A 69,832-nucleotide genomic window follows, 5' to 3' on the forward strand; every position below is an offset into this window, starting at 1 on the left:
CAGCATTTCCTACTTTCGGTTTCCCGTACGCTGCCCGGCGGGTCATGGGAATAACGCCGCCGGATCGCTAGTTGGCATCGTTTATGCTCGGAACTACTTCGTTCTTGATTAATGAAAAAATTCTTGGCAAATGTTTTCGCTTTCGTCCATCTTGCGCCGGTCCAAGAATTTCACCGTGCGTGCGGAGGTTCATGGGAAATGTAGTGTGAAAACACTTCCGCTTTCTGAAACTCCTGTAGTCCCTTCAATCGTGCAGCCCTAGTGGAGTATCTTTGCTGAAGGGAAATAAAAATTGAGCAGAAGTACGTAGGCGGGAGGAACCAGGCTAGAAAGATTCGACCTGAACGCTGTTGAACAACAGAATCACTAGTTTCAGTTTAATAAAGGTCGTTGACAAGAATCTGAGGAGCTTGATAAACTCAGGCTTCGTCCTGAACCACCTCTTTGTCCTCGTCTGACCGTTTCATTCATCATGACGTCTTCAGCGGCTCCGCGGTCTCGGCTTCTTCCTTCTCTTTGCCCGATAAAGCGTCCGCGGGCTCGGCCCCCTGACTGTCCGCCGTGTGCAGCTTCATGTGTCTCTTCAAATGTCCCGTGACGGTGAAACATTTGCCACAGACGGAGCAGCTGAACGGTTTCTCTCCCGTGTGGATCCGCATGTGGATCTTCAGACTCCCCTTCTGGGCGCAGCTTTTACCGCAGATGTTGCAGCTGAACGGTTTCTCCCCCGTGTGCACCCGCATGTGTTTGGTCAGGTCTCCCTTCTCCGCGCAGCACTTCCCGCAGAACGGACAGCTGAACGGTTTCTCCCCCGTGTGGACGCGCATGTGCTTCTTCAGGTCCGTTTTCTGCGCGCAGCCTTTGCCGCAGACGGAGCAGCTGAACGGTTTCTCCCCCGTGTGGTACTTCATGTGTCTGTTGAGGTGCTCTTTGACGTGGAAGCTCTTGTTGCAGACCGAGCAGGTGAACGGCTTCTCCCCCGTGTGGATCCGCATGTGTCGGGTCATGTTTCCGCGCCCGCTGAAGTTCTTCCCGCAGAACAAGCAGCTGTACGGCTGCTCCCCGGTGTGACATCGCATGTGCGCCGTCAGCGACCCGCTGTCTTTGAACGACTTGTCGCAGCCGGTGCAGGGAAACGGTCGCTCCCCCGTGTGGTCTCTGATGTGTCGGTTCAGGTTCCCCTTCAGGCTGAACCGCTTGCCGCAGTAGGAGCAGGGAAACGGTCTCTCCTTCATCGGAGATCCGATATCGGCGTCCGCTTCGCTGTTTTTAACCGCGTCCGCCTCCGACCGAGCTTCGCTGGACTGCGTCCAATCACAGTCGCTGTCGTCGGTCTCGGTGGAGTCCAGAGAGTTGTCCTCGCTGACCGGTTGTAGATGTCTCTCTGGACCTGAGCTCCTGTCTGGTTCTGGTTCTGGTTCTGCAGCTGTTTCCATGAGTTCAGCGGAGCAGCTGGAGGTCGGAGGCTCCGCTCCTCCTCCGTCCTCCTCCTCCTCCGCCTTCTGAGTCTGATGAAGCTCTGACGGCCGAGGTTTCTCCTCCTCCTGGTCTCCATCGTCCTCCTCCTCGCTCTTCACCGGGACGGGAGTGAATGTGAACTGGGTGACGTCGGCCTCTCCCTCCGGACTCGTCCAGACTTCCTCCTGTTCCTCTTTGATGTGTGGAGGCTCTGGAGGGTCCTGGTCCTGGTCCTGGTCCTGGTCCTGGTCCTGGTCCTGGTCCTGGTCCTGGTCCTGGTCCTGGTCCTGGTCCTGGTCCTGGTCCAGACCGGAGCTCCAGTCCTGATGCTCAGGGGAAACCTCCTCTGTCCTCACCAACAGCTGCTGGACGTCTGTGCGACACGCTGAAACACACACACAAACAAGTTTGCGACATTTGAACCTAATGTAAATACATTTCATTTGCATTTTTAAAACTGATCCAGCAGTGTTTCAGGCATATTTATTTATATAGCAGCTTTAAAAGCAAATCGTTTTTGCACAAAAGTGATTCACAAACAAAACCTTAAAGTGGTTTTACACCAAAGTGAAAACAATATGTACAAGCAACAAGCAAAAAGTTATTTAAAAATCAAAGCAAAAAGTTTCCGAAACAACAAAACATGAGACTCTATTTCGGTCATTGATTAATGGTGTAATGTGGGGTAATAATTTCTCAGATGAGTTTAAAGCAATAGTTTAACATTTTGGCAAATTCTCCTTTCACCATAATCCCTATAGTCATAGCAGTAGGTTCATTACCTGTAATTATCAGTGCATGTTGTTTTGAGATCCGATACGAGACAGAGTTGTTTTTGAGGCAAATGCGTAGCCAGAACTACATTTCAGACACAGCTGCTGGGCGGAGTGATTTCAAAAGCGCAAATAGTTCTGAGTATTTGCTTTGTGTGTCGTAATGTTACATAATTATAATTTATTATTTCATAGCGTGGTGAATGTGCAGGTCACAACTTGTCCACCAGAGCGTTTTGGAGTTGTTGGATTGTGTATTTGATGAGTTTGATGAGGGACAGGGGACCTGTACCGTTCACCTCCATTGTGTTCACTGAGCAGCTCAGCTTATTACCATGGGTTATTTATTGTCACTGTTTTTTATTATTTATTACCTTGAATTTCTTTATTCTAATTATCCTTCTATTCTCTATGCACTAATTTTATGAACTGATCTGTTCCCTTGCTGTTGAATGATGATGTTTATCGTGCAGCTGAGAAACTGAATTTCCCTCGGGATAAAGTATCTATCTATCTATCTATCTATCTATCTATCTATCTATCTATCTATCTATCTATCTATCTATCACGTGACATCTCTGCCCTGTGGATCTCAAAACAACATGCACAGATAATTAAAGGTGTACAGAAATGGCCGTTTGTCCTGTTTGTCGCGCCGAGTTGTCACAAGCTGCAACACGAGTTTACCCGAGTAAGGAAAACGAATTTGATTGGTCGTTATCGAGCGGGCGGGACATTCAAAGCTTGGGGCGAGACAGAGCTCCGTGTGTGTGTGCGTGTCTCAGACGTTTGAATGACGGATTACGGATCCAATATCAGTGGCTGATGAATCGTGCGTAGGCTGACGTATAATCCGTGCGCCTGCGTTATCCAATGCGAAAAAAAAATAGACACTTTCATCCTGGATTTACTCAAAAATAGAATTTTGCACAGAGTTTGGCCTACATCGTCTGATAGATGAGTTATTACATTAATTTTATGACCCAGAGTGGGTTTAAAGCAGAAGTAAGCGATCCGGTCGTTTTGGCTAATGCTGCGTTCCAGGCAGGCTTTTGAAACCGTAAATTACAGCTTCAAGTCACGACTTACGACTTTGTAGCGTTCCAGGCAACCCACTCGTGTTTTTCCGACCTGTTTTACCTGTGAAAGTCACTATAACGGCCACTCGTAACTTCCGACCCGTGAACTCGTACCAGATCGAACTGGTACCACTTCACAGGTCGGAAAAACACGAGTTACGGGCTGCCTTGAACGCACCATAACGTCTTGTCAGCCGATGGAGTTAGCAGCCCCCGTCCTCGTCCCTACGTCACCACATTCAGGCGCATCCCTTGGCTGCACACACAGCCCTGCATGCCGTTCTCTCTCCTCATTGGATAAAACTTGTAGGATACGAGAAAAGTTTTCTCCTCGGCTCAGAGCAGAGGAGAGTGACTGAGAGACCCGTGTTTCGGTCCAAACGCTCTATGTAAGTGATTGCTGTCTGAAGATATAACTATTTAAGACTTATATTAACACAAAAATATCACTTACTTCTGCTTTAAATTCAATTTTCTTTTCTGTACAGCTTTAAAGGTGATGAGCCTACTGCTATGACTAGGGATCGTGGCAATAGGAGAATTGGCCAAAATGTTGAACTATCCCTTTAAAGACAGAGAGAATTATTGATGTATATTTACGTGTGTGAAAACTACAGCTCCCAGAAGGCTTTGCTGCTGGGAAACGTTTCTCTCTGAGACTTGTGGGAGTTGTGGTTGTTGCCTGGTAACGGTGTTTCCGACGCCTTCTCCGTGTTAAATGAACTCGCTGCGTGTGTTTGTGTCCCGTGTTGCTGTTTCATCTCAGAGTGAAGTTTCAGCTCGGTTACAGATGAAACCTGCAGTTCGCTCCGTCATGCTAACGGACATTAGCTTCATTAGCCTGTAGTGGTGGTGGGAGGGACGGACTGACTGACTGACTGACTGACTGACTGACTCACCCGCCCTGTGCAGCCTGACCTCGGGCTTCAGCACGGCATCGAGCAGCCTCCTCTGGCGGCAGATCTCCCGCTCCGACCGCTCCACTCGGTCTTCGTACTCCGCCACGGTTTCCTCCAACAGACCGACGATCTCCTCCGCCGCCGCCGCCAGCCGCTCGGTGAGCAGCGCCCTCAGCGCCGCGACCTCCGCCGCCTCTTCTCCTCTCTCCACCTGCAGCAGGAAGTCTTCGGCGGCGGCGCTGATCCGCTGGTGGACCGACACCCGCAGCAGCTGCACGGCGCACATTTTTATTTCACTGCCTTTTCTGCGCAATTTCAGCCCCGAGCGAACAAAGGGAGGCAGCGCGGAGGTAAACACAGACACCGAGTTCCGCGTCGACGACGGGGCGCGCAGAGGAGAGCGAAGCGAAGAGAGCGAACAGCGACGTCTGCTGGGCTGGAGGAGAGAGACCTACACACACACACACACACACACACACTGAGGGACTGAAGGAAAACTACAAGTTCCTGCAATATTTATTCAGGTCACCAACAGTAAATGTACTGAGTTACTTTCATAATAAAAACATTGTCTCAAGGAAATTTAAAGGTCCCATATTATGAAAAACAGGTTTTTTCTGGTCTCTACATACATAAACTGATCCTCCCTGAGCCTACCAACTCCTAGAATGAGGAAAGCAAACGGGTCCTGTATGGACTCTGCAGCCCACCGACTGATAAAACGGTGCTCATACAGGCTGTTCAGACTCAGCTCCTGTGGTGATGTCACGACAGGAGTGAGGCCGGCCCCTCAGCGCGATAAAACGCCTACCACGTCTATTTCTATGGCTGCAGTGCACAGCAAGAAACCCCTGAGCTAAATTGATGAAATACAATTTTAAGTCATAAAGTGGTAATAATCTTTGCCGTGTACAGTAACCGTGTTACTTAAAGGTGCAGGCACAGAAACAGCTTGTTCTCAGTAGAGCTCATTTGAGCGACTTTTAGACAGCCGACATTCAGGACCACGGATCAGTTTGGGGCAATACATTTTGAATACAGTTTAGTTGGACGTCTGACAGCTGAGTGAAATTGAGTAAAAAGAGTATAATATGGGATCTTTAAATCGAATGCAACTGTACGCATCTGACCAGGCTAGGACTGGTCCATAGCCTGGTCAGATGCGTACATGAACTGATGAAGCCTCTTGGATGAGAGGTGAAATGTCTTCCTAGACAAATAACCAAGTCCAGTTGCATTCGATTTAAATTTCCTTGAGGTAACTATGACCTGGACAAATGAGAATATTCGCAGGCATAATAAAAACATATTTTTTATCTGAGAACTGTTTTTTTTCTGTTTAGCAGTAAAATTAAAAAAAAACTCAAATCATGTAAAGATTCAGACTTTCAGTGACAGGACGAAGTGTCAGTCAACAAAAGAAACTAAACTCAGGACGTCTCCTGTCAGATTAATACATAATATTAAAGAGCTTATGACGTAGTTAAATGAGCAGAGACCAACCTAAACACACACACACACACACACACACACACACACACACACACACACACACACACACTGAGGAACTGAGTGATACAAGATGAAGATGAGTTCACTGACTGAAAATTATTCCACTATGAAACATGTATACAGTTTGATACATGACATTAACATCCATCTTCACTTCATGTCGTCCAGTTTGACGTAGACTTAGAACAACTTGATTCCTCCTCACATTGGGCAGTTCAGACCAGACAACAACACATAATTCATCAGTTCACTCTGTCAGTAACATGAACCCAGATCAGTGCACAACTGAAGTAATTAAATAAATAAATAAATACACGAGTAAACTGATATTTACCCCAGTGTCTAGTTACTGTCCTCAGCAGCTTCATGGCTAAAGGAATAAAGGAACGGGTCAATCTGTCATCTCATTTATCTAAAAATATCAGCTCTACACACTGTGAACATTTCTCCTTCCTCAATAAATTGTTATACTGTATAATAGAAAACACTTGTAACTATCCACAGCTGTGCACAGATTTAATCTTTACTTCTAATCTTTACTTTTCTGACACGTACACCCAGACTAATTCTTCATTCATATGAACTCCAGTCTGATTCTGTAACATAGTCACAAACAAGTTGAATTTAAAGTTATGTATTAATTGTTTCAGTGCTTTTAATGTTTGGTTTCTGTCTGGTTGGTTGGAGTAAATCAAAACAAGAAATTTGATGATGTCACTCGACCTCTTTACACATTTTATTTTATTATTTTTAGACAATAATCTGATAATACTCACTAAACCTTGCTAACCAAGCTGGTCAGGTCCCGTCTGTTGTTGTTGACTCTTCTACAGTCTGATGATGCAGGAGAAATCTGTTGTTTTTATTATTGATTATTAGCAGATCAATAATTGACTTACTGATCAGAATAAACAGAACACAAAAGAAAGAAACCGTACGGCAAAAGAAACCGTACGTCAAATAAACACAGAACATCAAACAGAAAATATGAAATGTTTTTTTATTTTCACTACTTTTTATTTTTTCCTCACATGATTCGTTCTCAAACATCCAAGACCAAACCTCCAGCAGAATAATTTTAGTTTAAAATTGAGTCGAACTCCAGTGTTTGGTCTGAAAACACTCACTGAACTCTGAGCCTTCGATTTAAAAACACATGAATGGAATTAGTAATTAGACCTTTGTGAAATAAAAGGAGGTGATGATTAAAAAAAGATGTTCATTTTTTTAGCTGAAATGCAACTCTCCATTTTTTTTTCATTCAGAAGTTTCTACTTTATAATTATATAATTTTTACTATTATTGTTTATTCTATTGAGCACAGTGAAGTCCAACATATTCAGATATGAGACACACATCATCAGTACCAGCAAGAACTGACGGTTCAAACACACAAACCTGTCAAACTACAGGAACCTCCCCAGAAACCAAAGAACTGTTTGTTTTCGACTAAATCTTAAAGGGATAGTTCAACATTTTGGCAAATTGGCCCATTGCCATAATCCCTATAGTCTTAGCAGTAGGTTCGTTACCTTTAATTGTTGATGCAAGCTATTTTTAGAACGGCGGAGCAGAGCCGTGAGCCGCTCAGAGCTACGCTACGGAGGCTCATGGGATTTCTTGGTTTCCCTCATCAAACTCATCAAATACACAATCCAACAACTCCACAACGCTCTGGTGTTGTGACCTGCACATTCACCACGCTATGAGATAATAACAGAACGATACGAGATGGAGTTGTTTTAGAGGTAAATTCTTCTGTATAGTGACAATAAAGGCTGATTCTGATCTGCAAAACTGCTAATGCGCGTTTGAATTGGGGGCAGTTTTTCAGCAAGAAGTCTCTGCATTTGCCTCGAAAACAACTCAGTCTCGTAACGTTCTGTTATTATCTCATAGCGTGGTGAATGTGCAGGTCACAACTTGTCCACCAGAGCGTTTTGGAGTTGTTGGATTGTGTATTTGATGAGTTTGATGAGGGAAACCAAGAAATCCCATGAGCCTCCGTAGCGTAGCTCTGAGCAGCTCGCGGCTCTGCTCCGCCGTTCTAAAAACAGCTTGCACCAACAATTAAAGGTAACAAACTTACTGCTATGACTATAGGGATTATGGCAATGGGCCAATTTGCCAAAATGTTGAACGATCCCTTTAACATGAACCTGTAACTTTACATTCATGTTCCTCATGTTCCCTCGGCAACAGACACAAAGCCAAAGTGACATAATTAACCACCAGGTGAGACAGGTGTGTCTGTCTGACCAGCAGCTCATTAAACCTACAGGACAAATATTCTTTGAGGTTATTTCTTTAACATAAGAAACACAACAAAGGAATTAACACCGCAACACTAATTTGCCTTTGTTGTGATTTTTATGCACTGCATGTATTATGAGACACGTGATTATGCACCACATCACATCATATAATAAACGTTTAAACCTCTCTCTCTCCCTCTGTTTTTCCAGCAGTGATAAATATCACCTCCGCTTTGTGTCTCCTTCTACAAATGATGTCTTCATGAAGCCGAGGAACATGAACGTCTCTTGATTCAACAGCAGTGAAACCAGTTTACGTCATGTTTTGTAGCCCAGAGCAACGACTGGTGAAAAACCAGCAGGTCAGATACCGACGCTCCAGGGCCCAGTTGTTCAAAAGGTGTCATCTGGATCGAAACTATCCAGATTTTGAAATCTCTTTTTTAGCCATCCAGGATCACGTAATCTGTCTTCACTATTCTCCCAGTTGTTCAAAGCAAAACTGGATTGCATACAAACATTTCAGGATTACCAAATCAAGTGTTTTAAATGTGACTGTGTGTCACACTGAAGGTAAAAAAAACAGGTAGAACAGCAGCATGAGTGTTTATTTTGATGGGATGTATCTATAGTTTTCTGTGCTGCTTTTTGTTTGTTCCATGTCTTTTAAACGGCCAGACCTGATATATATTAATATACAGTACAATAGTTAAAATACATTGTGAATGTTTTTCCATCCGTTTCAAATTCAAACTTCAAATTTCATTTAAATATCCAGTAGTTGGGGAAAAGTTCTTAATTTGTGGAATAATAAAAAGTTAACTTAATTAACTTATCACTGTGATGGTTTAAAAATCAGCTGCAAAATATAGATCAATTATTTGACCAATTTGAATTTAATTTAAATTACATTTAGTCCCTGAAGCCACCAAACTGCTGGGATCAGAATAATCCTGATTGTTTTTGTATCAAAGTTTTCCCGACCATACTAAAAAGTTTTGAACAACACAACCTCAGAGTTTGATCCAGATTAAAAACAAGACTGGATTATGTGATCTGATCCTGTCTCAGACTCTGTTTTTAGTTTTGAACGACCCATTCTAAGAATTGATCCATCAATTATCCGATCAGATTCCCTTTGAACAACTGGGTCCTGGACTGGAGGAAAACTTCCCCTTAGTGGAAACCGACCAGTTTGTGAAACTGTTTTTGAAGAAAAGTAGAAAACTGGGCTTCATCGATGAGATGAGACGTCGGTTCATCACAGCTGGATGAAATCCGCGTGAACTCCCTCCGGTCGCTTCATGTTCTGCGTCGCCGCCGATTCTTTCGCGGCTCGTTCTCCCGTGTGAACCTTCATGTGCGAGTCCACCGAGCGTTTCTCCTGGTAGCTCTTCCCGCACACGTGGCAGCTGTAGGGTTTCTCCCCGGTGTGAGTCAGCATGTGTCTCTTCAGGTCGATCTTCTGGACGAAGCCCTTGGTGCAGAGCTGGCAGCTGAACGGTTTCTCCTTCTTGTGGAACCTCTCGTGCGTCTCCAGCGAGATCTTCTGGCGAAACCTCTTCCCGCAGAGGCTGCAGATGAACGGCTTCTCGCCCGTGTGGATCCTCATGTGCGAGTCCAGGTTGCCGATCTGCCGGAAGTTCTTCCCGCACTCCCTGCAGGTGTACGGTTTCTCCCCCGTGTGGATCCTCTTGTGCACGTCCAGGTGCTGGCTCATGGTGAACTTCTTCCCGCAGACGTCGCAGGAGTAAATCCTCGGCTTGCCGCCCGTGTGGCTCTTGATGTGTCTCTTCAGGACGGTGTTTTCGATGAACGTCTTCCCGCAGAACTCGCAGATGTACGGCCTCTCGCCGGCGTGCAGCTTCATGTGTCGCTCCAGAGATCCTTTCCGGGGGAAGTCCTTCCCGCAGTCTTTGCACCTGAAGGGTTTCTGTCCGGTGTGCGTCCTCATGTGGATCTCCATGTCCCGGAAGCTGATGCCGCAGATGTCGCAGACCCTGCTGGTTTCTCTGTGGCTCTGGATGTGGATCTGCAGACTCTCCGGGGCGTCCGACTGCTCTCCGCACACGCCGCAGCGATGTTCGGGGTCGTTTAGATGAGTCTCAGCGTGCCGCACAAAGTTACCTTTGTTGTGGAAGGCGTTCCCGCAGACCGTGCAGCAGTGGGACGGGGTCAGACTCGGTTTCTTGCGTTTGCTCCTGGCGGCCGGCTGGTCGTCGTCGGGCTCGTGGCTGCGGGCGTGCCGCCTCAGCTCGGCGCTCTTGGCGAACCCTTTCCTGCAGACTTTGCAGCTGAAGGGCATCTGTCCGTCGTGGGCCTTCATGTGCCGCTCCAGGGAGCCGGCGTGGCTGAAGTCTTTGCAGCAGACGTTGCACCTGAACGGCTTCTCCGCCGTGTGGATCCGCATGTGCGTCACCATGTTGCCCTTCTGGTTGAAGCCCTTTCCGCAGACGTGGCAGCTGAAGGGTTTCTCCCCCGTGTGCAGCCTCAGGTGCGTCTCCTGAGCTCGGATCGAGGGGAACTTCTTCCCGCACACGTCGCAGGTTCTGCTGCTGTCGCGGTGAGTTTGGAGGTGGAGCTTCAGGCCGTCGCTGGACTCCATGTACTCGCCGCACAGACCGCACCGACACTCGGCGTCCTTCGAGTGCTTCTCCACGTGTTTCATCAAAAAGCCTTTCCTGTCAAAGGACTTCCCACACACTCTGCAGCAGTGAGCCGTCGCCTCTTCTTCTTCTTCATCGTCGTCGTCGTCCTCCTCCTCCTCGTCACAGGCGGGATCCTCGGGAGAGGCCGGCGGGCGGTCTGGTCCAGAGGCGGTCTCTGGTCTGGAGGACGTGCCGGGCAGAGGCTCCTTCAGTCGGACGTCCGGCTTCAGGTGTTTTTCATCAGAGCGACTCCGGACGCCGACCGACAGACACAGCTCTGCAGAGAAAACACACAAGTCCATTTAAAACACGTCAGATCTCAGATAACTGAACATGTTTCAATCCTCACACCTTGATTAATCTACAGGTTGTAAACTGACAGGAAACAGTCACACTTTTCTTAAATGTTGTGTTCTCTCGGGTCCACATTGAGTTTAATAACCTAAAGGGATAGTTCAACATTTTGGCTGGTTATAGGGATTTGGCCATTATCCCTATAGTTTTAGGAGTAGGTTTGTTACCTTTATTTGTCGGTGCAAGCTATTTTTAGAACGGCGGAGCAGAGCTGCAGGCTGCTCAGAGCTACGCTTCGGAGGCTCATGGGATTTCTTGGTTTCCCTCATCAAACTCATCAAATACACAATCCAACAACTCCAAAACGCTCTGGTGGACAAGTTGTGACCTGCACATTCACCACGCTGAGATAATAACATTACAAGACGGAGTTGTTTTAGAGGCAAATTCATGCAAAACCACTGATGCACGTCCATAGCGTGGTGAATGTGCAGGTCACAACTTGTCCACCAGAGCGTTTTGGAGTTGTTGGATTGTGTATTTGATGAGTTTGATGAGGGAAACTAAGAAATCCCATTAGCCTCTGTAGTGTAGCTCTGAGCAGCTCACGGCTCTGCTCCGCCGTTCTAAAAACAGCTTGCACCGATAATTAAAGGTAACACACCTACTACTCTGACTATAGGGATTATTGCAATGGGCCAGTTTGTCAAAATGTTGAACTATCCCTTTAATGTCATCATCAATAAATCATTGAATCAACTGATTGTTTCAGCTCTTGTGGATGATCAAGACAAATGACTGACTCATTAACATGCAGTAAATTATTCATGTTTTTAATCAAATGCTCCATTTTTTCCAGCTCCATGGTTTTCATGAAAAAGGTTTCCTTGCAGCTTTTTTATGATTTGATAAGAAATGAATAGCATCTGCATCATGTTTGTTTGTTTTGGTTTCTCAGTATCAGAAACTGAAATAACAATAACATAGGTAAGTTAGTAAAACAACAAAATAAAATACAAAGATAAATGTATAAATATGATTAATCAACTTTTCGTACATTCACTCACTGGTGAAGACCACCAGATGCGGTTGAAAGCTCTTAATATCTAATCTCATTAAATGGACCCTGCTGTGTTGCCTTGTGTCCTGAATTTGTGGCCCTCTGGTCGTCGGTCGTATGTGTCTCACGTGTCGTTTCTTGAAATCTTTTATTCCCTCTGTTATTCGTCTCATAAATTCTGTATAATCATTTTATTCTTTTTCTTTTTTTACCCATGTACAGTCTTTAATATCTTATTGGTCAACATTAGTAACCCCCTGCTATCTATTTATTCATTCTATTTATTGATCCATGATCCCACTAGCATTTTATTCTACTTCTATTCCACTATTTTATTGTATGTGCTCATGTTAGTATACAAGCTGTTAAAACCAGTTGCCCCTGGGTTTAATAAAGTTTCTGTCCGTCTCCAGCTGTTGTTTGATCTCTGTCCGGGGACACTGACCTGTCCTGTCCGCCCCGGGCCCCTCTGGGTCTCTGTCCGTCCTGGAGGCTCTGAACGCGGTGAAGATTTCCTCCACGGCCGCGGTGATCCGCTCCGTGATCAGCTCCCTCAGCTGCTCCGGCTCGGCCTGCCCGCGCTCCTTCAGCAGCCAGAAGATGTGGTCGGCGGCCGCGGCCAGCTGCTGGTCGATCACGGCTCTCAGGTTCCGGCTCTCGGCGGTTTTGGACCGTTTTTTGGACATTTTGCCAGAACAAAGACCAGAATGTAAACAACGCGAGGACGCTTCCGGGTTCCCCCAAACCCCCTGCGTGTTGTGCGTGATGACGTCGACGTTCCTCCTTACGTCCACACGTTACGTTACCCTGCGTCTGCAAGAACGTGGTTCCAGGGTTGCTATGGTTGCTAACGTGCTAACTGCTATCTACACGTGAAAAGACGAATTATTGAAATAATTTCGCGATGTCGTCGTGTTTTTTTCGACTTCACGTCTTCAGCTTAGCGTTTTTTGAAGGGAATTTTAATTAATCGTCTCGTTTGTGGTGAGAACAACTTTAAATACTTCACCGGGTAGGAACTCAACACAGACTCCAGTTAAAAACACATCTGTTTAATGTTTCCTTGGTTATTAAACATGATACATTACTGTAAAATACGAGTAAAAAGTCTTAAGACCAATTATCAATGACTTATAGTGAATTCGGGTCATAAAGGATAATTTTATCAGCTTTGTAAAGTAGTAAATTTGTTTGTGCTGTGTAAAAGCTGCTTACACCACTGTTTATCCCCGAGTCAACAAGTGAAGGAAAATTTAAGGGAAACTTAACAGTGTGAGAGTTTTCATAGCTGAGACTGGGTGTTAAGAGATGGTAGTTAAAACGATGACACCATTTGAAACCTTTTATTTATTTATTTTATTTTATTTTTTAAAATAAGACCAAAGAGATTTAAGGAAACAAAAAAGGGTGTGGACCAGATCTACATGAAGAAAACTCCATATTTAGACCAGATTGTCCCTCACAGGCCAGAAGTTCATAACTGAGTAATTCTGTTTGTGAATAAGAAGAGACTTAATAACCTTTTGCACTTTTAGATCTCATCAGATCAAAAGACAGTAGACTGAGTTCAGTTGAAACAGATGCACACATTTTGAAGAAAGCATCTTATCTTTTAAATTCTGAATAAAGTTCAGTGTGACACATTCATTCATTGTTTCTGTGTGATGTTTCAGGTCGACACTGAAATGACTTGAGCAGAGTAAATATTGAAAACACCTGAGACCTCGCAGCAGCAGCCGAGATGCCGTATCAGAAGAAGAAGAAGAAGAAGAACTCTGTACCAGACCGATGGTTGAATTACCGTCCCGTCGGCGAGAGGATACCGGGGACTCGGTTCATCGCCTTCAAAGTGCCTTTAAAACCGTCTCTGAACTGCCGCGTCCCGGCGTCGGAGTCCTTCGGCCTGTGGGACCTGCTGGACTCCCTCGAGCGTCGGAACCAGGAGCTGGGTCTGATCATCGACGTCACCTTCACCACGCGGTATTACAGACTGACGGACGTCCCCGAGTCCTGGTCGTACATCAAGATCCTCACAGAGGGCCGCCAGGTGCCTCCCGACGCCGCCATCCTCAGCTTCAAACGGGCGGTGAGACAGTTCCTGAGGGAGAACCGGGACAACGACAAGCTGATCGGAGTCCACTGCACCCACGGCCTGAACCGGACCGGCTACCTGATCTGCCGGTACCTCGTCGACGTGGACGGGTTGGATCCCCCGGCGGCGGTGCAGCTCTTCAACTCCTGCCGAGGCCACCGCATCGAGAGGCAGAACTACCTCGAAGACCTGCAGCGAGGCGCCAGGAGGAGCAACAGTGGGATCGACGAGCCGGAGGAGGCGCCGGCCAAAGGGCTCGCTGCGGAGAGGCCGCCGCCGCCGCAGCCGCCGCAGCAGCAGGCCACGCCCGCCGCAGCGGAGAGCCGACCGTCTGGCGAGGACCCGGAAGAGGAGACTCAACAACCAGCGGCTGAGAAACAACCGCCCAGTAACCGCCGCCGTCGTAGAAGTCGGCATCGGTGCCGAGGGGGAGACGCCGTGGCCCCACCAGGTGGCGCCCGCCCCTCGCTCCCGTTACTCCCCGCACCCCCAACTCTGACCTACGTCTGGAAACCACCACAGAAACCGGCAACTTAAACTGACAGGACAAAAGTGGCGCTGCCGCCGCCGGGACAGATACGGAGTCTCTGTGATTTGTTTTGGTAAAACTGCTGCTAACAGCTGATTGGCTGACGCAGCGTCTGATCTGTGTTCAAACTGTGTCCACGAGTCTCCAGGTGGTTTAAACAGAGACCGTCGTCACAGTTTTAACAACAGTTTGAAGCAAAGTCTTAATTTTAAAGGGATAGTTCAACATTTTGGCAAATTGGCCCATTGCCATAATCCCTATAGTCATAGCAGTAGGTTCGTTACCTTTAATTGTCGGTGCAAGCTGTTTTTAGAACGGTAGAGCAGAGCCGCATGCTGTCTTGGTTTCCCTCATTAAACTCATCAAATACACAATCCAACAACTCCAAAACGCTCTGGTGGACAAGTTGTGACCTGCACATTCACCACGCTATGAGATAATAACGGAACGTTATGAGACAGAGTTGTTTTAGAGGCAAATGCAGAGACTGCTTGCTGAAAAACTGCCCTGCTCAACGGGAACGCACATCAGGGGTTTTGCATGAATTTACCTTACTCTAGCTTGGGGCGCTGCTCTGCTGTTCTAAAAAATAGCTTTAAATTAAAAGGTAACAAACCTACTACTATGACTATAGAGATTATGGCAATGGGCCAATTTGCCAAAATGTTGAACTATCCCTTTAAGGCTGAAAACTGAGATGAACACTTCTGTCCCGTTTTTACCAAAACTATAACCTGTAAAAACAAACAACCACCGCTGCTGATCAGCCGACACACTCAGGGTAACGCGTCGATTCACATCACACCTGAACATTGACACGTGACAAATTATCCAGGTCTTTACATAACGGCCAAATGAATAAAAACAAGTCTTTCTTACAGTGACAACCTGTCTCCTGGTGTTTGATTTGACTCAAGTTACAGAAAGTTCAGTTCAGACGAAAACCTCCTATTAAAGGACAATTCCTGGCAAATTCAACCCGGGGCTCTAGTTTCCTAATGTTTTAGGTATAAAAGAATGAATCTGAAGATTTTCTTTTTAATGTCCCCTGTTCTGCAGTAGTTCTGTCTGTCCCCGCATCGCCACAGCAGCGTATAATGGGAGCTGATGGATCTTACGCTTTAAAAAAACCCACAAATTTTTCCCACAGACAACGTCAGACGGCTTCAAACACACACCGAGGGGTTTGTTGTTGTCAAGAAAGCCAACATGTTTGTAAACGGAGCTGTAATAATAAAAAAAATTAATAAATAAATAATAATAGAGAGTCAAGTTGACGCGGTTGACTCTTACTGCTACAAAGACTCTTAGTTGATATTTCTTTGTTGATAAAACAAACGGGAGCATTAACTTGCCTCTTGCATGAGACTTTGTATTACAGCTCCGTTTACAAACATGTCGCTTTCTTGACAATAACAAACCCCTCGGTGTGTGTTTATAGCCGTCTGACGTTGTCTGTTGGGAAAAAAATGTGGGGGACAAACAGAACTACAGCAGAACAGGAGCAATTAAAAAGAAAATCTTCAGATTCATTATTTTAGACCTAAAATATTAGGAAACTAGAGCCCCAGATGGAATTTGCCCGGAATTGTCCTTTAAATCCATTCAGGAGCTTTTGATTTTGAAAAAGCTGACGTCCGATACAGGCCGATACAATGCACACGTTGCATGTTTTCTGTTTTGTCAACAAACCCTTGATGTGAAACTGAGAATCATCTCTAGAGAAAAGTATTTATTGTGAAACAGTTGATGACAGAATAGAAACCTGAGGTCGCTCATAGCAACAGAGAGAGAAGTCGACTTCATCCAAACTCTTTCTTCACTCAACCAAACCAAACTGTCGACACACACAGACATGAAGCTGCTGCAGGTCAGAGAAACAATCTGAGGTGTAAATATAACAAAATATCAGTTTTTGCTTTTTGTCTCTTGTGAATTACAAAACATTTTAAGTCAATAAAAAAACAGAAAACCACAACAATCGACCTCTCAGGCTTTTCTTCACCGATGTCACAGCAGCAAATGTTTACGTCTTCTTCCTCTTGTTCTCCTCAGGCTTCTGGGTTTTTTTCTTGGGGCGGCCCCTTTTCCTCTTCTTCCCGTCCGGTTTCTGGTCCTCGTGGATGTTGGTGTTCGTGTTGTGGTTCGAGCGCTGGTGCAACTCTCTTCTCTCTTCGTGATTCTGGGTCTTCTGGGTCTTCTGGGTCTTCTTGTTCTCTGGGTCCCGGCCCCTGGTGGTCCAGTGACTCTGAATGTGAAGCATCAGACCGTTGGCGCTCTCAAATCTTTCACCGCACACGCCGCAGACCGTCTCCGCCGCCTCCAGCAGGTGGGACTTGACGTGTCTGAATAAAAGCCGGCGGAGTCTGAAGGTCTGGTTGCACACCCTGCAGCTGAGGCGTCCTCCTGGTCTGGAGGAGCTCGTCTTTGGTTTCAGTTCTTTTGAAGGGGGTCTGGGGTCTTTGCTGTAGTCCTCGCTGTCCTCGGTCTCGGACGACAACACATGCAAGACGTTCTGATTTGAATCTGCCGTTCCCGTTCCTTCCCGAGCCGCCGCCTCGTCAGCCGGCAGGTCCGCGTGCTTAGGTGGCTTCGTTACACGCCTGCGATTGTAGGTGAACTTTATGATTTCAGCCTCATCCAGCTCCACTTCCACCTCCTCCACCTCCTGGTTCTGCTGCTGCTGCTGCTGAACAGGATGAGCTGCTTCGTTATTTCCAATCAGCTGCTGAGTGAAGGCGTCTGGAGAAAAACAAACATTTAAGATCAACTTTAAAAGATACTGGACTCAGTCGATCTCAGACAACCAGCGAGTTAGAAGCTTATGAGTTAAGACCATGTCATCAGCTGCTGTTAAGTCGTCTTCATAGAGGAAGCAGCAGCACAAGATCACATGACTTAAGGACTGAGGGAAAATCAACCTACAACCTGATGTTAGTTCTTAATAGTATGAATTTGTCACAAGATGAATCCAATGGTCACTTTAAAACAAAATATAACTCACATTCATCAAAATATGTGTCTATCTGTATCTATCTAATAGATTTTACTTGTTACCATCAATGACACAACAGGAGGAACAAACAGGCAGAAATATATGCACATAAAAATACGATTTTTACTGAAAAATTGTTGTCATACATACAGTAAAAATCAAGATATATATCTTATTAATATAGCCTATAAAATATATCGCACCCCTGTCCACAAAGAACACAGATGACTACACAATGTTGTAGTTACTCTTTTCTAATGAACCTTAGACTGTAACTTCAATGGCAGCAACATACTGTATTTTGAAAAAGAAATGTATCAATCTTTTTGGTAGAGAACATAATTTATGTATACATATACACAAGTGCATCTAAATAAATTAGAAGACCGTGGAAAAGTTTATGTCTGTGTCTTCAATTCAGAAAGTGAAACTAACACAGTACATAGATCCATTACACACATGTAGATAATTGATTGTTTTTTGAGTGTTTGTTGTGGTTGAAAAAATTGCCCCCATAGGTTAGCGCCGTCTGGTTTGCCTGCATCCCCAACACTGGGTGACCATCAGGAAAACGATTTAGGGGTCAAAAATGACGGAATTTTCCTTTAAAGGGGTAGTAGCATTTTTTTTAAAAAGTGGGGTTGTATGATCTACAAATAGCCCCTAAGTACTTTAATTGCAGTAGAAGACTCTCTGCACTCCTCCTGTTAGCAACGCCAGCCCATCGCCCTGCCCAGAGATTTACAACATACAATGTCGTGAATGGACCCAAAGAAACGGCCTATTTTCGCGGCCTAAAAGAGGTTTTACGTGAAAAAAAATACACAATTCCATTGTTCGCTATAATATAATTTTTTTCCAGCCCCTCAAAGTGCAGGAAAAACACAGTTTTTATTTGGACCTAACCAACTCACTATCCCTCCGCCCAGGGTTAGCGCCCGCTGATCAGCGGTTTTTCCTGCACTTTGAGGGGCTTGAAAAAATTATATTATAGCGAACAATGGAACTGTGTTTTTTTTTTTCAGGTAAAACCTCTTTTAGGCCACGAAAATAGGCTGTTTCTTTGGGTCCATTCACAACACTGTATGTGGTAAATCTCTGGGCAGGGCTATGGGCTGGTGTTGCTAACAGGAGGAGTGCAAAGAGTCTTCTACTGCAATTAAAGTACTTAGAGGCTATTTGTAGATCATACAACCCCACTTTTTAAAAAAAATGCTACTATCCCTTTAAGCACGCGTTTTGGCTCCCAAGAGGACACTTTAGCACCTGTTTTTCAACAGTTGGGTCGCCGCCCCCCTGCCCCCTCCCCCCGTGTACGCCACTGACCTGTACAACTAAAACCAAAGCTCAATCTCAAAGTAAAACAGACTGTGTTCAGCCCAACAGGTAAAACACTTGTTGAAACTAGGAACAGCTGAACCTGAAGCAGCCTTGTTTACTCTGATAGAAACTGATACAGCTGTGTGTGTGTGTCTCGTGCTGCTCCTCACCTGCGCGCGGCAGGTCCATGAGCGGTCTGTTGAGCGTGCAGAGCAGCGCGTGCTGGCGGGCGATCACCTCCTGGGACAAAGCCGCTTCCTCCTCGTACTTCACGATCGTTTTTTCAAAAACCGATAAAATCTCCTCGACGGCCGCGTTGAGCCGCTGGCCGACGAACACCCGGAGCTTCTGGACCCGGGACATGTTCACACCGAGAGCCGGGACAGAGAGAGGGAGAGACGGGACACACGGGGCTGCTGCTGCTGCTGCTTGGTAACAACCATTGAAGTCTACGATAACAACACGTAGCGAGTTCCGGTAGCCACAGCAACAACACGGCGACTTCCGCTGTCCTTCAGAATAAAAGCACGATGTGACCCGACCTGTGAGTTTAAAATGCTTTTACACACTAATGTAAATTTCTAAATGTTACCCGATTTTTTTCCTAATTCCTTGAAAGAGCACTCTATATTTTGTGATTCACTAAAAAGTATAAAATCTAAAAATGTGTATATCAATATTATTCGATCTTTCCCTTCATTAGATCCCAGGAAACTTGATTTATGTATTGTAAATACTATTATGACTCTAATATGTCATGTTTGTATTTATTTATTTATTTACCTTCCTTGTATTTAGAATGAATTTATTTTTATTTATCCTATTTTTGCTTTTTTATTTTCATAGCTTTCCTCTTCCATTTGTCACTGTCTTATAATATACTCAAACTTTACATGGTTTGCTCAGTTTTAATGTATAATTTGTATTGGGATTTATTCAGCTTGTAAGATTTGTATTACTAATAAATAATACTTTCTTTTTTTTTTTAAGTTTCAAATGATTTCGGTATGGGAATAATTACACAGTGAGTGATTGAAGACAGGCGGGGAAAAAACAAAAACTTATTAGATATTATTTTAATTTCACAAAATTTACAATCATTGAACATTTCACCCTGAGCTGAAAACAAACTTAACTGAAAACTCTTGAGTTCATTACAACAGTTTTAACAATATAAATCAAAAAGCCAATGTAATAACAGAAACATGTTGTTATTCACTGTGATGTTTCTGCATTTTCTGCTTCATTCTTCACTTCTTTTTCTTCACAGACGCCTTTCTCCTGAAAAACAAAATCATATTCACTGAGTTCCTATTAAACAAATGAGTAATAGAAGTGCAATAGTTTAAAAGCAGATTCATTGCAAACTATTGATGACTGAGTAAAGTCTATATCTAAAGCAAAATATCGTTTTGTTTTGCCTTAGTGTGAAAGTCTGTGATATTTGTGTTTGTGGATCAGTTATAGACGTAACAACAAGGAATATGAACAGACCCGGTTTGCCTCGTCCTCCCTCTCTCTCCTCCTCCTCTGCTCCGTCTCCACCGTGCTGTAGAAGTCGCTCTCAGCTCTGGCGATCAGCTGGTCGGGACTCTCCTCCCCCTCCTCTCGACCTCCCCCCTCCTCCTCTCTGCTCTGCTCCGACCGACTCCGCTCCTTCAGACGGATCTCCCTCTGCCGAGCCTCCAGGATCTTCTCTCTCTTCGTCTCGCGCTCAAACATCTGGATGTGAACAGACAGTGTTGTGGAAATTTTTTTTGCGGTTTGCTGTTGGTGAATGATGAAATAGAGACTTCTGCCCCGGCCGACAAGTTTTTATTTCCTTCCCCCGAGGGTGTGTTTCACTCCTGGGGCATCCTGCAGGGTTTTGTGTGTTAAGAGGTCTAGAGACATTAAAATACACCAATTGTTCACAAACAAAAGGAGATCTGATACTTGGTGTAGGGACATCTCAAGTGGTTGAAACATAGAAAGATTGAAATTTACCATTACAACAGAGAGAAAGGTTTGAGCTCAGTTCATCTTCTGCTGCTTCACTGTTTGAAATTATTACTATTAATAAAAAATAAACTTTGCTGTATAAAAATCACAGTGACATTTTGATAAATCAGTCAGTCAGTGCATTTTAAAGGGCTAGTTCAACATTTTGGCAAATTCTCCTATCGCCATAATCCCTATAGTCATAGCAGGTAGGTTCATTACCTTTAATTATCCGTGCTGTTTTGAGATCCGTGGGGCAGAGACACGAGCTGCTCACAAAACAATACTTTCACCATTCCCTCAAAACTCATCAAATACACAATCCAACAACTCCAAAACGCTCTTGTCAAGAAGTTGTGACCTGCACATTCGCCACGCTATGAGATAATCATGTATAATCATGTAACATTACGAGACAGAGTTGTTTTCGTGGCAAATGCAGTCGGAACTACATCCCAGACACGGCTGCTGGGCGGAGTGATTTCAAAAGCACAAGTAGTTCAGAGTATTTGCTTCGTGTGTCGTAAATGTTACATGATGTGACATAATTATTTCATAGTGTGGTGTGTTCCATTGTGTTCGCTGAGCAGCTCACGTCTCTGCCTCGTGGATCTCAAAACAACATGCGCCGATAATTAAAGGTAATGAACCTACTGCTCTGACTATTTTTAGGGATTATGGCAATAGGAGAATTCGCCAAAATGTTGAACTATCCCTTTAAATGCAGATCACACTGTTGAGTTCCGGCTGTTGTAAATCTGTGTTTGCAGGTGTGTCTGTGTTTCTCTCACAGCAGCCAACAGGCTCTTCTCGTTCTTCTGGAGGGTCGACAGTCCGGAGCAGATCTCCAGCAGCGTGACTCCACCCGGCTGAGAGCCACACGCCACCAAACGCCCGTTGTCCTGGATGCGAAGGCTGTACAGAGCCTCGTCGCACACCTGAGGACGAACGCAGGCAACGACAAGGACACAGGTTAACAACAACAACAATATGTAAGAGTCCATAACCCTGTAATCATAGGGGACATGCAAATTCAGGGTTCCTAAACTTAAATTTAAGACTTTTAAAGACGTTTTTAAAGCCACTTGAAATGAAATTTAAGACCGACTTCACAATTAACACAAATGCAAAAACAAAACAAAAACGTCACCACATCTATTACATAGGGTTAGGGACAATTTTACCCACTTTCCTATGTGGTCCGAGGTAAAGTGACTGCTACATGAATGATTGGGGAATAGAAAAAAAAACTGATTTGGGAGCTGGTGGCGGTAAGAAATTTAGCGTTCACGGCCGCCACTAACTTCTCTATGTCAGAATGTTACCAATTATTTTGAGATTTGAGACTAATTATAATCATAAAATCCCACTTACCAAATGTTAACATTTTTAAGACGTTTGAAAAATTTATTTAAGACATTTTAATGCCAATTAAGGCCTTGTCTTTAGATTAATGAATTCAATGCCTTTTAAGACTTTTCAAGGATCCGTAAGAACCCTGAAATTGAGCAGGTTTGCTCATATAAATATCTGGGGATACAAATGGACAACATGTTAAAATGGAAAGTCCATGTTGACTACCTGTGTGCAAAATTGGCACAACGTTTGCACTTTATCCGAAGACTGAGACCATTCAGGGTGAGCAGGAAAATTATGTCAACATTTTATGATGCAGTGCTGGAAAGCCTCATCAGATATTGTATGACGGCATGGTTCGGGTCTCTCTCTGTCCAGCTCAAAACTAGGATTGTAAAAATTGTTAATACAGCTATGAAAGTAACTGGTAAAAGTGACCCTCAAACACTCCAGACTATCTTTGATGTCAGATCCATCACACATTCTGTTCCCAGAGTACGAGTTGTTACCATCAGGCAGACGTTTAAGAGCTTGTTGCCCCAAAAGCAACCGTTACAAACACTCCTTCCTCCCTAATTCTATAGCTCTTTTGAATAAACAGCCAGTCCCTATTCACGCCAGCATCAACCTTAGGCTGGTGGCCTCCTAATTGGAGGAAATGTAGTGCAGCTCGAGTTTTTACTTTTGTAATTCTCCATGGATCTTATGATCTTTTAAATTCTATAATTTTTATTTTTTACCAAGTCAAGCTTCTGTCCTTTTTTACCTTCCACCTCTCTTTTAGAACCGATAATGCCGACTGTTATGGTCCTGATGCTGTGCAATGCTGCTTTGCCTGTATGTCTGTCACTGTACTTATTGTATTGTTGCTATATGTTGCTATATGGCTCTTTGTCTGGGGGAGATCACGGCACCTTGAGGCTGAGCGTGGGGTCGCTCTGTTTGAACAGGATGTCCCAGACGTCCAACATGCCGTCCATCTTTACAGTGAAGAAGACGGAGGGCCGGACCGGGCTCCAGCAGGCGTCCATCAGGTACGCCATCTGATATCTGGAGAAACACAGCGCTCGTCTGAATCTGAGCCTGACGGAGCAGGAAGTCGAGATGTGGGGGGTCTGATTCTCACTTGGTCCACATGATGGACGACTCCTTGATGTCCTCGGACCAGATCCGCGCGGTCCAGTCTCCCACGGTGAGGAAGTTTTTGGGAAAGAAGGGGTTCCTCTGCAGGGCGTAGATGGGCCCGTGGTGGCCGTCGTACGTACAAACGATCTTCTCGGCCGGAGTCTTTGCTTTCCTGTTACAGGAGACGACCACGCCCTGCTCCGTCCCCACCATGAACTTAGTCGGCTGCAGAGACATCGAGGACAGAGACAGAGACACGCTGAGAGTCAGAGAGACGTGATCACATCTTCATCATGAGAAAGGGGAGCTCAGCTGTTAGAGAGGAACTATGCAAGATTTGCACTTTAATTAACAGCTTTGTGATGGTTAAATGACTTGTTACGGGGAGAATAGAGCCTCTCCACCTTCCACCTGGTGTCTTTTGGACGAAAACCAACCTTGCAAGATCAGTGGCTCTGACCCGGTGTCCCAGATCTCGATTCACAAGAAACATGGAACTGTTTTACGTAGGGCCCGACCCGGCCGATTATAGCCCGTTTGAGACTAATCGGTAATCGGCCAAAACTCGCCGATTGTCGCCGATATTTTCAGGAATAAAATGCAGGGAATAAAACTTGGTTTTACTTTGAAAAGATTCCCCCGCACCGGCGCCGACCTCATGACAAATCATTTGAGACATCTGTCTCAAAACCAGTGTTGCCACTGGCTTTCTGTTTCCCTTTTTTTTTTTTTACCGCGGTCGGGTTGTGAATTAATTAATTAATGCTCGTCTCCGGCCGTGTTGGGTCCAAGATTCAACAAGCCGGTCGGGGTCGGGTTTTACCGCGGCAGGCAGTATGCTCATTTATCACCAATAAACACAGTAGATGAGGGTGAGTGACTGAGCTGAGGCTGTGTGACGTGTGGGGGGGGGGCAGCGGCGTGGAGCATTGCGGGACTCTGACTGCAGCGGGGACTATCATGTCTCTGCTCCGTGACACTGCTGTGAGACTGACCGCCGGTGAGCGCTGTGACACGGTGCCGGGCACGGCAGCAACCGCTGATCGTTGAAAACAGTCTCCAAACCAGAAACGTCTGGAACAACATTGGAAAAAGTCGCTTTTGATTTAAAAAAAAGAGAGAGAGAGAGAGAGAGAGAGAGAGAGACCCTCCGTGCAGTAAAAAAAACAACAACAAAAAAGTATCACGTGTCATGACTTCCTGTATTTGGCCCTTCAAAATAAAAGCCCATATTGATTTTGACTTAATTTTGACAAGACAGGGCTCCAAATGTTTTCTTTTTTTTCCTGCGACCAATCGACCAATGAAATTTTGGTCGGCTAATGATTTTTTGGTCGACCAGGCAGCCCTAATTTATATAGGTATATTATTATAGTAATACAATTTTAAAACTTAATTAAAAAATAATAATAATGGGCCGATTAATCGGTTATCGGATTTTTTCCCCCCTAATAATCGTAATCGGCATCGGCCCCAAAAAATCCATATGGTCGGGCCCTAGTTTTACGACGCTACAACACAATCACGCCCGGTAATCTCCTGTTAATGTTACCTACCTCAGTAGCAGTGTTGGGCGCGTTACTTTTAAAAAGTAATTAGTCAGTTACTCTTGACTTTCCTCCAAAAGTGTAAGAGTTAGTAACTGAGATATTACACTATAAAAGTAACCAATTACCAGGAAAAGAAACTATTGCATTAGCAGTGTTTCCCCCAGAAAATTTGTTAGTTAAGGTGGTGTCTGACCTGTCGACGGGGGGGGGTAGCGCGGAGATCTGTTGACGGGGGGGGGGGGGGCGGCGGATCGATCGATCGACCGACGGGGGGGGACGCGCCGTGCCGTGCCGTGCCGTGCCGTATTAAAGTTTCGCTTTCAACACGCGCTGCTGTTATGCGTGCGCGCTTCTCTGTGGTGTGAATGTGTGTGACAGGATGCGGCCATCGTCCGACGGGGGGAGGGGGCGGCGGCGGCGGCGAATATCGCTACATTTTTTTTTTTTTTTAAGATGTTAGTTTAGGCGGCAGCTCTTTGTTGTTAAGGCGGCCGCCTTAACAGGAAAGCGCTGCGGGAAACCCTGGCATTAGTTTTTTTTAATAAAATGCTCAAATATGTCAAATTACTTGGACTTCCCTTCCTAACTCCCCTCAATCTGGACCTAGCCAACTCACTCAGTATCCCTCCGCACAGGCAGGCTCCTGCCTGTGCTTAAACAGGTGTATTATTATTTTCTGCTGGGACTTCTTCAGTCAAGTAACAGCACATTTTATTGTCAGTAACAGTAACACCATTTTACCATGGGGAAAATGCAACTTTTTTGATTACTCGTTACTGAAAAAAGTAGCACTGTTAGTAACGCTGTTTATTTATAACGCCCTTATTTTCATCACTGCTCAGTAGACGTTGCTCCGTCTTCGTTGAAAACAAATGAACTTGGTGTGGGGGGGTTGGGGGTTAGCTGTGAGTTTGACAATTTGCACTCAGAAACTGTAGAGGGAGAAAAAAACAACCAAAACAGCTAAAAAGTGACCGATTCCCCTTTAAGGATCGTGGACTATTGGCTCCTGGTCGGATCTAAACTGGCCTCTTGTCAGAATCCAAACTAACGGCACTGACTCTGAATCATCTGTTGTGAGCGTTGAACATAAACTCACCATCGTGGCCTCAAACTCCAGAGAGATGGCTCCTAAAGCTCGATCCAGGTTCCCCTCCCTGCCCGGGTCCAGAACCAGACGATCTGTGGGCTCGCTCAGCTTGCGGACATCCCACCACAGGACCTGGCAGACGGAGAGAGGAGAGAGTTATGTTAAAGGTTTTATTCAATTATTTTTTTTTTTTTTTTGTGGAGATCAGATCCCAGTCACTTCACCTGTCCGTCGGTGGAGGCAGAGAACGCGTCTGTCCCGGTTTTAGACTGAAGCCAGATGATCTTGTAGACTGGATCTCTGTGACTCTGCTCCACAGAGGACAACTCCACCGGCTGGCTGCCTCTCCGGGTGTCCCAGTACGCTGAAACAAACACACCCATGTTAGAAACCATGTCACACAGAAGTCAACAGTTTGTTAGATATAGAAATGATCCGACACAACGTCTCTCTCAGCTCTGCAACCTTTGTATATGTCGTACCGGAGTATTAGTCGGATCTGTCAAAAAATATGTCGCGAAGAAGAAAAAAACATATATAAGTCGCATGGGTCTATAACTCTAATTTATTTTTGAAACATTTATTTCATAAGAATCCAAAAACTAACATTTAATCTGGAAAGACTATTCAGTGAGTCTACACAATAGCCAAAAACAATTCCACCAATCAGCTTGTCGCAACGGAAGAGCAGCCGAAAAATGTAAAACTGCTGGTGCCACCGTGGACAACGACCGTTTACACAGTGAAAACAAGTAAGAAGAAGACTAATGTTGTTACAGTGAGCTAACTAACCCCTTGTGTTTCACGCTGAGAGACATGAGACAGAACCTCTTGTGGTCATAGATGACATGGCGTATATTTTTGATATATCAGTTGCATGACCAGCCAAACTACTACAAAAAACGCGACTTATAGTCCGAAAAATACAGTACATGCTTTATTCACGTCCCACTTTATGTTTTTGATTTTTACGCCTGGTACGGTCTGTATTGTTTTTGAGCCTCCTGTCTGTGCATCTGTAATGTATGTTTGTTCATGAACACGTGTCGTGCTCTTCCTACTGTGCCGCAGTGTGTCTGTTGTCCTGTTTTATATGTTTTTAAAGTTTGTTTGTTTGTTCTATAATCGCCCTCTGTCCCATACAGTTTTGTACATGTCTAACTGTCTGTGTAACTGTCTTGTAATGTGTGGGAAAAAAAGTAATAAATAAATAAATAAAATGCACAGAGAGTTAATTAAAAAAAAGAAAAAAAGAAAGAAAGAAACCATGTCACAGGCAATAAAAAAAAAGTCAGTCAGTCTGGACATGAACCCACCGATCTGCCCGTTGTAGCTGCCTCCCACCAGAGTGTGTGAGTCTTTTGGGTTATACTCCAAACAGACGAGTGGAGACGCCGGCTTCAGGGTCATCTCCGGTTTGTTTGGGTTTTCTGAAACAGAAAACATCCGTCTGTGAACAACAGGCTGAAACTCTAAACTGGTGGTTTCAAATCCAGCTGCCGTCCCTCCGACCCACCAATGTCCCAGATGTAGGAGTCCAGGCTCAAGTCTTTGGAGGTTTTCTGGAAGTTGAGGCAGGAGTAGGCGGCCGCCAGTTTCCTGCCGCTGTCCGGATGCCACGACAGACCGGTGACGGTGCGTTTCACCTCGTTAGGATCCCTGCAACACACGGGAGAGGAGCTAATAATCAGTGCCAGTGATCAATCAGTTATCTGATTCTGCTACAAAAAAGAGCAGTAAGAGTAATACACAAGGCAGGTAATAGAGATCCCTCAAATAGATTTTTTATTTCTGCAGGTTTGTTGAAAATGGCCGATATAATAGAATTACAGACCCTAAAAATAATGTTTAAAGCAAAGAACAGATCATTACCTGAACATTTACAAAGCTTGTTTAAATTGGAGGACGGGGACAACAGACTGAAGCTCGATTTTAAACACACATTTGCAAGGTTAAGCTTAAAACAAATGTGTATTTCTGTTGCAGGTGTAAAAGTATGGCATTCACAAAGCAAGGAATTGAAAAGTTGTACAAGTATGTCTCAGTTTAAGAAAATGTTTAAAAAAGAAAAGATAAGTATCTACAAAAAGGAGGAAGGAGAAAGAGAAAAAGAAGGGAAAAAAGATAAAGATAGATAGACAAGTGGTGTCTACCGTTATTTTGTTTGTTTGTTTTTTGTCACTACTATGTTTCATCATCTTTAATATTTTGAAACAGAGAATAATACTGGTGTTGAAGTAAGCCAATGAAATTTGTAACAACAGAGAGGGGCAGGTATTATACGTTTTTTCTTCATCCTGCTCCTTTTCATTCATGGTGAAAATGTGCACACAATGTATATATGCAACTATGTGAAAATGTACATACCATGAATGAAATAAATCGAAATGAAATGAAATCAGTCAGTTCACCACCAGTTTCTTGTCTGCTGCACCTGAAGACGTTGATGGTCTTGGCGGACGGCGGCTCCTGAATCTCCTCCATCTCCTCCTCGTCCTCGAAGCACTGCAGGTAGATGTCCACGCCGTTGTTCTGTCTGACGCAGTGCTCCATGACCTGGAGGGTCACATCATGACGGCGACAGACCGATCACTCGACAGCCAGATGTTGACTCCACAAAAAACAAATGAGGTGGACTGTACAGATGTGGAGTGGACTGGTGTTTGTTGCTCTTACGCTGCCCAGCTGCAGGGCGCTGTTGATGTAGCTCTCATCTTTCTCCACTTTCTTCCTGAAGCGAATGGTTTGCTCCATCTCCTGGGGGTTGACGTCTTTGGGCCACCCCCCCTCCACGTGGTTTATCCCGCAGCTGTCTGACTCGAAGCGCTCCGTGTTCACCTGGATATGCAAATACCAATCATCCGATATCAGGTGAAAACTTTTATACAAACTAAAGCTGATCTTAAATCTAAATAAGGTTACATCTCTTGACACAAACCGTTTGTTCAGAGACACAGTATTTATCATGGACAGTTTCTACCCAAGTTTCAGTTAATGGGTCAGTGACAAATGAAAAAAAAAAAAAAATTGTTTTAAAAGCATGCATCAGATTTGTCAAAAAGTAAATTTTGTATTCATGTTGGTTTTTATGTCATTTGAACCTTTTTTAATAAAAGTTAGGCTGAATTCCCCTGAAAATGTCAAATCGTGTTGTAACCACAAAATAAATATTAAATATTTTATACAGTGGATTTAAGTGTAGTTATAAAAACATTACATTTCTATATTTGAATTTTAATGCATTTTGGCAATACTGAGCAGCAAGTGTCCTAAAAACAGGCTTTTCTTCTAAATAATCAACGCATATAGTACCCTCTATTTAGAAGAAAAGCCTGTTTTGAAAAAAATATATAAAATGTGTCAAGAAACATAATGTTGCATTCAAAAGTGAATTACAGATTTATTTTCCTGTTGCTATATACCTAGTCAGATTTTTATGAAAAAATACCAGTTACACCACTTGACATTGTGTTGCATCACGTCATTGACCTGTATATTGATTAGTCTATATTTATAAATAACAGGTAAAGTTATTTTTGATTGATTTAAGTTGATTAGACAACATGTAAATGTGGCTCACATGTTCTGTTTATAAGTAGCCTACAGTCTGGAGTAAAGTGTTCAAAGATGGCAGGTGAACTGGTTTGTTTACACCTGTGGAGTCAGGTGAAGTTGTAGTTAAGGGATAGTTCACCCAAAATTGAAATTTCACTCATTATCCACTCGCCCTCATGTCGACTAAGGGCTGGGAGAAGTTTCAGAGTCCTCCGTGGCTTCTCTGAGTTACAGGGGGTCTCGGCGTAGCAGTGCATGTCGAAGCTCCTCTTCCCAGTTCGTCAAATTTGGACGAACCGGGAAGAGGACAGACCCGAAGAGGAGCTTCCGCTACAAACAAGCTTGACATATAGACTAAAGTTATTTCATTTTTTTCGGGACAATTTCGCATTTCGGGGCTTCAATACAAGACAGACATTACATACGAGCAGCACGGCGGTATTTGGATGTTTTTTGGTGTGTCTTTTTCTTACGAAGACAGTTGGTATCCATTTGCAACCGTTATATGGACATGCACTGCTACGCCGAGACCCCCTGTAACTCAGAGACGCCACGGAGGACTCTGAAACTTTGAAATTTCAATTTTGGGTGAACTATCCCTTTAAACGCACGTCAAACGCACCTGGTGCTCGGACATGTCCCTGCAGGCCTGCGTCGCTCGGTCTCTCGGGGTTTTCTGGAGGAACTGCGGCCCCAGACTCGGGTCGGGGCTGATGTCCAGCACCAGCTCGGTGGGCCGGTCGGAGAACAGCGCCTGGCGGCCAAACTCACTGCGGAGCTTCGTGTAAACGTGAACGATCTCCATCCCGGAGAGCGGCGCCGTTAACTTACCGTCAACTTCAACTCTCTCTTAACGTCTCTCTCTCAACGGCTCGATCAGCTGTGTCCTAGCAACGCGACGGAGGAACGGGACTGTTGTTTGGCGTCTCCTAGCAACAGAGGACTTCTTCAAGAACAACTTTATTGAACAACAGGACGGCGACAGAAGCGTCTCCCCAAAACATAATGAAAGGGTTTAGGGGTTTTATTAACTACATTGACATTATATCGGGGTTATTGTTTTTTATTTTATTGTTTTATTCACCTTTTTGAGGGCGTGCTTAACTAAGTTATCGGAGTTTCTTTCTCACTGGTATGATTTTAAACCTGTAGATCCTCAGAAAGACGACGTTTGTCTTTGTGTCTTTGTGTTTTTCACACTTATATATATTTTTAACATGCAGATATACAGAGACAGACTGTCTCAGGCCCTAGTTGTAGCCTATACAGTACATATAAGGCTACACACCATAGACTATATATAAAAATAGGTACACAAACACCAAACAAATAGAACCAGGGGGAACATATAGTAACTTAAAATAATCATGTGCATTTTTATTTGTTTTTACAAGAAAATCTATAGCTAAAAAATAACCCAAAGTACACACATGTTAAATATATGATTACATATACACCAGTGGTTCTCAAACTTTTGCACAACACCGGCCCTTAATCTGACACAAATTAGACAAAGAACTTCAGTTTAAGATTTTGTCACAAAGTCACCAATCTGATAAGGTTTTTTTTTTCATCACCCATATATTCTGTCATTGTGTTATTAATGGATATTTTTCTCCTTTTAGTCACAAACTCCCTCAAACACCTCACTTTGAGACCCACTGGTATTTGGATAAACAAAACTCTAAACACTCTAACACTCCTCCTGCCACTTAGGTTTTACTGAGATTATATTAAAACATGTAGATTAGATAGTTATTAGAAGAACAACATTGTCAATCATTAAAATAATTCATTACATTTACTAGGCCTACTGGTGACCTGAATAAAAAATGTTCCCCTTTCTGTTGAATCAAAAAGAAAGGGGAACATTTTTTGCCAGAGGATAGAATAGCCAAAAAAGTCTTTAATTGGGATAAAACTCATAACTATCCTTGGCATCGTGACATGAAAGCTATTTTTAGCGAGGCTGATCAACAGCATATTTTCACAAATGGTTTGCGTTGTAATGTTAATTTTATGAAGCATAAGTTATTTCTTGAGTATAAAGAAAAATGGGCTAATGATATCTGGTTTAAACCAAAGCTCAGAACCTATTGCCAATTGAAAAATGTATATTGTTCAGAACCCTTTGTAACTTTGCCATTGGATAGATAGATAGATTGAAGAGATCTTTATGTGCCCAGTTGAGGGCTGGGATTCTCCCTCTGGCAATAGAAGTAGGTCGGTTTAACTCAGTACCTGAGGAGGAAAGACTACACATTATGTAATCTAAATGTAATTGAGGATGAACTGCATTTTGTGTTTCATTGTCCGTTATATGACGAAGCCAGGCAGTTTTTGTTTCAGAAAATGCAAAATGTGAAACCTGAGTTGTTTTGGGTTGATGATGAGATAAAGTGGGAATGGTTCTTCAGAAAAGAAGTCTTTACTATAGCTACTTAAAGCAGAAGTAAGTGATATATTTGTGTTAATATAAGTCTTAAATAGTTATATCTTCCGACAGCAATCACTTACATAGAGTGTTTGGACTGAAACACGGGTCTGTCAGTCACTCTGCTCTGCTCTGAGCCCAGGAGAAAACATTTATCGTATCCTACAGTTTTTATCCAATGAGGAGAGAGAACGGCATGCAGGGCTGTGTGTGCAGCCAAGGGATGCGCCTGAATGTGGTGACGTAGGGACGAGGGCTGTTATGGTGCGTTCAAGGAAACTCGTAACTCGTGTTTTTCCGACCTATGAAGTCATACCAGTTCAATCTGGTACGAGTTCACGGGTCGGAAGTTACGAGTGGCCGTTATAGTGACTTTCACCGGTAAAACAGGTCGGAAAAACATGAGTGGGTTGCCTGGAACGCTACAAAGTCGTAAGTCGTGACTTGAAGCTGTAATTTACGGTTTCAAAAACCTGCCTGGAACGCAGCATTAGCCAAAACGACCGGATCGCTTACTTCTGCTTTAAGTGCCTGGTCAAAAAGAAAAAGTGAATTATTTATGTGAATTCCATGTGGTTTTTGTTTTTGTTTTGTTTTGTCTGTTGTGCTCTGATGATTTTGTTTGTTGTCTAAATATGAAATGTGTCTTGTAAGCCCTTATAGGCTGGGCGCCTTAATTGGTGCATGACACTTAAAGCAGAAGTAAGTGGTCCGGTCGTTTTCGCTAATGCTGCGTTCCAGGCAGGCTTTTGAAACCGTAAATTACAGCTTCAAGTCACAACTTACGACTCCAGGCAACCCACTCGTGTTTTTCCGACCTGTTTTACCGGTGAAAGTCACTATAACGGCCACTCGTAACTTCCAGCCGTGAACTCGTACCAGATCGAACTGGTACCACTTCACGGTCGGAAAAATCTGAGTTTCCTTGAACGCACCATAACAGTCCTCGTCCCTACGTCGCCACATTCACGCCGTCCCTTGGCTGCACACACAGCCCTGCATGCCGTTCTCTCTCCTCATTGGATAAAAACTGTAGGATACGATAAATATTTTCTCCTCGGCTCAGAGCAGAGCAGAGTGACTGAGAGACCCGTGTTTCAGTCCAAACACTCTATGTAAGTGATTGCTGTCGGAAGATATAACTATTTAAGACTTATATTAACACAAATATATCGCTTACTTCTGCTTTAAATAAATATAAATTCATTCATTCATTCATTGTAGGGACTTTTTCCTTCAGTATTCCTCATCAGTCCCTCAGTGTGTGTGTGTGTGTGTGTGTGTGTGTGTGTGTGTGTGTGTGTGTGTGTGTGTGTGTGTAGGTCTCTCTCCTCCAGCCCAGCAGACGTCGCTGTTCGCTCTCTTCGCTTCGCTCTCCTCTGCGCGCCCCGTCGTCGACGCGGAACTCGGTGTCTGTGTTTACCTCCGCGCTGCCTCCCTTTGTTCGCTCGGGGCTGAAATTGCGCAGAAAAGGCAGTGAAATAAAAATGTGCGCCGTGCAGCTGCTGCGGGTGTCGGTCCACCAGCGGATCAGCGCCGCCGCCGAAGACTTCCTGCTGCAGGTGGAGAGAGGAGAAGAGGCGGCGGAGGTCGCGGCGCTGAGGGCGCTGCTCACCGAGCGGCTGGCGGCGGCGGCGGAGGAGATCGTCGGTCTGTTGGAGGAAACCGTGGCGGAGTACGAAGACCGAGTGGAGCGGTCGGAGCGGGAGATCTGCCGCCAGAGGAGGCTGCTCGATGCCGTGCTGAAGCCCGAGGTCAGGCTGCACAGAGCGGGTGAGTCAGTCAGTCAGTCAACCCCCCCTCCTCCCTCCTCACTGGACCCGGACAACCTGGAGCCGACATGCACACAACGCCCCACACTTCCGCTTATAGCTTCAAAATAAAAGCCCTAGCCACTAGAATGAAGTGGTGACAGATTATTGAAGAGACCCCCTCCCATGAAAATCGTGTTTTTCGTGCTTTTCACATGTTCCTGTGGCATTTTTCTTATGTTAGAGGACATATCAGCAGAAAAGGAAGTGCAAAATTTTGTGCAAAAAGAGTTTTTCTGCCTTAAAAATTGCTGTGAACCAATGGCAGACGCAAACTGGCAGTTTCAGGGAGACTGGGGTTGACGTGTCACAGCTCCAGGGGAGGGCACTAGCGCTACAAGCTCCCGCCCCGCTCTGCATCTGGCTCAGAGGTGAAAGGCTTGGCAGCTCGGTGTAGCTGTGAAGGTATAACAGGTATAGCTCACCTGGCTAAAAACCTCATAATCACAATTTCAAGACCACAGAGAATGTTTTAAAATAACCAAAAAGGGTCGCGGGAGGGGGACTTTAATATTTTCCTCTGGCACGTCTAGGGGCACCCACCCACCGTAAATCGACTTGCAAAGAAAATATTCACACACCTGTAATGACAGATACCAGATTCTTTGAGTCGCCCCTGCCACATTTCACCAATGTTATAAAAACATACAAATAATTTACCGGTTTCACATGCAGCAAGTAGATGAAAAATTTACTTGCACTGTTTCAAATTTTAGGGGCAAAATGCCCCCATTTATGGACAGTCTGGAGCCCTGGGTGATTTTCTGTTTTCTAAACCAACATTTAAAGAAAAAAAAAAACCCATGCAGTTCTTCTCCATCCTTAAAGCAGAAGTAAGCGATATTTTTGTGTTAATATAAGTCTTAAATAGTTATATCTTCCGACAGCAATCACTTACATAGAGTGTTTGGACCGAAACACGGGTCTGTCAGTCACTCTGCTCTGCTCTGAGCCGAGGAGAAAACTTTCCTTGTATCCTACAAGTTTTATCCAATGAGGAGAGAGAACGGCATAAAGGGGCAGTCCTCTCTGTGTGTGCAGCCAAGGGATGCGTGTGAATGTGGTGACGTAGAGCAATAGATCCATGACGAGGGCGGGGGCGGGCTGCTAACTCCATCGGCTGACAAGACGTTATGGTGCGTTCAAGGCAACCCGTAATTCGTGATTTTTCGACCTGTGAAGTCGTACCAGTTCGAGTACGAGTACGAGTTCACGGGTCGGAAGTTACGAGTGGCCGTTATAGTGACTTTCACCGGTAAAACAGGTCGGAAAAACACGAGTGGGTTGCCTGGAACACTACAAAGTCATAAGTCGTGACTTGAAGCTGTAATTTACGGTTTCAAAAGCCTGCCTGGAACGCAGCATTAGCCAAAACGACCGGATCTCTTACTTCTGCTTTAAATCCTCCTCTCTTACAATATAATATTGGTCCTGGTTGTAATCAGTTATTAAAGGCTCAGACCCTGGCTCTGAGCCCCCCAAAGACGGTTGACATTGGTCCATATCAATGACAACATGATATTGCCAATGGCTGTGTACACAGAACATTGTGCCAAAAAAAAAATCATCAATGGTTTGGGATATTTGGATTGATTAACGGTTGATGTTTGTGTCCACGGTTGGTGGTGGGGGGGCCTCCAAGGTGCCTCTTACCTGGGGCCTCCAGAGGGTCTAGAAACGCCCCTGGCTCAGAGAGAGAGAGTGAGGTCAGAGCCAACCACAGGCGCCGTAGGGCCAACACTTTCCAAAATGTGGGTGTATAAAAGTAAAATAACACGAGACGCTGATAATTAGATGCATCAGCGAATTAAATATTACATGAACCGTGCATCTCAATAAATTACAATATCATGGAAAGGTTTATTTATGTCAGTAATTCTGTTAAAAGTGAAACTAACACATTAGAGATCCATTACACACAGAATGAAACATTTCACGTTTTTATTTATTTTGTAATGAATATGGCTTAAATGAGAACCTAAAATTCAGTCAGTCATCTAAAAAAAATGGAATATCACAAAATACCAATTAGAAAAAGCATTTTAAATAAGGAAATGTTGTCCTTCTGAAAAGTAAATCCATCTCTATGCACTCAATACTTTGTTGGGTCTGTTTGACTTAAACTACTGTAAATGGACTTTTCCGTGATATTCTAGTTTATGGAGATGCACCGGTACGAGGCTGTGACCTCAGACGCTCAGGTCGTCAGGCGTGTCAGTGCTGATCCGGTGTCCTGTCTCCTCAGAGCTGCTGCACTCGGAGAACCAGAACCAGAACCAGAACCAGAACCAGACCGACCTCCTGCCTCCGGACGCCGAGGACCTGAACCAGTCTGAATACGAAGCAGCGGACAGCGAGGGGTCCTGCCCGGCCACGCCTCGCTGCCCCTCCCCCACGTACAGACTCCCCGTCTCACCGAGCAACTCTGTCGTCAACAGCGAACGGGACGACCCGGACAGCGACTGGGCGGAACCGAAACCGACTCCCAGACTCTCGCCGAAGAAAAAGAAAAGAGGACGGCCGCCGCTTCAGAAACCGACGTTCGTTGTCAGAAACAAACGGAAGCGGTCGACTCCGGCTCAGAGCTTCAACTGTTCCGTCTGCGGACGAGCGCTGCAGGGGAAAGGCTACCTGCTCAAACACGTCCTGCAGGCCTGCGCCAAAGACCCGGACTGCCGCTGCGGCTACTGCGGCGAGCGCTTGGACTCGCCGGACGACCTGTCCGCTCACCTGCGAGTTCACCAGGAGAAGTGTAAAACCTGCGCCTTCTGCGGGAAGGTCTTCCAGTCCATCCTGGCGCAGGAGCTGCACGTCCGGCTGCACACGGGAGAGAAACCGTACAGCTGCGACGTCTGCGGCAAGAAGTTCAGCCAGAAGGGAAACCTCACGTCGCACATGCGCGTCCACGCCACAGAGAAACCGTTCAAATGCAAACAGTGCAGCCGGGCCTTCTGTCACATGACCTCGTTGGAGCGACACGCGAAGGAGCACAGCAGCGAGGTCGCGCGTAAATGCAGCATCTGCGGGCAGGAGTTCAAGAAGCACCACGGCCTGAAACGACACATGGCGACTCATCACGAGGACGCCGCCCACAAACCAAAGAGGTTTCGCACCCAAGTGCCTTCCTACACCTGCAAAGCGTGCGGGGAAACTTTCCACAGAAAGATCCTCTTGATGAAACACGTGGAGACTCACCTGCAGGACCCGGACCGCTGCTGCGGACTCTGCGGAAACCGGTTCGAGTCCGCCGCCAGCCTCGCCGCTCACCTGCGCTCCCACCGCGAGGCCAGCAACACGTGCGACATCTGCGGGAAGGGCTTCCCGGCTCACGCGGCGCTTGAGATGCACATGCGGATCCACACCGGAGAGAGACCGTACGTCTGCCGGTTCTGCGGTAAGACCTTCAACCAAACCGGCAACCTGAAGACGCACCTGAAGATTCACACGGGCGAGCGAGCGTTTTCCTGCAGCATCTGCGGGAAGGGCTTCACCCAGAAACAGACTCTGGACACGCACGTCCGCTTCCACAACAAGGAGAGGCGCTTCCTGTGTCAGGTCTGCGGGAAAGGCTTCATGCAGGACGTGGATCTGAAGAGACATTTGCTGATCCACACCGGAGAGAAACCGTACAGCTGCAGGGTCTGTGGAAAGAGCTTCCAGGCCAAAAGGTCGCTCAACGGACACCTCAAAGTTCACACGGCGGAGGGCGAAGAGCCCGGAAGGGAGCTGGACCAGGACTCGGAGCAGCAGAGGATCGAGAGTTTCTACACTGGACTCCTTCAGCTGTAGAGGATCGATGTTAGAGACTGTTAGAGGGATTGTTCAACATTTTTGGCAAATTCTCCTTTCGCCATAATCCCTATAGTCGTAGCACTAGGTTCGTTACCTTTACTTATCGGTGCATGTTGTTTTGAGATCAGCGGGGCAGAGACGTGAGCTGCTCAGTGAACACAACGGAGGTGAACGGTACAGGTCCCCTGTCCCTCATCAAACTCATCAAATACACAATCCAACAACTCCAAAACGGTCTGGAGGAGAAGTTGTGACCTGCACATTCACCACACTATGAAATAATCATGTAACATTATGAGACAGAGTTGTTTTCGAGGCAAATGCGTAGCCGGAACTACATCCCAGACACGGCTGCTGGGCGGAGTGATTTCAAAAGCGCAAGTAGCTCTGAGTATTTGTTTCATGTCTCATAATGTTACATAACTATACATGAATATTTCGTGGCGTGGTGAATGTGCAGGTCACAACTTGTCCACCAGAGCGTTTTGGAGTTGTTGGATTGTGTATTTGATGAGTTTGATGAGGGACAGGGGAACTGTACCATTCACCTCCATTGTGTTCACTGAGCAGCTCACGTCTCTGCCCCGCTGATCTCAAAACAACATGCACCGATAATTAAAGGTAACGAATCTACTGCTATGACTATGACTATAGGGATTATGGTGATAGGAGAATTTGCCAAAAAATGTTGAACTATCCCTTTAACACACGTACGTCTGGACTTAAACCAACAGTGTTAAACTTTATTCATCAGTTCTAAAAGAATCTCTGTTTGGGTTCACACTGAAATGTGTCAGTAGTAACAAGTTTCATAAACTATCTGGTTGTAAAAGTTGACAGTAAATATCTGTTGTCCTCAGTGCTTTCAGTCCAGAGTGGATCATCTCATTTCTTCTAGGTCATCGCCTCCTATTTTCAAACGTATTTACAGTAAGTGTCCGGGTAGTAAGACAGAGACTTGTCGTCCCAGGCAATGACCAAGTCCCTGTTCCTGTGTTGGGAGTCACCAGCTGTTTGCAGTGGTTTAAATATTCATTAATTAGTGAGGACAGGTCAGGAGAGATCCTCATGTGAGTTCCTGTACGTGTTACGCCTTGTTACGAGTCTCTCACGGACTGATATCGACACGGGATTGTGGTAAGAAATCAAAACACAACTTGTTCTTTATTTTTGTCAAAGACAAGAAAACTGTTTCCCCAAAGACGAACTTTAAAAGAACGTTGGCGTGAAGGTGAAGAAAGGTCGATTGAACCGTCCGATCAGATGAATGTGAGGCTCACAGTTTCAGTTTGGAGCCAAAAGTTCTTTCATTTTTCAGCCTCCATCAATTAAATATAAAAACGTCAGTCACTGTCTTCAAAATAAATAAAGAGTTTCTGATTCTGACTCTGACTTTTACTTGTAAGGATGACGAGAGTCGTCATTTGTTTGTCTTTAATCTGCTCAGATGTGGAAAATATCTCCTCGTAGTTTCTGACTGATCAGCCTTTTCTGGTTCTATAAGAAAATACCCATGATCCTCTGCTGCTTTTATCATAGACATGGAGCCAGTCAGACATTACACCTGCTGAGATCCGACTTTTTATAACTTTGTTTCCAATAACAGAGATACTTATTTCTCCAGTTCCTTTATTTTATGTTTCTAAATTAAACTGTGAACCTGTCAGTTTTATCTAAAACCAGCTCCTCACTGACAGAACAGCAGCTCTGGTGGATGAATATGAGTTCTGTCATTTTAATTATATTCAAAAGTTATTCCTACTTTGAAACTGCTGTATAGGCTACATGAATTTAATATAGGATTAGTAGGCTATATTGTACAGTGATGGGAATGACAGTTTTACAAAATGACGGCGTTACTAACGGCACTAGTCTCTAATGAGTAATCCAGAAAGATACTGTTTCCCGTTATAACGCCGTTATTGTTACTGACAAAAAAATGCACCGAAGCCCTGTCACAAAATAATATACCTGTTAAAGTGTACGTTATATACACAATTTATTCAGTCCATCAACTTATCAGAAAAAATCTGTTTTTCTGGAACAAATCACCTCACTCAGTATCCCTCCGCAGGGGGGAGGGGCGAGTAAATTGACATATTTGAACATTTTATAAAAATGTAACAATAGTTATTTTTCCTGATAATTAGTTACTTTTATAATGTATTAATTCAGTAATTAACTCAGTTACTGTTTGGGGAAAGTGACTAGTAACTGTCAATTTACTTGGACTCGTCGCCCTAACCTCCTAACCATAACAATAACCCTCCTGTTTACTGGAACTAACCAACTCACTCAGGCTATTCCTCCGCACTGTGCGTGATTCAGTTACTAACTTAGTTTTACTTCATTACTTATTAAAAGTAACGTGCCCAACACTCAGAGCCGCCCCTCCCTATATGCAGACTATGCGCTGTGCGTAGGACCCTGCGATCCATGGGGGCCCCCTATTGTGCCAGGGTAGTCTCCGCAAATGCGCAAAGGATGTTCATCCCGGGCGCACTGCGCACGCTTCGCTCCAAGTCATCCCGAGACATTTCCGTGTCACGGTATGGTGTGTGTGGTTTTGAGCATAGATTATAGGGTGTTGAAATGCCTCATCGATAACTCTATAATTATGTGTGTAAACATAATTCTCTGAGATGAAAAGGCACACATGCTTGTCATGTTGAAAGACACTGTTCATTTTTTTTTTTTTTTATAGGACATTCAGGTTGAAGTTACTTTTTTTTTTTTTTTAATTTATAACTATTTGTGACTCGGATTTATTGATTGAATTTGGTTTGAAGCTATTTTTATTTGGTTTGTTCTTAGTGTGACCTTGAGGATTGTCTAGCACACAGGGGCTTCAATTAAGGAGGCCACAACGGTCAGTGTGGGTCAATCATAATATGCCATTTATTTACAATTCTAAAATAACACAGTCAATGAAGAACAAGAAGACAGACAGTCATATCACGGCTGGGGGACCAACCACCCACTGCCTAGGACACTGGGAGTAAACTAAATATCAAAAAGAAATATAAACCCAACACACTTCAAATAAAGACACCACACTAATTAAATGTGCAACCACAAACCATATCACCATCTAAAGTGAACTCCCAGCATCTCAACCACACCGGTGAATGGAGGACCCCACCAGCCGCAACACTAGAAACAGAAGAAGACAGAATGTTAAAATCCTAAAACTAAGCAAACTCTAATTTAAAATAATAAATAAAATCAATATGGCTAAAATATAAAATACTAAACTAAAATAAACGGCAGTCAGTGCTGAGCCTAAAAGCAAAAGAAAGCACTGTTAATTTAGTTTGTAGGACATAAAAGTACGAGGTTTAAATGATGGTGTTTTTGCATACCTCTGTATTTTAAAACAGTCAAGGTTTCAGTCCTACAAACAAATGATAGACCCACAATTAAAATCATTAAAACACAGATACCTCAGGGTGCACGAATGCACCCCTACATTACCCTAACAATTAAAATACTACCCTGATAAAACAATTCTAAAAACCCCCAAAGTCTATCTTACCAGAGCAGAGAGTCAACAGCCACAGCCACACAAAGGATTTACTCCTGGAGTCACACCTGCTACTAATCAGCCTCTCCTCAGTTCCTGTCTCCTCTGATTGGTCTCTGCTCTCTGCTGCTTCTCGTGACCTACTGCTACATTAGTAATAAATGTTGTCAAATTAAATGGCATATCATTATACAGTCATTTTGTAACTATTGACGTCAGCCGGGGGAGGGCCTCCAAATAAAATTTTGCTAAGGGCCCCAATTTGGCCAGGGGCGGCCCTGCCAACACTGATAGATAGCATCACTCTCCCTGGCAGTGTAGTATCTATCCTCCGGTCCAGCAGGGGTCAGACTCGGGCTCCTCCTCCCCACAGTGAGAACCGGTGACCCGGACCAGGACCGGGTTGTTTTCCTTCCTGCGGCCGGGGCACAGCGCTCTGAACGGGGATCATGGCTCTCAGCGAAGCCCTGACGGAGGCGGTGTCGGAGCAGCTGCGGTGGCTCGGGGAGGAGGTGCTGGAGCTGCTGGAGCAGCAGCACGGCAGCGGCTCCCGGTCCCGGTCCGAGTCCGGGTCCGGGTCCGGGTCCGGAGGCCGCCTGCTCCTCCTGCTGCGGCGGCTCCTCAGCAAGCGGCTGGCGGCGGCGGCGGAGCGGATCGTGGGTTTACTGGAGCGGGAGGTGGAGGAGTACCGGCGGCAGCTGGAGCGACAGGGCCGGCTGCTGGACGCGCTGCTGAGCCCGGAGGTGCGACTGAAGCGGACAGGTGAGTTGTTGTTATTATTCACCTGGCTGCAACTGGCTGCAACTGGCTGCAACTGCTCCACAGACCAGCGCCATGTTGGAGCCACATTACCACTGTTGCTAGGTAACCACAGGTCAAACAGCGTTACCTCTGTGGGAGGTGGGGGATGAGAGGGTGAAGGGTATGGGATTACATCACTGCCATAAATAACGCACGCGCAATGAGACTCGCGCGCGAGCAAATGAGATCCGAGCGTGCGGAAATCAAACACCCCCGCGCGCATTTCCTCCCCCCGAGCACTTTTCCAAGCACTCGCGAGCAATTTTGTATCCTGCATCTCTGCCCCCTGGAGCAATATTGTAGCCTGCAAGGAGAAAAACAGCTCGCGCGCGCGCAGAGTCCGCTCGCAGTACTTTCCCCTGCTCGCGCGCACGCAGACTGCTCACGCTCGAAACTCTCCTCCCCTCGCGCAGAACACTGTCCCCTGCTCGCGCGCGAGTGATTATGTTTAGGGGGCGGTTTTTGTCAGTAGGGGGGCGGGCCTGAGGGCATGCCAATCACCGTTGTATCCCCCAATATAATTGGTTGGGTGTATTGGCCAATTGGACAGCAGAGTACGGCAACATTACTAGGACAAACGGGACAAACCACACAGCCCTGAAGGCCTGAATGACATGTGATTTTGTGTCTTGACTTCAAACTTGAAAGGAGCTGGCTTTAAGTTCAGGAAGTGGCGGAGTTGTGCATATAGACTGCAGCAAAATAATAAAATAAAATAAAAATAATTAAAAAAATAATAAGAAGGCCGTGGTTCCGATCCGACCAGAGGTTATCAATGTTTTAGATCTAAACTCAGCACGTCCGGACAGTGTTGTTCGGCCTGACCATCGAAAGCTCTGTGGCCGGAGCAACACATTTATTTAGAAATGTAATCACTAGTTAACTTCAATGAATGTGTGCTCCAGATCCCTCTATTACTCTTTTAAACAGTAAACATTAGTTGACTATATTATTATTTTTTTTCCATCTTCGCTGAGCATAAGATTTGTTCAGAATTAAATAAAAGTCTCTCCCTATAGGACACCTGTCCCAAATATAGCAGCTGGAGAAATAGCCTACTATATTGACACACATCTGCTTCCATCCCATCTATTTTTTAAAATAATTTTTGGTAACACTACATAATATGACCCGCTTCTTACTGTGTACTTACCGTTCTATTACTTTACACCAGTTCCACAGGCGCAGGCTATTCATTCTCTCTCAAATGCACATCTATGGAAGTCTTGTATTGTCATCCCAGGACGAAACACAAACAATACATGATGTAATAATATACATATCTTTAAATGCAATAATGAGTCATTCAGAGATTTATAAAATGTTTTCATTACTGAATTACACAGAAACCACACAGCAGGTGCTATTCTCTCCTCCATACTTTGTGAGTACAGTAATGTAATTAATTACTGTTTAGGTAGAGCCTACAGTAATTTCCCTGGAAGTAGCCTACAGCCTAACAATGGGGAACCAGTCTGGATTATGAAATTAGCATTGCTCTCTGGTCCTTGGTGTGTATTTTGGCACTCAGATGTTTACCTCTAGAACAAAGTTACTTCAATGCTTCACAAGATAACATCATCTGAATATAATACAAAGACGAACAAAGTGTTATAAACTGTTGAATTCAGTTTTAATCCTTTATTGTGATCTTTTTCACTGGAGTGTGGCACTCAATGATGGAGACTGAAGAATGGATGGGCTCCTCTGGATAAAAGGGTGATCTTGATCCAGCTGCTCGGGTCAAGGCAGAGATCAGGGTCATGGGTGGCTCGCCATCTCCCTCGTCAGGGAGGCCTACCGTTTCCATGGGATCTCAAAAACCTCATCTGGTGTAGGAAAACAGAGCTATTGCTATTGTGTATCACATACTGTACTGTAAATACATCACTGTAACACAAAGTGAGAAGATTAATCACTTTTAACCGTGCAGTTTTTCTCATCATGGAATAGCCTACTTTATCCAGTTGTTACCTTTCACATCATGAAATCATTAGCCTTTTAAACCATAAACTTGTCATTTTTAAGCATATTAATCAGTTACAAAATTATACGTACTTTTTCTTAAACTATTGAGTGAATGTTTTAACCATTTATTTAACATCTTCAATGTAGGTATAAATACAAAATCAATGCTATTACCACACTGTTTCACAACTGTAGGCTGCACCAGTACACACCCTGTTAACGTTACTCTTGACTGATTTCATCATTAATAACATTCATAACCAATAGTAAAGTTAGGTAATGGAGCTAATGTGTACAGTACTAACACAAATACAAACGGATACAATCTCAAAGCAGAACAACCGCAACACTTTACAGATCCCGGTTAGCCTGGTGCAGGGGAAAACACTATCATCTTTAGCACAAGCTAACATCGCTAGCTGCATTAGCATAGCTACGTAACTCACCAAGACGTTTATAAACGCGCTGAAACTGCCGTCGGTTCATCCCTCTCGTCTCCGCTGAGTGTTTGTTCTCTGTTTATATCATATCACATCGTAGACATGCGTAATTTCCTCATTTTCTCCACTTCGTCTCCTCCTGTCGTCCCTGGCTGTGTCAACAAGCTCCGTCCTCGCTGTGAGGTGGGACTTTCTACCTTCTCAACAGGCAACCAATGACCAGTGAGCAGCTTCTGGTCTGACCAATGACAGATGGTCAAAGGTGAGTGACTGTGATTGACACCTTAGTTCATCCTATTTGATTCTAACCTGTCTAATGACGCTGCTATTATTGATCACATAAGTTGTCAAATCCACAGTCACTCACCTTTGACCATCTGTCATTGGTCAGACCAGAAGCTGCTCACCTGTCATTGGTTGCCTGTTGAGAAGGTAGAAAGTCCCACCTCACAGCGAGGACGGAGCTTGTTGACACCGCCACAGGGACGACAGGAGGAGACGAAGTGGAGAAATGAGGGAAATTACGCAATGTCTACGATGTGATATGATATAACAGAGAACAAACACTCAGCGGAGACGAGAGGGATGAACCGACGGCAGTTCTTCAGCGCGTTTTATAAACGTCTTGGTGAGTTACTATGCTAATGCAGCTAGCGATGTTAGCTTGTGCTAAAGATGATAGTGTTTTCCCCTGCACCAGGCTAACCGGGATCTGTAAAGTGTTGCGGTTGTTCTGCTTTGAGATTGTATCCGTTTGTATTGTGTTAGTACTGTACTCATTAGCTCCATTACCTAACTTTACTATTGGTTATGAATGTTATTAATGATGAAATCAGTCCAAGAGTAACGTTAACAGTGTGTGTACTGGTGCAGCCTACAGTTGTGAAACAGTGTGGTAATAGCATTGATTTTGTATTTTATACCTACATTGAAGAGTTAAATAAATGGTTTAAAACATTCACTCAATAGTTTAAGAAAAAGTACGTATAATTTGTAACTGATTAATATGCTTAAAAATGACAAGTTATGGTTTAAAAGGCTAATGATTCATGATGTGAAAGGTTAAAAACTGGATAAAGTAGGCTATTCCATGATGAGAAAAAACTGCACGGTTAAAAGTGATTAATCTTCTCACTTTGTGTTACAGTGATGTATTTACTGTACAGTATGTGATACACAATAGCAATAGCTCTGTTTCTACACAGATGAGGTTTTTGAGATCCCATGGAAACGGTAGGCCTACCTGACGAGGGAGATGGCGAGCCACCCATGACCCTGATCTCTGCCTTGACCCGAGCAGCTGGATCAAGATCACCCTTTTATCCAGAGGAGCCCATCCATTCTTCAGTCTCCATCATTGGTGCCACACTCCAGTGAAAAAGATCACAATAAAGGATTAAAACTGAATTCAAAACAGTTTATAACAACTTTTGTTCGTCTTTGTATTATATTCAGATGATGTTATCTTGTGAAGCATTGAAGTAACTTTGTTCTAGAGGTAAACATCTGAGTGCCAAAATACACACCAAGGACCAGAGAGCAATGCTAATTTCATAATCCAGACTGGTTCCCCATTGTTAGGCTGTAGGCTACTTCCAGGGAAATTACTGTAGGCTCTACCTAAACAGTAATTAATTACATTACTGTACTCACAAAGTATGGAGGAGAGAATAGCACCTGCTGTGTGGTTTCTGTGTAATTCAGTAATGAAAACATTTTATAAATCTCTGAATGACTCATTATTGCATTTAAAGATATGTATATTATTACATCAATGTATTGTTTGTGTTCCGTCCTGGATGACAATACAAGACTTCCATAGATGTGCATTTGAGAGAGAATGAATAGCCTGCGCCTGTGGAACTGGTGTAAAGTAATAGAACGGTAAGTACACAGTAAGAAGCGGGTCATATTATGTAGTGTTACCAAAAATTATTTTAAAAAATAGATGGGATGGAAGCAGATGTGTGTCAATATAGTAGGCTATTTCTCCAGCTGCTATATTTGGGACAGGTGTCTATATGGGAGAGACTTTTATTTAATTCTGAACAAATCTTATGCTCAGCGAAGATGGAAAAAAAAATAATAATATAGTCAACTAATGTTTACTGTTTAAAAGAGTAATAGAGGGATCTGGAGCACACATTCATTGAAGTTAACTAGTGATTACATTTCTAAATAAATGTGTTGCTCCGGCCACAGAGCTTTTCGATGGTTCAGGCCGAACAACACTGTCCGGACGTGCTTGAGTTTAGATCTAAAACATTGATAACCTCTGAGTCGGATCGGAACCACGGCCTTCTTATTATTTTTTATTATTTTTATTTTATTTTATTATTTGCTGCAGTCTATATGCACAACTCCGCCACTTCCTGAACTTAAGCCAGCTCCTTTCAAGTTTGAAGTCAAGACACAAATCACATGTCATTCCAGGCCTTCAGGGCTGTGTGGTTTGTCCGTTTGTCCTAGTAAATGTTGCCGTACCCTGCTGTCCACTTGGCCAATACACCCCACCAATTATATTGGGGGATACAACGGTGATTGGCATGCCCTCAGGCCCGCCCCCCTACTGACAAAAACCGCCCCCTAAAAATAATCACTCGCGCGCGAGCAGGGGACAGTTTTCTGCGCGAGGAGAGGAGAGTTTCGAGCGTGAGCAGTCTGCGTGCGCGCGAGCAGGGGAAAGTACTGCGAGCGGACTCTGCGCGCGCGCGAGCTGTTTTTCTCCTTGCAGGCTACAATATTGCTCCAGGGGGCAGAGATGCAGGATACAAAATTGCTCGCGCGTGCTTGGAAAAGTGCTCGGGGGGAGGAAATGCGCGCGGGGGTGTTTGATTTCCGCACGCTCGGATCTCATTTGCTCGCGCGCGAGTCTCATTGCGCGTGCGTTATTTATGTCAGTGATATAATCCCATAGAAGGGCCCTCTGACAGCTGGAGTTAAAAGTTTGAATTTATCAGCAATTGTGATGTTTTTAATACATAAATAAACTTTCAATGATCAATAAAGAATCAGACAAACCGTCTAGATCCACATCAGAACAGGTGATTTGATTGATTGATTGTCTTTATTGTCATTGAAAAAAAAGAATTCCAACGAAATTCACGTTGCTTCTCCGCTGTGATACCACACAACACATACAAGACAGAATAAATACTTTTTTTTTTTTTTTTTTTTTTTCCCACCTTTACAGCAGCTGTTAACCGGACTTGCAGCGTTGCATTCTTCACACACACACACACTTCATCACCCATCCAGTTTTTTTGTGGCATAGTATGCATTATATCATAATGCATTTTAAATACATTGTTGTAGCCTTCTACTTATGTTTAGCTACTACACGTTTTTATTCTGACCTTTTATCTTTTTCTATATGGCCTTATATTTCTGAGACAGATTTCCCCCAAGGGAGACAAATAAAGAAAACATTGAACTGTGAGGTAAAAACATTTAAAGGCCCTGACCGCCTTGTTTTCGTCTTGTTGATTACACTGTTCTATGGAAGTGTGTATAGTATGTAAACTCCTTCTGATGGTGTATGTTTATACACTTCTGTACCATGGCATCATTTTACACACCTGTTGTTGTCTTTTGTGTTCCTGTACGTATATATATGTTTATATATATATATATATTTTCTATAAAAATGAAAATCCAATAAAGATATTGTAAAAAAAAAAAACAAACATTTAAAGGGATAGTTCAACATTTGGCAAATTCGCATGTTGCCATAATCTCTATAGTCATAGCAGTACATTCATTACCTTTAATTATCGGTGCATGTTGTTTTGAGAGCCACGGGATCAGTACTTTCGATCAGTATTCAGTACTTTCGCCTTTCCCTCAAAACTCGTCAAGTACACAATCCAACAATGCCAAAATGCTCTAGTGAAGAAGTTATGACCTGCACATTCACCACGCTATGAAATAATAATGTATTATGTAACATTACGACACATGAAGCAAATACTCAACAACAGGCATCAATGATGCTTCAATAACTCCTGTGTTACAGCAGTGTGAGAGTGACCTGTACAGACGTCTCTGTGTTTTATTCTGCACATGTTTGAAACTAATTCACCTTCAACCTGCAGGTAAAACATGTCTTTTATTATGAAATACAGTTATCCTTTCTCAGTGTGCAGCCACTGTCAGATACTTAGGGATTAATGAAATGATTGATCGTTCATCTTCATTTTAATTTTATGTAAATTTTTATTTGCCTTTCAGACTCTGTTCGCTCGTACGATCTCAGAAGATGCAGCACCGAACAGTTTCAGTCCTCACAACCTGAGTCCAAGCCCACCCTCCTCCTCCCCCCCGCCGCCCGGCCCAGCTCTCCCACCTTGTACATCTCCGCAGTCGAAAGCATCGACAGCGATGGCGATTACGGCGACGGCTCCAGTGATAAAGACGCTGATGAAATTCATACCTCGCCACCGGAGGCCGAGCCCTCCCCTCTCCTCCTCCTGCCCGCCGCCCGGCCCAGCTCCGCCTCCTCAGATTTCTCCGCAGCCGAAAGCAACTACAGCAACGACAGCGATGGCGATCACAGCGACAGCTCCAGTGATAAAGACGCTAAGAGGACGGGGGCTGGTAGAGGACAGCGCTCCGGGGCGAGGCGACGGCCGGCGGCGCCACTGGACGGGCCGGCGACTCACCACTGTTTCATCTGTAGAAAAACCTTCCGCCACAAAGGGAATCTGGTGAAACATGCGGAGACTCACGCAGACAACCCCGAATGTCTCTGTGGAGTCTGTGGAGAAGGTTTGGAGTCGTCTGAGAGCTTGTCGGACCATCTCGGCTCTCACAGAGAAACCGTCGGTGGCAACAACGGCGCCGGCGGCGGTGGGATGTGTCGCATCTGCGGCAAAACGTTTCAGAACGTGGAGACGCACATGAGGAGCCACACGGGAGTCAAACCCTTCGGGTGCAACATCTGCAGCAAGAGGTTCCCCCGACCCGGAGCGCTGAGGAGGCACAAGATGATCCACAGCAGGAGGAAGGCCGCCAACGTCTGCCCGATCTGCGGAGCGTCCTTCAACCAGCGGCCTGCGCTCCAGGAGCACCTGAAGGTCCACGAAGACGGAGGAGAAGACGACGAAGACCAGAGCGAAGACAACGAGGGCGAGGAGGGTAAGAGAGACAGAGGGCCGAAGCCTCCGTCTCAGTCGGTCTCGCACTGCTGCAAAGTCTGCGGCGACTCGTTCCACAGCCAAGGCTTCTTGAGGAAACACGCCGAGACGCACTGCCGGGGGTCTCAGAGCGTCTGTGGCGTCTGCGGACAGCGGGTGGACTCGCCCAGCGACCTGCCGTCTCACCTGCAGTCTCACAGAGAGACCAGCGGGGTCTGCAGGATCTGCGGGAAGAGTTTCCAGAACATGGAGACGCACATGCGAAGCCACACGGGGGTCAAACCGTACGTCTGCGACATCTGCAAGAAACGTTTCCCCCGACCCGGATCTCTGAGACGCCACAAGAAGATCCACAGCGGGAAGGCCGTCGCGGAGACCAACGAGGGGGAGATCCACGACGACGAGGACCTCGAGCCTCCGGCGGACCCCGAGGACCTGGGGTGTGATGTCACCGAGGCGTCGACTCAGACGTCTCACTGCTGTAAGGTCTGCGGCGAGTCTTTTCAGAGTAAAGGCGGTTTGAGGAAACACGCAAAGAGCCACTCGGCCGAGTCCGTATGTGCCGTCTGTGGCGAAAGTCTGCCGCCGTCAGAGTCCCTGGCGGCTCACCTGCAGAAGCACAGAGACGCCGGTAAAATCTGCCACATCTGCGGCAACACCTTCCAGAACATCGAGACGCACATGCGGAGTCACACCGGCGTGAAACCGTTCCAGTGCAGCATCTGCGGTAAGTCTTTCCCGAGGCTCAGCGCTCTGCGGCGCCACAAGCGGATCCACAGCGGCGAGAGGCCGTACATCTGCGAGTTCTGCGGGAAGACGTTCACCGATAACAGTTCTCTGACGACGCACATCAGGAACCACACCGGGGGCAGACCGACGCAGCGAGTTCCCTGCGAGACCTGCGGGAAGAGCCTGGCGTCGGTGCACGTGCTGGAGGTCCACAGGAGGATCCACACGGGCGAGAAGCCGTTCGAGTGTCGCGTCTGCGGGAAAGCCTTCAGGCAGATGGGAGGGCTGAACGCTCACATGTTGACCCACACCGGGGAGAAGCCGTTCAGCTGCAGCTTCTGCAACAAGAGCTTCAGCACCAAAGGATACCTGGAGACGCACATCCGCTTCCACAAGAAGGAGCGGGCGTTCAGCTGCCACGTGTGCAGCAAGGCCTTCGTCACCAAGAACGACCTGAAGAAACACCTGCTGACCCACACCGGGGAGAAACCCTACAGCTGCAGGGTCTGCGGGAAGAGCTACCAGGAGAAACGCTCCAGAGACGTCCACATGAAGGTCCACCTGGACGTCCAGACGAGCAAAGAGCCGATCAGGAGGGCGGACGGACGTCAGCCGGAGTTGATGCAGCTGTAGATTTAACTCGGACAAACCAGCAGCTGGGTTTGTTGAACTGGCAAAGTGACGGACAGAAATCTGCTGTGATGGTCCTTCAATCGTCAGCAGTGGAAAAACAAGATCCAACACAGCAAATGTGTCTATAACCTTTAAAGGGATACGGCAACATTTTTTTTTCGTGTCTTGCCTCACTCCCGAGTCCATGACAAGCAGATAGACACCATCCTTTCGACTGTGCGTGCAGTAACAAGGGAGATGGAGCCGCAACGCCCGTAATTAGCTTAGCTCAAACGCTGGAAGTGTATAGGTAGTGTTAGCCTGCCTCCTACCCGAGCCGAAACCAGCAGTCAGAAGCTGATTTCATTTTAGCTCTAAACTCAGTAAATATATCACTTTATCAACCTTTCAAACATTACACAGTGTGTCGTTAATTTGTCTAAATACCAGCTGCTGGGGCGGTGCGTGGCGCAGTGGTTAAAGCGGCCGCCCCATGTAGAGGCTACAGTCCTCACCGCAGGCGGCTCCGGTTCGAATCCCGCATCGGGCAGCCCTTTCCTGTCTATCTCTACCATGTGCTATCAAAATAAAGGCAAAAAAGCCCCCAAAAAATACTTAAAATAAATAACCGATTGTTTACAATTTTGTTTGGACGAATTTGGCGCTACTCATTACACTTGTGACCAACGCACTTCCGGTTACTTTCACAAAATAAAACCCCCGTTGCCCTTTACATACAGAAAACCATGACGATAGAATTTGTGCTTTTACTTTACAAGATACCTTACCGGAAGGTTTTGTCAGCTCTGAGACGAAGATCGGTCCGTTTAGAGTTGCTGAAGAGTGTCTCTGATGACTTTAGGTGGAGGCAGGCTAACACTACCGATACACTTCCAGACGTTTGAGCTAAGCTAATTACGGGCGTTACGGCTCTATCTCCCTTGTTACTGCACGCACAGTCGAAAGGATGGTGTCTATCTGCTTGTCATGGACTCGGGAGTGAGGCAGGACACGAAAAAAAAAAGTTGGCGTATCCCTTTAAGTAATATTTCATAGTTTCAGACAAAACCTATTTATTTTTCACTTTTTTCCATTTCGGATAATTAAAAAACTGTATTTTCCTATTTTTTTTATTTTCTGCTCTACTACTGATGATGTTCAGAAAAATGCTTTGCACTCCAAAAACAGCCCATTTGTTCTTTTTTAAATAAAAGTTTGTTCTGCTTCAGTGACTTAAGGAATGTATTTATTGTTATGGGTTGTTAGGTTTGTTTCTTGGGGATGGCGGGTCTCAGATGTACTAACCTTCCTGCCGGTTCTTAGGCCCTTTAATAACTTCCAGTAGTCTTTTAATTAGTTCCTTTTGGTCTTTAAACTTCCCAGGGATACATGAAGGAGTCTTGTGATCAATGAATGAGTTTTTAAGGTCCTTGAAATGGTCCTGGAGTCCTTTAAATATTACAAGAGGCCTTGAGTTGATTTCATTTGTCCTTGAAATGTTCAAGTTAATATTATGTTCCATAGATCATTAAATTAGGCTCCGGGCTTTTCAAGATTGAAACTTTCCAAATACTTGACGTGAAAGTTTCCAGTCATACAGTACCTAGATGAGGTTTAGGGTTAGGGTTAGTGATTGGTCAGTTTGGCAGTCACATTAGGGGCGTGGGAATGGGATAGCCCGCAATGTCACGTGATTTAAAGGTGAGCTTCAATGGAATAAACCTACGAGGGAATATTTAGGAACAAACAGTCAAGGTCTTTGTTTAAAAACATGAATGGGAAACAAAAGAGACCGGCCACTTGTCTTTTAGGTAGTGGAAAAGTTTGCAGTAAATTAGACTGTAGGCAACACAACTCATTTTACACATAGCCTACTGAATATTGAAAATGTCCACAGAGTGACTGAACAGTTTCTATCCACTAGATGTCGCTGCTTGAACTGGCAACCATTGAAACCTGTGTTAGTGTAATAATTATAAACTTTCTTCACGAATATTATAGTATTGGTTCAGACCATTGGGACTGCCACCATTCACACTAAACAGAGAGAAAGACAAAGACATAATTCACAATTGGGCAGACTCATATTGACAGAGAGAAAGACACGTATGATGTAATTAACACTAATTACATCTCTGTAACTCTGAGAGATTTAATTAAACCTGGTTTCATCCTCCAGGTAGAAGAAGAGCAGCAGGTAAGGGGGTGAAGTTTAATTTCAGACCTTAAACAGCACGAAGCCCAAGTTTAAGGACCCGAGGAGGAGGAGGACACACAGTTGACACACCAATCTTCAATGAAATCAAGGAGAGACCTGAAACAGACCTGAGTTCTCCGTCCAATCAGATTCAGTCCTGTGGAGAGGAGCTCAATCTACACAGGTTCCTATAATTAAGGAGGAATCTCAGGCAACGATCATGTAATGCTGGAGGCTGCAGTCAGAGCAGAGGTCGACTCCCTGCTGCACAAAGATACTCGGGTGAGATAAACATACAGTACGTCCCAGCGTAGATTTTAAGTTTGAAAACTGTTTTTAGTAACTTCATTTCAATAAATCTGATCTTATAGTTCAGTAAAGCTGCAGAAGACTGATTTCTATTGTTTATATATATATTTTTTTTCTTCCAGATGCTCTGCTGGTTTAAACGGGAGGAGGTTGGAGCATCAGGAAATGAGGTAACCGATACCAGTTTATCATCTAATCCGATCCATCCAGCTTCACATAGAGGAGTTTCACCGTGTGCGGTAAACACCTGATCACGAGACCAGAACCTGAAAGGATGAAACAGTCAGACCACCATGAACCACCATGAACCACCATGAACCACCATGAACCACTACGAGGACCTAAAAAACCAACGACAATGTTGGGTCTGAAGATTCAAGGACTTTATTTTGCCATTTTGTGCACAGAGAAGCTGGGTACAATAGGAATTTTCTCAGGAGTCAAACTGAGTTAAAAGAGTTAAAAAGTTTTAAAAGAATTTTAAAGGAATAAGTCAATATAAGGCAAAAACGAAAAAGAAAACACAAAAAAAGAAAACATCAATCAATCAATCAATCAATCAATCAATCAATCAATCAACTTTATTTATCAAGCACATTTAAAAAACCACAGGGGAAGCCAAAATGCTTTACATTGAGACATTAAATAGGTTTAAGATTAAGATAAAAGGCATAAAGACACAAACACAAAATCACTTTAAAAAGCAAACAAACAAGAAAAAGCAAAAAAACAGAATAAAGGAACAAACAACCTCACTGCAAGTTCTTTTAGGGAATGACAGACAAAAATTAAGGTGAACATCAATAAGTAACATAGATAAATGATATTAAAGAATAAAATAGCTGCCAAAATATATCATATATACAAAAATTTAAATATGTATGTAAGGTCCATTAAAGTGCAAAAGTGGCAGGTCAATTATCTGACACGTTACATGAATCTGAATATATAAGCTAGACCAGTGGTTCTCAACTGGTGGGTTGGGACCCAAAAGTGGGTCGTGGACCCGTTCTGGATGGGTCGCGGACAGCTGGTCAAAAAAGTAAATAATATTTAATGCACATCTGATGTTGGACATGTCTTTTATTTTGAAAAATAACTTATATTGAAAGGCACACGAGACACGTGAACACATGCAGTTGTAATGGTCCTCCTCAGTTTCTTATTAATGTGGCCTGAATGCAGTGAATCTTGTTTTGTTTTGTTTTGTTTTGTGGGTCTTTATTTTGTGCAATTTGATATTTATTCACTTTTGTGAATATGCTCTGAATGCAGAGATGCATCAGAAGTCAAATACATCGTTTTGTTGGTCTCCATTTTGTGCAGTTTGATATTTTTTTATTCACTTCCGTACATGCAGTTGTCATGGTCCTCCTCAGTTTCATTCATGTGCTCTGAAATGCATTTTGCTCAGTAAAGAGCAAAATGAGTTTTTAGGAGCCAGTGTTTCTGCCGACTCATCATCAGTGGGACAGGTAAAGTGGGCGGGGCTTGTTGGTGACATCATTGCAGACTGCAGCGAAACTTTCTGGTCAGTTTGTTCAACATTTTCCCTCAGATGAGAAAGAAACATCCAAGAGTGTTTTCATTAACAGGAGAGTGTGGGAGGAAGAGAGGGAGTGTGTGTGTGTGTGTGTGTGTGTGTGTGTGTGTGTGTGTGTGTGTGTGTGTGTGTGTGTGTGTAGGTGGGTGGTGATCATTTCCAGGAAGAGGTACAAAGAGGGAGCGTTTGTGTTTGTGTGTTACTAAGTGATTTCCTGGTCGGCCGGGTGTATCCTGTTAAAACACACACAGACTCACACACACACACACACACACACACACACACACACACAAACACACGCTGGGTCATGTGTGTGCTGTCCATTAACTACTTGACCACACATACACACACACACACTGATTCTGACATCACAATAAAAGTCGTGGCATCACAATCAGTGTGTGTGTGTGTGTGTGTGTTTGCTCATTTTATTGTAATGTCAAGAGTGAAAACAGTGACACAAAAAACTTTATTTATAATATCAAACTCTTTATTTACAACAACGTCTCCACGATCAGGTCAAAGCTGGTGAGTTCAGACTGAAGCTGAAGGTCGAGGTTTAACAATAAACACTTCAGTCATTATTAAACAGTAACATATTATGAATGTTGAGTGTGAAGTCATAGTTTCACTGACATTTTTTAAATTCTTTTGTCTTCGGTCCAGCAAATAAAAGTGAAGTCATCTCAGCCGGACACCGAGGAAATATGGTTGTTATATAATAATAATAATAATAATTATAATAATAATACATAACATAATGTGCAGATACACAATAAGGTCTCGTGATGTTTTGAGGAACACAATAACAGATTCAACCTAAGGTCCTTTACTCAACTGCAGCTTTCGACCTCACACACACACACACACACACACACACACACACACACACACACACACACACACACACACACACACACACACAGGGACTAAAATAGCGGCTCTAATTGGGAGGAAGACAAAAAAAAACTGACAGAACAATGGAAGAGGAAGAAATGAAACCAGACTCAGTTTCATCAAGGAGAGAGACACACTGTGATACTACAACTGTAACACAACAATGACACAATACTGTAAATAAAACAGACTCAACACTCGAGTCCAGAACACAAAGTGATGGAAGATGTTATAAACTATCACTATCACTTACAAGAAAAAAAAATCTAATTAAAATGACTGTAATGATTTATTATAATTATTATGATTATTATTTATTGATACAGGCTAATTAATAGTTCATTGATCAACATGCAGGTGTCAGGGTGTTCGTGGCCACCAGGGGGCCCCTCGGGGACCAGGGTGTTATTATAAAGTGTCCGCCCCTTTCTTTTTAACAGTATCCCTAATTAAACAGCCGATTGATTATTGATTTCCAGGCGCGTGCACGTTCGTGTTTGCTGATTTGATTTCTACTCTGAAATGCTAGAAGTGAAGACAGTGCACGTTGCCCCCCCCCCTACTCCTCCTCATCACGGTAATTGAATCTCCCCTCCGCACAGTCAGCATCATCATCAGGACTCTGCTGCCCTCGTGCCCTCTCTTGCACCACACGCGCGCAAAAAAAAGTGTGTGTCCCTGCTGAGTGCGCGTGCCCGCTGTGCCTCTCGGTTAGTGGACACACACACACACACACACACACACATTCACAGACCGGAGCTGCAGCACCGACAGTGAAACCTGGGACATTAACGGGACACGGTGCGTTTTCTTTTTTCCTCTGTTCGGAGGAAACAGTCACCGGAAACCGACGGAGTCTCCGGTGCGTGGACCCGAGACTGATCCAGGTCTTTCCCGAGCCCACTTCTTTTCTTTTCCTCTCTGCTCGGTTTGTTGCTGTGGAAACATCCGCCCGTTTCTTCTTTCTTTCTTCTCCGTCTTGTTCTCCCACTTCTTCTTCCTCTTCTCCCACTGGAGCCATGCAGCTGCTGGAGGAAACCACGGACTGAAGATCTGAGCAGGTAAAAAGACCCGAAACATTCACCGAGTTTGTCGTTCACCTGGAAACAACCGGAGACTCCCGACTATTTGATCTGAGTGAGTGAGTGAGTGAGGCAGGGAACAAATCTGATCACAGCTGATTATCCGTTAATCGATTATTAGTAGATCACCTATAAAACAAAAAGTAGCTATCTGGTAATTAGTTTTGATAATCAATAATGACTGTTTGATCAGTGAAGTTCCACAGGTGTCAGTGAAGAGATTCAAGGGGTGGGTGATAATCAATCATCTTTATTATATTAGGCTATCATAAAAATCACAAAAGTGAAGTCTCAGTATCAGATTGGATATTGATCTGTGATTTTCTGTGAACTATACTCACATAAAGACACAACACAATATCCACTGAACAACATGAGATTGTAGGCTACAGCTGAACTGTTAATCCAGTGAAGCAGTGACAACTCCTGTACAAAAAGTACAGGAGTCATAATGATATACAGTGTTATAAATATCACATACTGTATCACATATTGTAAACAGCCACGTTACAGGAATAATACTATAAAAGCACAGTAATAGTCTTGTTATCTGCCTCTAAATTAATTATCCTTACACTGACACGCGTGTATAAAACAACGATATATAGACCATTAAAGTCAACAACAGCTGAGGCTCAGGTGGCCTCCACTTTAACATCATCATATAAGACGCGCCGTAGTCTGTAAATAATCACATTAACGGTTCGGGATACAAAAACATGGTCGTAGTATCAGGATCAATCGCGTTGATGCACAGATGTGTCGTCTTTACCATCTAAGGTTCAAAGAGGGTTAAGAAAAAGAAAAAAAAGAAAGAGCATCCCCAGTTTTGCTCATGCAGGATCGGTTTAGTTTCTATGACAACAGTATCTTGACGACAAATCACCACTACAACCACCACCACCAGTGAGTGACAGGTTTATTTTGACATTGATTTCCATCATGTGGGAACAAACAACCAGAGCTGGTTGGTTGTCAAGCCTTGGGAGACTAAAAAGTGTTATCAGTCGTTATCAGCGTTAGTGAGCTGATGATGAGCTGCCGTTCTGATTGGCTGTCCGTCTGCTGCTAAACCGCTGACGACACCGGTAGCGCCTTTTCAGAAAACATCACGGATTTTTCAACGGAAGCGCTCCGAGACGAGGGAGTGCATTGGCAAACAGGCGCCGACTGGCTGCAGGGTTGTTGCCGGCTGCAGACATAGTTCATCTTCTAGGACATCTAAAAATAAAGGCAGCACTTAAATTACTTTAAATTATAATTGGTGAATATAACACAGCGTCATCTGCATAGAAGTGAATAGTGCAGACCTATTAATCAGTCCCTCCAGGAATTCGCGATGTTGCGATCGCAACAATTAACGCAAATTCAGCCAATCCCCGCGAATTTTTGCGATCTTGCAATTTTGTACAATCACCGCAACTTTTCCGCAAATTGGACCAATTGTCGGTGCTTTCCGCGAGTTACACAGCAGAGAGTGCGAGTCTGGACGGTGCGGTGGTTGAAAGTGAGTCCACGGAGGAACAGCGTGGCTGGGCTGACGGCAAGAAACTTGATACAACGTGCACAAAGTGATAAGTAAATGAACACAAGCTGAGTTGAACGTGTTGAGTGTGTGAGTTGTCCTGGTTGACCACCCGAGGCTGTGTCAACCCCGCAGCACTCACGAGGGGGAATCCAGTGAGTGCGCCACTGCAGGGCCGGAGCAGAGCAGCCGGCAGCCAGGTGCCCCTTGCCCCATCCTAAGGCCCTGGCCCTGGACTTGAGTAGCCACCCTCCCCTTTTTATTAAAAAACTGGACTGTTTTAATAAAACAGTTCTTTTACCACGATTTTTAAACAGACATTTTAATTAAAAGTAAAACAACTTTCAACTCCATGTAATTTTCCTGTGCCTTTCTTAACAAGTGGAAAATTGCTGGTATAACAGGACCTCACATTATTTTGTGACATTTCGAAATTTTAAATTTTCCTTTGATTTTTAATTATTCAGAACAAAACTGCAACTTTTTTTTGCAACTTTCGCTGTCTCCCGCAATTTAATTGCAACAAAAGGGCTTAAAACATCGCAACATGCACCGCAATTTTTTCAAAATGTGGCCACAAATTCAGGCATTTTAGGCCGCAACAATCACAAAAAAAGCCTGCGAAATCCTGGAGGGACTGATTAATCTTATTTTCTTCGTCATCACGGTATCAACAAGTATTGCAAAAGGCTGCTTGAACTGCGATAAGTACGTTTTATTTACAGACGCCATGCCTGCACTCTCATATACTGCATACCTGTAACCTGAGCTGCACAGTTAGACGCAACGAAACGCAACGTAACGCAATGCAACGCAACGGTGAACTTCCATCAGGTCCCTCGGATAAAGCGTGCACATGGCATCGATCAGCATATTTGTTCTGGCACGACTTCTCGTGTTTAGTCGACTTATAATATTTAGAGTTTCTTTACAGCGTGCAAGCTTTCCACTCTTCTGCTTCTCTGTTTTTGATGTGTTTGTCATTTTTCAAACAGAAAAAGTTTTCTGAAAGACACAGGAACTGTATGGCTAATATGCGTCAATGAATATTTGCTTATTTATCGTAAGTCATATCGTCATTGTGTCATTGCGATATTGAACATCGTACATTTTGCTGATAACACACTGGCTTTAAAGTGAATATGAGAAAAACAGGAGGTCGACAATAAAAACTGTGGTCCTAAAGTAGAGCCCTGAGGAACTACTTTGTGTTAAAGCAGATATCAGTGGAATGTTTTTGTTAATATAAGTCCTAAATAGTCCTATTTTCCGTCAGCAATCACTTACATGAAGTATTTCAGCCTAAACACGAGTCTCTCCGTCACTCTGCTCTGCTGTAACCCGAGGAGAAAATTTTCCTTGTGGGATACAAGTGTTATCCAATGAGGGGAGAGAACGGCATGAAGGGCTGTGTGTGCAGCCAAGGGATGCGCGTGAATGTGGTGACGTAGCACGAGGACCAATTGATGCCTGACAAGGGCGGGGGCTGCTAACTCATGGTGCGTTCAAGGAAACTCGTACTTTGTGTTTTTCCTTCCTGTGAAGTCATACCAGTTCGATCTGGTACGAGTTCACGGGTCGGAAGTTACGAGTGGCCGTTATAGGGAACTTTCACAGACAACAGGACGGTAAAAACACGAGCTACGGGTTACCTGGAACGCTACCAAGTCGTAGTTGTGACTTGAAGCTGTAACTTACGGTTTCAAAAGCCTGCCTTGAACACAGCATTAGCCGAAACGGCCGTGCCGCTGTTATCTGCTTTAACTTATATGTTATTATGAGATTTTTTATATATTCCGCAAAAGAAACACAGATGAATCAGATATTTGTGGTGATTGAGGGAACAGAGGAATATTATAGAAATATTGTTTTATATCCGTTCACTTGATGTTTAAAGACGACGTGTCTACAACTGGGAACTTTAAATTGTTCGGCTCATATGACTGAACACACACTAGTTTGTGACGCAGCTTCATACTGTGCTGCTGCTCACCTGTCGTCCAGGTGTGTGTCTATGTGTGTGTGCGTCAGTGTTTGAATCTTTTTCCACATTCAGAGTAAAGACGACGAAATAAGAAACATAGACCCACACTCACCCACCCACCCACCACCACGGGGCTTTACAGCTCAGGACGTTTTCCAGGACCTCGTCAGAAAACCACTGTCATGTTGTTCCTGGATGTGTGTGTGTGTGTGAAGTGTGTGTGAAGTGTGTGTGTCATGTGTAGTGTAACCGTTTGTCTGACCCACTGACTGTGTGTGTAATGTTGTGTGTTTGTGTTTCTAACCTGAGTGTTTGCTCCACTCGTTTCTACTGGTGTTTCGCAACAATGATTACGTAATACTGAAGCTGCTGGAGAACAATGGCTCATACACACACACTGTAACACACACTGTAATACACTGGCACTATAACATATATTAACACACACATACACATATACACACACACCGATGGACTCACAAACTGAATAATAAAACAAATTGAATGTTACATCTGTCACACTTAGAGGTGAAACTGCCAAAGTGTCACCGCTGCTGCATTTGGAGATTGAACAGGACAGGTTTGTTTATCCAGAGGACGCTTTTATCCAGAGCAGAAAATTAAGATTTAGTGACGGGGTAGGTGACAGGTAAACATTAATAATGGTAATTTTCAGCCGCAGGACAGTCTGAGTCTAAGACTGAGAACAGAGCACACTATACAGACCGTCTCTGTTTTGCCTCTAAACTGTGTTTATTCACATATCCACCTCTAGAAATATGTGAATATCTTGAATTTATGTGTTGAATTGTGACAGACTTTGTCGTCATCATCCACAGAAATCGACACCACCATTCATTCTTTTGGTGACATTTATTCGTTAGTCATATTTTCACACTACATAACTGGCCCGTATCCCACTCGGAGGCCACTGTTGGACATTAGCTCCATAGTTGTGGCCCTCTGTGGCCCCACAAACACACATGGGGCTCATATGGAGCTAATGGACAACAGTTGTTGGAGCCCACATGACCATGTTGGCCAAGTTCCCAGAAATCCCAGCGGCTCCTAAAGGGGATCCATGTTTTTCTTTTTAAATACAGACTTAATTAATATATTAGAAAGAAAAAAACGAGGTTTGATTGTGGGGGAAAGGTTGGTCTCTGGTTTTAACCACAGGACAGACTGTGTTTTATCCAGAGGACAGGTTGTGGGGGGGGGGTTGCCCACAATTTTTTCATTTGAGTTTTAAGCAACAAAAAGAAAAACAGTCTTTGACATTCCTGCAATGTGTCATACAACATAGGTTAGCTGCCTTATTATGATGAAAACGTAACATGAAACAAAACAATCACATAGAGAACATCAACCAACATGCTTCTCCTGTTATTTAAACAGATGATAAACACCACATAGTGGAGTCTTATTAAATGCTATAATGAAAAACTATAGGTGTTAGGGAGAAAAATAGATAAGAAAAAAGATAATAATAAAATATATTAATAATCACAATCTTGGAAACTGCTGCACCCACATCAATTAGTCATTCATTTGATTGTCTGTTTAATCTGAGTCCTTAACATAATCAATGAAGGGCCTATATGTGCTGTTTAGCCTTCAGTGTGTAAGTTATCGTTTCTAAATATGGGCTTGATAACATCTGTCTTGACTCTTTACCATTGAGTGGTACTTGGTTTATGACTCTTTTTCCATAATAGTGCAATGCATTTTTTGGCATTAAAGACGAAGTAAGCAGGATTTTTCACGTGGCTCTGCTACATTTATACCTTAAATAAAAAGCTCCAGAGTAATTGTGATAGTTAACTACATGACTTGTGACTTGTTACGAGTGAGAACGGAGGCTCTCTGTCTTCCACCTGGCGTCTCACGGCTGAAAACCAACCTTGCAACATCAGTGTAGTTACTTGGTCGCCGCCCCGGTGTCCCAGCTCTCGTCTTAGCAGCACCACGACACAAACGCGCTCGTTATCCGTAATATTTTGTGTATGACAGTTAAGACTACACAAATATACACGTTGTAACATCGTATATGTTATCTGCTGCTCAGTGGGTTGATTTTTTTTGCCGGCTTCGTTGTAAACAAATGCACATGGCTGGGAGGAAGGTTAGCAAAACAGCAGAAAAGCGACCAGACTTGTTCCTCGCTGAGGTCGATAAATGCCCGTTCATATTTGTTGTAGTTGTGTTTCTCCGGATATAAACGCAGGAGACAGGTTGTGTCTTATCTTTAATTCCTGTGTCTTGTGTCTGTTTTTCCCTGCAGCTCGTCTGACAGGCTCCGAGACTCTTCGTCATGTTGTCTGGGTCGCCCCATCCCTCTTTCTTCTTCCCCTTCGTCCTCCTCCTCCTCCTCATCGTCCGGTCGTCCGACTCGTCGTCCCTCTCCGCTGACAACGCCACGACGGACCTTCAGGAGGTCACTCTGGCGGCCATCTTGCCTCTGACTAACACAGAGTATGCGTGGGCGTGGCCTCGCGTGGCGCCGGCGCTCCTCCGGGCCGTGCGGCGCGTGAACTCGGACCCCTCGCTGCTGCCGGGCCTGAAGCTCCGGCTGGTCCACGGCAGCTCGGAGAACCGCGAGGGCTTCTGCTCCGACTCCATGGCGCCGCTGGTCGCCGTCGACCTCAAGATGTCCAGCGACCCGTGGGCCTTCATCGGCCCCGGGTGCGACTACTCCTCCTCGCCCGTCGCCCGCTTCACCACCCACTGGGAGGTTCCCATGGTGACGGCCGGCGCCCGCGCCATCGGGTTCGAGTCCTACGACGCCGTCACCAACACGGGCCCCACCCACAAGAAGCTGGGCGAGCTCGGCCTCAGGATCCAGGAGACGTTCGGCTGGCGGCAGCGCGCCATGCTCATCTTCAGCGACAACAAGGACGCCAACGACGACCGGCCGTGCTACTTCGCCGTGGAGGGGCTGTACACGGTGCTCGGCAAGCAGAACGTCACCATCCGCGACCAGGTCATCGACGCCGACACCATCAACTACAAGTCCGTGGTTCAGGAAATCAGAGAGAACAGTCGAGGTAACGAGGCTTCGACTGTCAATCATCAGAGCTCTTTCCTTTCCTTTCTTCTCCTAGCCTTATCTTTCCTTTCCTTTCCTTTCCTTTCATTTCCTTTCCTTGTCTTTCTTTTCTTTTCCTTTCATTCCCTTTCTTTTCCTTTCATTCCCTTTCCTTTCCTTTCATTCCCTTCCCTTTCCTTTCGTTTTGTTTCCTTTCCTTATCTTTCCTTTCCTTTCATTCCCTTTCTTTTCCTTTCCTTTCCTTTCTTTTCCTTTCCCTATCTTTCGTTTCCTTTCATTCCCTTCCCTTTCCTTTCGTTTTGTTTCCTTTCCTTATCTTTCCTTTCCTTTCATTCCCTTTCTTTCCTTATCTTTCCTTTCCTATCTTTGTTTTCCTTTCCTTTCCTTTCCTTTCCTTTCCTTTCCCTCCCCTTTCCTTTCGTTTTGTTTCCTTTCCTTATCTTTCCTTTCCTTTCATTCCCTTTCTTTCCTTATCTTTCCTTTCCTATCTTTCTTTTCCTTTCCTTATCTTTCCTTTCCTTTCCTTTCCTTTCCTTTCCTTTCTTTTCCTTATCTTTCCTTCCCTTTCATTCTCTTTCCTTTCCTTTCCTTTCCTTTCCTTTTGTGACTCAAGATGTAACATTTTCTTTCTTTCTTTCTTTCTTTCTTTCTTTCTTTCTTTCTTTCTTTCTTTCTTTCTTTCTTTCTTTCTTTCTTTCTTTCTTTCTTTCTTTCTTTCTTCTCTTTATTCAATCCTCCCTTCCTTCTCCTGCTGCTCCCACCTCGTTAAATGATGGTTAATAATTATTTGATTATTTTGCTTCAGTAGTTACTGGCTGATCTCAGCTCAGCTCTTGTTTATCCAACTTTATGAGGCTTCAGATCTGCGGTTAATGGTTCGGGTTTATTGTGGCGTCCTCAGAAGTACAGTAAACCATACAGGTATGTGTGTGTGTGTGTGTGTGTGTGTGTGTGTGTTGTACACACCTGTAAATAATCAGCAGCAGGAGTTAAGTGCGGAGAAGAAGAAGAAAGAATCAATGTGTCCTTTCTCCCTCAGTTTTTCCTTCCTTGTTGGCTGCTGCTGCTTTCAGCGCCGAACAGTAAAAACCAGTTTCCCCTCAGTCTGAAGCTTAAAGGTCTCTCTCAGTTTGCCCTTCGTATTGTTCCCCTGAAACATCATCAGTCTTACTCCACCTACACCTCGACAGGTTCAGGCTCGACACACAGTCTTCACCTGTGTTATCAGGACAAGTATCCCAGAATGCACTTCACATCAGCCACGAGTGATGGTCTGTTTTTAAATTCACTTTAATGCTTTAAAGCAGAAGTAAGCGATCCGGTCGTTTTGGCTAACTTCCTGCCAGCCGATGGGAGTTAGCAGTCCCCGCCCTCGTCCCTACGTCACCACATTCACACGCATCCCTTGGCTGCACACACAGAGAGGACCGCCCCTTTATGCCGTTCTCTCTCCTCATTGGATAAAGGTTGTAGGATACAAGGAAAGTTTTCTCCTCGGCTCAGAGCAGAGCAGAGTGACTGACAGACCCGTGTTTCAGACCAAACACTCTATGTAAGTGATTGCTGTTGGAAGATATAACTATTTAAGACTTATATTAACACAAATATTCTGCTTACTTCTGCTTTAATGTCTAATTGGGAGAGTAAGAATGCGTTCGATTGCACTCGGAACTCGGAAAGATCCGACCTCCGAATCGGAAAAATGCAATAGAACGGCCCTTGAAGTCGGGACTCCGACTCGGGAACTCGGGTAGGATCCAAGCAGCCCGAGTCAGTCGGAATTACGTCAAAGCAAAATGGCGTCGCACACCGTGAGAGGTATTTATTTATTTAGGTTATTTATTTTCCAACCTAGACATTTAAGCAAGGGAGAAGTTATGGAAAAGGGAATAAGCCTAGTTCCACGCGTATATTGCAGCAAGAGTTGACATCTGCACGGCTCGCTATGACGCATGCAGGATTCCCCTCGCTGGTGCGTTCAAGACTGCGTGTTGCAGAAGTGGCGTTTCTCTTTCTCTCTCTCTCTACCACAAGCAGCTAATGTTCTTCCCCAGCACCACTTTTTGATGCCCGAAAGACATCAGCTTACTGTGGCCGGCCATGTTTTCCGAGGTTGCGCAATGAAAACGCATTTACCTCGGAAGTCGGAATTTCCGACCCGGATCTTTCCGAGTTCCGAGTGCGTTCGAACGCAGCATAAGTCTGAGTCTTAATGAATATAATCAAAGGAAATAATCGGTTGTTGGTCAGTGAAGTGCACCTTGGGAGTTGTAGTGTGGTTTTATGCCCACGGGCTCGTACCTTCCACTTTTATCGACAAATCAGATGTTTTTTGTTTTGATGAGTGAGAGAACAGGGCTCGTCCTTCATGTCGATCAACACACAGCTGAGTAAGATCTGACATTAGCACAATGAAAATGACACACACACACACCACACACACACACACACACACACACACACACACACACACACACACACACACACACACACACACTGAGATCTGCACAGGATGATTTGGTGACATCATGGTGACCATGACACGAGGGAGAGAGCATACTGCTGATTAAATCACACACACAGCAGTATATGTCCTGAACACACACACACACACACTAACTGCTCCTGTCATCCTCTAACTGAGGCCATCTGTTGCCGCCGGCAACGCTTGACGGCACTGAGAGTAAATGTGTGTGTGTGTGTGTGTGCTTTTCTGGTTACGTAAAAAAAGAAAAAAAATCCTGGTTTTCACATGTGAAACAGTCAGCGACCACTTTATTAGGTACACCTTTGGGACTGCATGAAAATGACTGGGGGGTGAGGGGGGGAGTGAGGGGCTGCAGAGGCCAGTGGAGGGCGATGCCTTTGTTTTTTTGTTTTTTTTTACTGGACGAAGAGCAGTGACAGTTTTCTGGCTCAGAGGGAAGTTTTACATTTTTTTTTCTCATCACAGATTTATGTTAAAGTTCAGTGTAGAAAATGAGAAACAGCTTGTTTGTATATTATTTACATAAAAAAATGGTCATTCACATTATCTCTGCAGTCACTGTAGTCAGAGACCCTGCTTCATGTCAAGTGCTTTAAAAACAGATCAGGGAATTTCAAAATAAAATCAAAACTGACATGAAATGACCGATTTTAGGATTTATTACTGATGTGAAACCTTCTGTTAAAACCAGATAGTCGAGCATCACAGTAGTTTAACCGTCAGGAGATGACTTCTGCAAACAAATGAGCAATGTTACTTATGCACACATGAGCAGAGGTTACCAAGTAAAACCTGAAATCTTGAGTAAATGAGTCTCATGTGCTCATGAAGATCACGGACATAGAAAAATGTTGTAAGTCTGCAAAACAAAAACCTCGAACCACGAACTAAAGCCATGATTTATAACATAAAACAACTATCTCGTAGCTAAAGGTGGAAGTAAAATCTGTTCTCTTCCCTTTTACCAAGAGAAAACATGTCTACATTCAGCGGACACTGTGTTAAACGCAGTGCGCCACCTGTTTGTGAACGCATCATACATGAATCAAGATGAGTGTGAATTCAATCAACTGTTCTGAGTTGAGATCGCGCCGCCCGTCAGTGATCTACAGCTGATAGCGAGCGTTAATGAGTTCTTCCTGCCTGACTGTTCAGACAGCTCATGAGAGGAGGAGGAGGAGGAGGAGGAGGAGGAGGGGTGGTGGTGGTGGGGTAGTGATAATCACCATGGATACAGACGAGCCAAGCAGTGAGGTCAGGGACAGTTAACTTCAGGAGGAAACTGGACACTGAGCCAGACCTGGTCCGTGGTCTGATGTGTTCACCGTGGACGAGGACCGAGCCCCCCCACCTCGCCGCCCTAGCATCAGGACGTCTGTCTGCGGAGACAAAACCACCACAAAGAGACGACGTAAAATAACAACATTGTGTTAAACTATGTTTTACTCAGGGGCCAAACTGCCTCTCACTTCTTTCTCCTTTTCCTCTTCTTCTCTAATGAGACTTTAAGGGATAGTTCAACATTTTGGCAAATTGGCCCATTGCCATAATCCGTATAGTCATAGCAGTAGGTTCGTTACATTTAATTGTCGGTGCAAGCTATTTTTAGAACGGCAGAGCAGAGCCGCGAGCTGCTCAGAGCTACGCTACGGAGGCTAATGGGATTTCTTGGTTTCCCTCATCAAACTCATCAAATACACAATCCAACAACTCCAAAACGCTCTGGTGGACAAGTTGTGACCTGCACATTCACCACGCTATGAGATAATAACGGAACGTTACGAAGCAGAGTTGTTTTAGAGGTAAATGCAGAGACTGCTGCTGAAAAACTGCCCCCGACTGGAACGCGCAACAGCGGTTTTGCATGAATTTACCTCTAAAACAACTCCGTCTCATAACGTTACGTTATTACCTCATAATGTGGTGAATGTGCAGGTCACAACTTGTCCACCAGAGCGTTTTGGAGTTGTTGGATTGTGTATTTGATGAGTTTGATGAGGGAAAACAAAAAATCCCATTAGCCTCTGTAGCGTAGCTCTGAGCAGCTAGGTAACGAACCTACTGCTATGACTATAGGGATTTTATGACAATGGGCCAGTTTGCCAAAATGTTGAACTACCCCTTTAATAACGTGTCGTCGTTCTTCTTCGTCTCCTTCTTCTTCAGTGGTGTACCTGTGCTGTCCCTGGGACATCTTGCGGACTCTGATGGTCCAGTTCTGGAAGGAGGGGGTGGACTTGGACGAATACGTCTTCTTCTACATTGATCTGTTTGCTCAAGGTTTTCGGGGACAGGGTCCGGTCAAACCCTGGTACCGAGGAGACCAGGACGACCACACGGCCCGACGCGCCTTCAGGGTGAGGAACTATTGTCTCTGCGTGAGGTTTAATGTGTAGAATACGATCGATTACTGTACTATAGGGATGTCACGATAATAGATTTTTTTGGCACGATTATTGTCAGAGAAATAATCACAGTATTACGATTATCACGATTATTATGCATTCATTAATTTCACAACACTATTAATGTGTAAAATCAAATATAGTTAAAATATACATTACTAATTATAAAATATTTTAAATATCTATTCAAATATGACCAATTATTCCGCCAGGGGAAGTGTTTGAAATATTCAAGTCATTAATTGTCATCGATACCAAATGTTTACAAATGACACTCTAGCATTTAAATTCCTACCAATTCAATGTTACGTTAGTTAAATGGACCAGTATCTGTGCATTTACCTTTACTATGGCACACATCTGCCGACACGGTTCACACATAATCTTTCTTTGGAAAGTGACGGTATTTAGGAATCTTTGCGATCAATTAATTGTGGCGTTTAATACCGCGATTAATTGTGAAAACAAGTAATTGTGACATCCCTACTGTACTGTAATTAATACTTGGTCGTCACTGTGCTTTGTGTCCGTGGTCAGAGTGTGAAGATGTTGACCTACCTGGAGCCGAAGAATCCCGAATATGTTCAGTTTGTTGAAACTCTGAAGGACGACGCAAAGAAAATGTTCAACTTCACCATCGAAGACTCTCTGGTACCAAACACACTCACTCTGGTTCTGTTATCGATATATTGTTGTCAGTATGAGATCTGAGGCTTGTTGTTGTTGTTGTTGTTGTTGTTAATGGACAGTGGAAGTCAGAGAGGTAAATGACAGACTAACTGATTCTTTTAGAGGAAGAAGGATATAGTTGAATACAACAAATACTCAATTAATCAATCCATAGAGAAGTATTCAGGATCATTTCCTGAAAAAGTCAACTGCTTTTTTCTGAAGTTTCATAAACCCAGAAATGTATTGATTATAAACAGAATTAAATGATTCATCAAAAACTGTATCTTCAGTAGATAGGCCATTGTCTGTCTGTCTGCATATCTGTGCATATTTTTAATATCGTTGATGTCTGTGTTCATTTCTATGTTATATGTGTGTGTTAAATGTATGTTGAATGTTAATTGCACATTTGGAGTTTGGGGAAACGTAATTTCAATCCCCTGTGTACAGTGTGATTGACAATAAAGTTTTTTTTACTGCTCCAGTTTCAGCTCTAAAATCTTGAAAAACAACAGGAGGAACTGAGTATCTATCTATTTTGATAAAAGGTCAGAAAACTAGCGCTTTAGACCCTGGTAGATCAGCACTCAGCTTTAAACGTGAGACATTTAACAAATAAAAGCTCAATTATCAGATTCATAGTTTAAACTGTGGAGTTTGTTTCTGCAGCTAACTGATGATGGTGTATTTCTTATGTCTCCGTCTCAGTTTAACCTGATCGCTGGAGGTTTCCACGACGGAGTGATGATCTACTCTCATGCTCTGAATGAGACGCTGAACGAACAGAGAGGACCGGGACCGGGACCGGGACCGGGACCGGGACCGGGAAAAGTCCAGAGGCCTCGAGGAGACACAGTGACCAAGAG

General features: G+C 44.4%; 8 protein-coding genes across 9 annotated transcripts in view; 4 read left to right on the forward strand and 4 right to left on the reverse strand.

Annotated features, from left to right (window-relative positions):
• Nucleotides 1-263: 263 nt before the first annotated feature.
• LOC146978336 (uncharacterized) lies at nt 264-4,607 on the reverse strand. Its single transcript, XM_085791027.1, has 2 exons — nt 4,210-4,607; nt 264-1,831 (listed from the first exon to the last, which is right to left on the reverse strand). Exons 1-2 carry the CDS (start codon nt 4,493-4,495, stop codon nt 471-473), a joined length of 1,647 nt encoding a protein of 548 aa, XP_085647153.1. The 5' UTR covers nt 4,496-4,607; the 3' UTR covers nt 264-470.
• Nucleotides 4,608-8,682: 4,075 nt separating this feature from the next.
• On the reverse strand, nt 8,683-12,713 carry LOC146978337 (uncharacterized). The gene is made up of 2 exons (XM_085791059.1): nt 12,424-12,713; nt 8,683-10,901 (listed from the first exon to the last, which is right to left on the reverse strand). The coding sequence occupies exons 1-2, from the start codon at nt 12,662-12,664 to the stop codon at nt 9,238-9,240; spliced, it is 1,905 nt and encodes a 634-aa protein (XP_085647185.1). The 5' UTR covers nt 12,665-12,713; the 3' UTR covers nt 8,683-9,237.
• Nucleotides 12,714-12,769: 56 nt separating this feature from the next.
• Nucleotides 12,770-14,857, forward strand: LOC146978338 (RNA/RNP complex-1-interacting phosphatase-like). Of its 2 annotated transcripts, none has more exons than XM_085791045.1 (2): nt 12,770-12,962; nt 13,652-14,857. In XM_085791045.1, the coding sequence occupies exon 2, from the start codon at nt 13,720-13,722 to the stop codon at nt 14,605-14,607; it is 888 nt and encodes a 295-aa protein (XP_085647171.1). In that variant the 5' UTR covers nt 12,770-12,962; nt 13,652-13,719; the 3' UTR covers nt 14,608-14,857. The 2 variants fall into 2 exon arrangements, with proteins under 2 accessions (XP_085647171.1, XP_085647170.1); XM_085791044.1 differs by having other exon boundaries at nt 12,786-12,990.
• Nucleotides 14,858-16,311: 1,454 nt separating this feature from the next.
• LOC146978339 (uncharacterized) lies at nt 16,312-19,338 on the reverse strand. Its single transcript, XM_085791043.1, has 2 exons — nt 19,085-19,338; nt 16,312-17,341 (listed from the first exon to the last, which is right to left on the reverse strand). Exons 1-2 carry the CDS (start codon nt 19,275-19,277, stop codon nt 16,626-16,628), a joined length of 909 nt encoding a protein of 302 aa, XP_085647169.1. The 5' UTR covers nt 19,278-19,338; the 3' UTR covers nt 16,312-16,625.
• A 633-nt stretch (nt 19,339-19,971) lies between these two features.
• dnai2b (dynein, axonemal, intermediate chain 2b) lies at nt 19,972-30,510 on the reverse strand. Its single transcript, XM_085791025.1, has 12 exons — nt 30,193-30,510; nt 28,692-28,853; nt 28,450-28,571; nt 27,532-27,674; nt 27,332-27,445; nt 26,240-26,379; nt 26,025-26,147; nt 23,377-23,600; nt 23,165-23,300; nt 21,686-21,832; nt 20,409-20,636; nt 19,972-20,195 (listed from the first exon to the last, which is right to left on the reverse strand). The coding sequence occupies exons 1-12, from the start codon at nt 30,373-30,375 to the stop codon at nt 20,130-20,132; spliced, it is 1,788 nt and encodes a 595-aa protein (XP_085647151.1). The 5' UTR covers nt 30,376-30,510; the 3' UTR covers nt 19,972-20,129.
• Nucleotides 30,511-33,385: 2,875 nt separating this feature from the next.
• Nucleotides 33,386-37,645, forward strand: LOC146978341 (uncharacterized). The gene is made up of 2 exons (XM_085791022.1): nt 33,386-33,777; nt 36,061-37,645. Exons 1-2 carry the CDS (start codon nt 33,492-33,494, stop codon nt 37,602-37,604), a joined length of 1,830 nt encoding a protein of 609 aa, XP_085647148.1. The 5' UTR covers nt 33,386-33,491; the 3' UTR covers nt 37,605-37,645.
• Nucleotides 37,646-41,559: 3,914 nt separating this feature from the next.
• On the forward strand, nt 41,560-50,889 carry LOC146978342 (uncharacterized). The gene is made up of 2 exons (XM_085791013.1): nt 41,560-41,892; nt 48,570-50,889. Exons 1-2 carry the CDS (start codon nt 41,580-41,582, stop codon nt 50,834-50,836), a joined length of 2,580 nt encoding a protein of 859 aa, XP_085647139.1. The 5' UTR covers nt 41,560-41,579; the 3' UTR covers nt 50,837-50,889.
• A 5,438-nt stretch (nt 50,890-56,327) lies between these two features.
• The window catches only part of npr1a (natriuretic peptide receptor 1a), a 54,048-nt gene continuing 40,543 nt past the window's right edge, over nt 56,328-69,832 (forward strand). The window contains exons 1-5 of the mRNA XM_085791008.1: nt 56,328-56,822; nt 62,637-63,399; nt 68,056-68,246; nt 68,832-68,945; nt 69,675-69,832. The exon at nt 69,675-69,832 is cut by the window's right edge and continues 23 nt beyond it. Of these exons, the coding sequence (XP_085647134.1) occupies nt 62,667-63,399; nt 68,056-68,246; nt 68,832-68,945; nt 69,675-69,832 (1,196 nt within the window). The 5' untranslated portion in view covers nt 56,328-56,822; nt 62,637-62,666. The remainder of the gene's footprint in view (nt 56,823-62,636; nt 63,400-68,055; nt 68,247-68,831; nt 68,946-69,674) is intronic.

The sequence above is a fragment of the Trachurus japonicus genome, chromosome 11 (genome assembly GCF_045865225.1).
Source record: "Trachurus japonicus isolate A0001 chromosome 11, Traja_1.0".
In the NCBI taxonomy this organism is placed as follows: domain Eukaryota; kingdom Metazoa; phylum Chordata; class Actinopteri; order Carangiformes; family Carangidae; genus Trachurus; species Trachurus japonicus.

Coding starts and splice junctions, on each gene's coding strand:
- LOC146978336 (XM_085791027.1), bottom strand. CDS start 4,495: ATGTGCGCCGTGCAGCTGCTGCGGGTGTCGGTCCACCAGCGGATCAGC. Junction 1,832..4,209: donor GGTCAGGCTGCACAGGGCGG/GTGAGTCAGTCA, acceptor CGTGTCGCACAG/ACGTCCAGCAGCTGTTGGTG.
- LOC146978342 (XM_085791013.1), top strand. CDS start 41,580: ATGGCTCTCAGCGAAGCCCTGACGGAGGCGGTGTCGGAGCAGCTGCGG. Junction 41,893..48,569: donor GGTGCGACTGAAGCGGACAG/GTGAGTTGTTGT, acceptor TTTGCCTTTCAG/ACTCTGTTCGCTCGTACGAT.
- dnai2b (XM_085791025.1), bottom strand. CDS start 30,375: ATGGAGATCGTTCACGTTTACACGAAGCTCCGCAGTGAGTTTGGCCGC. Junction 28,572..28,691: donor GCGCCCTGCAGCTGGGCAGC/GTAAGAGCAACA, acceptor GTGACCCTCCAG/GTCATGGAGCACTGCGTCAG. Junction 20,196..20,408: donor GGGAGGACGAGGCAAACCGG/GTCTGTTCATAT, acceptor TTTGTTTTTCAG/GAGAAAGGCGTCTGTGAAGA.
- LOC146978337 (XM_085791059.1), bottom strand. CDS start 12,664: ATGTCCAAAAAACGGTCCAAAACCGCCGAGAGCCGGAACCTGAGAGCC. Junction 10,902..12,423: donor GCCCGGGGCGGACAGGACAG/GTCAGTGTCCCC, acceptor TTTTCTCTGCAG/AGCTGTGTCTGTCGGTCGGC.
- LOC146978341 (XM_085791022.1), top strand. CDS start 33,492: ATGTGCGCCGTGCAGCTGCTGCGGGTGTCGGTCCACCAGCGGATCAGC. Junction 33,778..36,060: donor GGTCAGGCTGCACAGAGCGG/GTGAGTCAGTCA, acceptor CTGTCTCCTCAG/AGCTGCTGCACTCGGAGAAC.
- LOC146978338 (XM_085791045.1), top strand. CDS start 13,720: ATGCCGTATCAGAAGAAGAAGAAGAAGAAGAACTCTGTACCAGACCGA.
- LOC146978339 (XM_085791043.1), bottom strand. CDS start 19,277: ATGTCCCGGGTCCAGAAGCTCCGGGTGTTCGTCGGCCAGCGGCTCAAC. Junction 17,342..19,084: donor CATGGACCTGCCGCGCGCAG/GTGAGGAGCAGC, acceptor GTTTTTCTCCAG/ACGCCTTCACTCAGCAGCTG.